Source organism: Macrosteles quadrilineatus, unplaced genomic scaffold, assembly GCF_028750875.1.
Source record: "Macrosteles quadrilineatus isolate MER2022 unplaced genomic scaffold, UCM_ALF_1.0 Scaffold_2__2_contigs__length_208266976, whole genome shotgun sequence".
In the NCBI taxonomy this organism is placed as follows: Eukaryota; Metazoa; Arthropoda; class Insecta; order Hemiptera; family Cicadellidae; genus Macrosteles; species Macrosteles quadrilineatus.
Window position 1 is genome coordinate 78302278 of NW_026542595.1, and position 72089 is coordinate 78374366.

Below are 72089 nucleotides of genomic sequence, written 5' to 3' on the forward strand. Positions count from 1 at the left end.
ATTTATTACTCAATTAAGTAGTACACAATGATTACGAACTGGGAAATATTTTAAAACTGTATTTTATATGTATTATTTTTTAGTATGCATGGGAACATACTAAATCTGTTTACAATCCTACAAACTATTCACAGTTAAAGTTCAATCTCAAATTTTATTTCCATTCGATTTATATAAATTTAACTTTGATCAACCGTTATTTAGATAAATATTTCTACTTTTGACCAATGCCAATAAAAATGCAACCTCATATTACTAAATAAATACGTTCATTTTAAATAGTATGTAACACGCTACATTCAAGTTTGATTTACACTTCGTTTTACTGACTGTTCATGGTACAGTAAATTTGATGTGCGTTTGTGTGCTATGTTTTTATGTTATAGAATTTGTTTTATACTCTTGTTATCTATCGTTTAACAATGACGTGTAACATACTGCTCAAATGCTCACTACCACGATACAAAACACTTTATTCTGCAGTTAAGTACAACAAAGCAATAACCTACACGTGCACTAGACCCGTACAATGTTATGGTTGTAGCCATCATTACATTCCATTAGATCAGCCTTTGCAGTTGTAGTTCATTCCTCTTACGTGATTGGAATTGGAAACATATTTTCGTATGTATTTTCCATTATTAGGGTAGAGAAGAATATTTTAATTTAATGCACCTACGTTTTTAAATACTGTATTTCTTTAGTTATTAATGTAATGTCAGGCAAGGTATGTGGATGTAGAATGTGTTTATAATTTTACCAAAAGATTTGGATACAAATGCATAATCGGAATGTTAAACGTAGTGTATTGTTGATAGTGACTTCAAGGTTATTCTGTTTTTATACTTATAATGTAAATCTTACTTAATATTATAAATGTGAAAGTTTGTGTGTTTGTTTGTTTGAAGTTCAATCACGCATAAACTACTGGAGGGATTGGCCTGAAATCTGCCTGAAAAATCCTTTCGGGCTCAGCCCCAGTGGCTCTGTAGTTCCCCATGTTAGCCTTATGAGTACTGTATTCATATTTAAAGGGAATTAAATAGTTTAGTCAGCTGTTTCAACTAAAAAAAGTCGTTTCTATGATATGCAAAAGCATTTTACCAAAGATTTACCAACAGAGTGCAGCACTATTTTTTTGCATTTATGAAAACAGTTTACTTGAACTAAGCAGCAACAAAAAACTTCGACGCAATCAGAACTGTCAAAGTAGAATTGTAATTTGTTTTAATTTCGTGAATAATTTGTGATATTTTGCAAATGTTTTATAATTTATTTTTTCTTATGTTTAGGTGAAGTGGTATAACATTATGGCCATGGTAGATGTGTAATAATACTGTAAATTTAAAGAAGCAAATTTTACCAAACTGTGTTCTCCCCCATTGCAAACGCATATTAACTTCAAGATTACCGGAATTTTTGTAATGTATATTTGTAATGTGAATTAGTTATAAATTCATAACTAAGTTATTATGCTGCTGGCAATAATCGTGCACTAGGTACATTTACTTAATTTAAAACTATGTAGCTTTCATAGTCGCAGTAAATATTTAAAGACTCGCGATTAGAGATGGCGAGATTCTGCTCACTTAGAATTTTTTGTAATACACATTTAGAGACGGTGTGATTCGTCTAACTTAGCATATGAAGGGCTTGTGGAAAGAAGTGGCTAAGTTCATTTTGGGGAATTTTACAGTAGAGTGTTTTTAAGGTCTTGGCTGAGCTTGTTCTTCCCCCTTTGGTGTTTTTTATTTATTGTTTCTCAGGAATAAGTTTGTCGTTTCCCAAAAAACACATGCTACACATTCTCCTACAGGTTTAAAAACATAAAAGTAACTAAAATCAAAATCGAAAAAAATGGACTTAGCCACTTCTTTCCGTAAGCCCTTCATATGCTATGTTAGCAGAATCACACCGTCTCTAAATGTGTATTACAAAAAATGCTAATTGAGCAGAATCTCGCAGTCTCTAATCGCGTGTATATTTACTGCGACTATGTAAGCTACATAGTTTTAAATTAAGTCAAGAATAACATTTTAGTCTCAAACTCATACTATGTTTTAACTAACTGACTGTTTTGAGTTGATTGTTATATTAATTGTTTAAAATGTTCCTTCTACTAACCTTAATACACTCGACTTATCACTTATTTAATTAAACCCTAAGATTACTGTATAAAAAAATAAGTAGTACGGCTATAAGAGATAAACCAGATGAACTCATTCTAATGGTTATATTATCTCCATTAAACTTATTGACAAAGGTTATCGCATAAAGTATAGAAATTCGTACAGTCACTTTCTTAAATAACAACCCATACAATTGCAAATACTCTAATGTATTCTATTTCACCGAATAGGAACTAGACATGGAAAACTTGTTTGATAAAACAATAACTCCAGAGACTCCGTGTCCCAGGGCAGACCTCAACACTAGAACAATTTATGTGCAAATGTTGACAAAATATCAACTGACTCCTCGCCTCCGTGTTACATTTTAGTTTAACTATAACTAGCTGATGATTTAACCTTCTATCGTCTTAGTGTACAGTATGAACAAAAGTAATCAGACCAAATCGAAGAATATTGTAAATAAAAAAGCTTTATTACCGCGGGTGTAATTCGATAAGTGTTACTAGGCCTACTTTAATTTAAAAAAAATGTTTAAGACAATTCAGGTATCGTTGGACAGGGTTCAAAATTAAGTAATTGCATTGAACTTTTTTCTGTCCCCATACTGTGTGATATCCTGGGTTATCTGATATTCCATTCGTTCCTAACACCGTTCTATTGTCAATAAATCGAGGACGGAGGAAATAAAGACAAATGTGTTTTCAATCGGACACTACAAGAAAATCCTTTCTCTTTCCCTCAAGTATTCCTTCATTCAGTATGTATTGGAATACCAATGCGTGAAGTGAATTTTTTATCATTTATACGTAGCTGCTGGTTTAACTATAATGTCGTGTACCCTTATGTAACCTTTTCAACGGTAGATAAACTTCGTTAACAGAAAGTTCTGTGTAAATTAGGGATTATTTCTCTTCTAAATATAATAGTCAACAATCGCTTGAGGTTCAATTTTGACTCTATTTAAAACACAATTTTATTTCCAACTAAATAACAGTGACATTTGTTGAATCCACGAGCTGATGAAGGGTATGTGGTGGGTTGTGTTATCCTTACACAGTATCATCAAATCTTACTTATTACTTCATGGTTTATTGTAATCCCTCAGAGGTATTTCCAAGGTTGGGACGACCTAAACTTCCAAACTTGCAATGGATAGCTTATGAACATTTAGATACAGATTACAGAAAGTATGAATAATTTTTAACAGTTGTTGTAGAAGATATAGCTTTTGTTATATCATACACACATTATCTTTATAAATAAATGTGTGATCAAGCTCCATATGAAACGGACATAATAGTATTTGTTTACGTTACTACGCAACATGTGAATTACAGTTATGTTTTATTTTCAATTCAATTAAGTCAATTTTGGAGGCAATTATTGAAGTAAATTGTAAAATTAAACTAATCTTCGCCAAAAGATTGAAAAGTTTATAAAAACAAGTATTAGTTACTTGATTAAAACCTTCAAACCCTCCCTAACTAGGCTTCGCACAAAATTGTGTTGAAACTGCGTATGTTTGCTTGCGTCTTTGATACATTTTTAATTGTACCTTAGCTTTTTTTTATGATTCTATTATTATTTTGTCATTGAAGGCTAGTATAAATTATTGCAAACGCATTTAAATTTATTAATAGTACAATATATTTGATACAGCTTTCTTTGTCCTACTCCTTACACACACAAGATATGAGTGTCTTTAATTTATATTTTGTTTAATAAAAAATGAGTTGATTCATAACTTTTGAGCTGTTGGTTTTTCTTACTATGCGTGATAAGAAAAAGAAAAAAAAGGATAAAAGGGGTCATTTTAATAATAGTTTTTAATCATACACATTAACTTGATAATACATGCGTTATGTGAGATAACCTGTGATTGAAGGATAAATGCAAAGAAATAGTTAATGCTTTAAAATACCTAGTATAAAAAAAAAAACATATATTCGTTTATTACAAAACTAAGCATATACCAAATCACTGTTTCAATTACTTTGTGACATAACCCAGTTTCAAGAACAGTTTTAATCAATTATCTTTTTGGTTTATATTGCCTTGAAGTTCTTGTAGTTTTTTGCTGTCTGATGCGCATTTTTTAGGTGCTCGATAAATCTCGCACTTCAAACATATGGCTCCGAATATGTAATAACACATTTTCTTCTCTTGTTATGAAGTAAACTATACTAATAATACATTTAAACACTATTCAAGCCTTCTGATACAATTTCGTGTGATATTAAATAAGATTCTTAAAAAACCTGTATCTAGAATTAATCACATATTGTACTACAATATGCATGAACTTACCTAGTTTCATGACTTTGACATTGAGCATTCTCGAGGCTGTATATTAGGCGTGTCATGACATTAGTGTCTGTTGAATACCTAGAAGATGATATCATGCTATAGTTAACATTGTCTGGCCACATAATGCACACTATAGCACTTTGCCTAAACAATATAAAATGATAAACAATTTTAAATAGATAAATTAGCCGTAGGAGGAACGTATAAAAAGTTACCAACTTTAAGGGGTGAAAAGTTTTTCATTAAAATATTACATGGAAATCCTAAGATTTATAGTTTTTATTTCAAACAAAGAAAAAAAAATATTTAGTGAAATCACAGTCGAGAGAACCACTAGTAGTTGCATCTGCAGTAAGCCAGTCATTCCATCAGTATTCTGTGTTGGTTCTGAGTGTAATTCCCTATTGTTACGTGCCTTGTACTTCCAGTCTCATTACATCCAAGATGTATTGTGCTCCAAAATGTTTGAAAATATCTCCTACATGAAATAGATAACTACTTTCAACACTTCAACTTTTTTTCATCTTAAAGCGTTAACTATTTCCTTGCATTTATCCTTCAATCACAGGTTATCTCACATAACGCTTGTGAACATCCAATCAGCTTCCCACCAATAAGACGTAGACTGTAATACATTTAAATGGGTTTGCAATCATTTATACTAACATTCAATAACAAAAGAATAATAGAATCATTTAAATAAAAGCTAAGGTACAACTACGCAGTTTCAACACAATTTTGTGCGAAGCCTAGTTAGGGAGGGTTTGTAGGTTTTAATCAAGTAACTAATCCTTGTTCTTATAAACTTGTCTCAATCTTTTGGCGAAGATTAGTTTAAAATAAAATTGTTTAATATACAGTGTAAAATAACAATTTATGTTTTTATACAGAACTCGCTACATTATAAAAAAATGATAATATCTACTGTTCGTGCTGAATCACCTAGATCTCAGCTTTAACATACATGCCTCTTTGAAGGATGGTTGGTCAACAGCTGCTTTATGCATATTTTTAAGATTGCATTATCTAGTTGAATGATATAAATAAGAAGGGCGTTAAAATTTTCACCTATTCTCTGGGAAAATGCCTCTTTTTATATAAAAATTACATCTTTAGATGTTACTTTATGTTATATAGTACCATTATACCATTATATTTCTTTTAAATCCCAAACCATAAACACAGTTGCAGCAAGGATACATGGAGTCAGTAGGTATGCAGCCGACGTTAATGATGGGACACAAACTAATATACATACTCGAGGGCGCTCGCTGTCACTGTCAGACTGTCCTGCCGAGTGATTGTTTCATATTACATTGTACACATACTCTAAACGTATCTTGTTTGTAGAGGTTTAGTTTATGTCTAAGAGTAAGTTGCAAGATTGGGTATTAAAATCGACTTACTTAGTCTATAAAGGCGTTTTAAACACAACATACAGATTTAAATTGGTCAATTGGTTAAGGGACAAGAAGTATTCTCTATTTACATACATATATATATATATATATAATTTTTCCTACAGTTACCTAACAATGTACATGTTCTCTCACTGATTTGAGAAAGCAAAGTGGCCAATTCGCTCATTAGTGAGACAATGTTAACATTGTCTCACTCTAATTACTTTGTCTCACTCCAGATTTGCAACGTGAAGGCACGAAATAGTGAGTGCATAACATGCAGGCAACGTCGTATGCGCGCGAAATACGTTGGCAGCACTGGCTGTAAATCAGCTGGTCAGCTGTTGTACTGTTGTATTTGTCACTTCACATTAAATGTTATATTAAAAGTTCACTTCTGTGTAAAAATAGGTTATGTTTCTTCGCAAATTTATTTGTTTTATGGTAACCGTAGGAAAAGTAACATTAGGTTTAATGAATACCTAGGATTGCCATCTTCCTGTCACGCAATTGCACTACATGTACGTTTGTATCTCGTTCTAATTAATTCCTCATAATTATAACACCCTCTTTTATCTTGAATTTATGTGGTCTTATATCGTGAATTAGTATTTGCTCGATTAAATTATTCATAATTATAATTTAATATAATTATAAATTTGCATTAAGTATTGTTATCTATTCTTCTATTCTATTAAATAGTTCAAAGTTTCTGGTTTACATGGATAAATACATGTAATTCTTCCATGAGATCATCCTTACTTTCATGACCTATAATTTTGACAAACTTGATTGATCTAATATTGTGACTTGATATTGAGATCCTTTTATATAGAAACCTGGTACTACCTCATCGATTGCTAGATATGTTGGGTTAGAACTCTGTGACTCAATGTGCTTAGAGTGCCATTAAATTATGCCGTAAAACTAAAATAGACTATTCATTAATAGGACAATGCTGTTCATGACAACAGCTCTAACTGCACTGGTGCACTGAGTATTTCTTACATGGACTGGAAATCTTTCACTATTTTTGGGAAAAGTCACCTGCACAAAATCCTTTCAGTGCCTACATTATTGGTATTAGTAACTTCGCGTTTTGGATTGGCTATTCTTTTCAAATTAATAAAACTCTCCTGTTTTGGCTTTCCTCCAACCCTTTGCAGTTTTTAAATTTGTAGTTGGAAGTTTTAAGTTAGATAATCTGGTTAGGACAAGAGATTGGAGTGGAAGGGGAAAGGTTGGGAGTATGTTTCTTGTTATTCTAGTTAGTGGGATCAGGAATATATCTGCAAATATGTATTTTAAGTCGAGAAGGAAGAAGGCCACTCTAGCGACAACCCCTCCACCACATAAAATGAATCACGCAGACAATATAATGTATCATATTCATCAGACCAAGCAGGATCTCATACTCTTCCAAGAGAAACGTAATTATTGTTTAAAATCATCTTATTTGCTATTTTTTATTCATGTTAAAGTTTTTGCCAGCTTTTTAATCAAATTTGGAATTGGAATTGGAATCTCGGGGAAGACAAAACTCTGCAGCCACAATCGCATAGAGTTCAGTGGTACCCTCAATGTGTGGGATCGTAATGAATAAGGCACCAACACCGGTATTAAGTCATCATAACTGAGGTCCAAACGTGTGCATGAGAAATAATCGATTAAACTGAATTACATGTAACAGTTTTTTTATAGTAAAAATCGCATCGCACATTTGTACTATTCAAATCGAGTAAAACAAATAAATATCCCCACCTTAGCAAACCTGCAGACTAAGCGAATTTCCTTAAAACTATATTAATAACATTAGGTTTAATGAATACCTAGGATTGCCATCTTCCTGCCACGCAGTTACACTACATGTACGTTTGTATCTCGCTCTAATTAATTCCTCATAATTATAACACCCTCTTTTATTTTGAATATACAGTATGTGATCTTATATCATGACTTAGTATTTGCTCGATTAAATTAATTATAATATAATATAATTATAAATTTGCATTAAATATTATTATCTATTATCTATTCTTCTATTCTATTAAATAGTTCAAAGTTTCTGGTTTACATGTATTTATCCATGTAATTCTTCCATGAGATCATCCTTTCTTTCATGACCTATAATTTTGATAAACTTGATTGATCTAATATTGTGACTTGATATTGAGATCCTTTTATATAGAAACCTGGTACTACCTCATCGATTGCTAGAAATGTTGGGTTAGAACGCTGTGACTCAATGTGCTTAGAGTTCCATAAACTAAAATTATGCCGTAAAACTAAAATAGACTATTCATTAATATGGCATGCTGTTCATGACAATATCTCTAACTGCACTGGTGCACTGAGTATTTCTTACATGGACTGGAAATCTTTCACTATTTTAGGAAAAGCGCAAATCCTTTCAGTGCCTACATTATTGGTATTTTTTAAGTTTTAAAATGATTTCAATCGTAATTTAATCAAATAATTTTTAATAGAATATAAGTTAAAAAAAAAATATACATATTTATAAAACACTAGCTGGCCTGACAAACGTCGTCCTGTCCTAACGTGGTTTTATGTCAAATGCTCGTTCATTTTCAAGATGAGCTCGTTCGCATGGCTCAATAAAGTCCTGGTTAATGTTCGTTCGCTACGCTCACTCACCTTTCGGTTGGAGCTCGTTCGTTGCGCTTACTTGCCTTCAGGTTTAGCTCGTTGGCTTAACTAACTCGCCTCCAGTTGAAGTTCGTTCGCTATGCTCACTCACCTTATGGTTGCAAATTAGCTGTTGTCATAAATTAAAAATAACAATAGTGCTGCACCCTGTTGGTAAACCTATTAACTGTTTAATGCGATTGAACATCACAGAATCAAATTGTTTAGTTGAACCAGCTGTTAAGATTCTTTAATTCAATTTAAATATGAGTACTCATAAGGTTAACATAGGAAACTCCAGAGCCACTGGGGCAGAGCCCTTTTGACGGATCTGTACCAAACTCCACACAAACCATCCTTGAATAATGCTTAATAATGCCTGAAAGTTTCATTACAATCCGTCAAGCGGTTTCGGAGTCCATAAAGGACAAACAAACAAACATAAAAACAAATATACATTGGATTTATATATATATAGATTTTTTTTCTTAAAAAACATAAATGTTTTTAAATTTATGTCAAATTATTGTTTACAACTTTAAAAACATATTTTCCTCTAAAAATCTCTTTTTCCTACAGTTACCTAACAATGTACATGTTCTCTCACTGATTTGAGAAAGCAAAGTGGCCAATTCGCTCATCAGTGAGACAATGTTAACATTGTCTCACTCTAATTACTTTGTCTCACTCCAGATTTGCAACGTGAAGGCACGAAATAGTGAGCGCGTAACATGCAGGCAACGTCGTATGCGCGCGAAATACGTTGGCAGCACTGGCTGTAAATCAGCTGGTCAGCTGTTGTACTGTTGTATTTGTCACTTCACGTTAAATGTTATACTGTATTAAAAGTTCACTTCTGTGTAAAAATAGGTTATGTTTCTTCACCAATTTATTTGTTTTATGGTAACTGTAGGAAAAGTATAATGTGCAACTCAAGTTCAAAGTACAATTGCCTCACTCGAGAAACCATTCCTCACTCACCTACGGCTCGTGAGTAAGGATTTCTCTCGAGTGAGTCAATTGCTCACTTTTCTCACTAGTTGCACAAATAACTATTTATAAGGTTTTTTTCTTTAAAATTGTTTTAACAAGATATTGTTGCTACTTGAGAATATGACGTCACTGGTATCGAATGGATACGATACTGACGGTATCAATACTTTAAAAAATTAAATAAAACTAAATAAAATTTAATAACATTTAAACAAAAATAAAAAAAAATTGAATAAAAAAATATTGTATAAGCTTATGTGGGTATCCCAAGCTCCATCATACAACTTGCAATAAAGGCTGTGGCGTTTACTACGTTGAATCCACATGACACTGAAATAAAAAAGTATTACTAGGCTATACAAAACCGGCCTTTGCATTAGGTACAGTTCTTAACAATGCCTTTATTTTGTACTTCCATGCAGTCCAATTCTTCTTGCTTTCCAAAGGTGAAATATTTATCTTAGTAATATCCATTTTCTTTACAAACAAATTTATGCGGGTATCCCAAGCTCCATCATACAACTTGCAATAAAGGCTGTGGCGTTTACTACGTTGAATCCACATGACACTGAAATAAAAAAAAGTGTTACTAGGCTATACAAAACCGGCCTTTGCATTAGGTACAGTTCTTAACAATGCCTTTATTTTGTACTTCCATGCAGTCCAATTCTTCTTGCTTTCCAAAGGTGAAATATTTATCTTAGTAATATCCATTTTCTTTAGGATTTACTATGATGAATCACACTTTAAGGTCATAGTTAACAACTTTATTTTTCAATCTTTGTAAGTAAATAAGCAAGACCGAGAGAAAATTTGAATTCAAGCAAAACTTGTCATTATCCACACATATTTTGTGTACTATAATTGTTCATATGCACATACCACTTGCTTCCTAAATCCTTCCTCCTTAATTTCTTCGGCAAAGGCATTAAAATCGGCTTCTTCCTTAAATGGGAAGCGTTCCAAAATTTCCCTATTTTCGATTCCTACATCTTCCGTCATCTCCTCAAGAGGCAATGTTGGTCTGTCTGTTTTATCAGCCTGCATTATCTCAGCCAATACTACCTTATAACTATCTTCGACAGCTCCTTTTAGTATCGACTAGGCAGGTGTTGTACATGCGCAAAAGAATCAAGGGGTCCAGGAGCCTTATTTTTTTTCAGGGATAGGACGGCCGCCTCCATATCTCCAAGACTGAAAAGTTGTACGTCATCCACCCTTCCGAAATCCCGTAGTGGGCGCAACGTGTGAGCCGGGAAAAGGGACTCTACTACCCTCTCCATAGTGGCCCCATCCATGATGGAAGGTGGAGAGCGGGTGCCAAGTTTCTTGGTTACAAGTTTGTATCCCAGGCCCCACGGATTGGAATCGACATCGTCCCTAAATGTCTCCCAGCAACTGCGTTTACTCCGGTTGATGGCTCGACGAAGAGACCTCCTAGCCATTTCAATTCAATTCAAAGATACTTTATTCACAGATATACAAAAGTATACATGAATGACATTCAGAACAATACATCATACATTATATCGCCTAATAACTAGATAGAAAACTGATACATTATACATCAGGGTGATTTGTACTCAGTGTGACAAAATTTTTTTGGTGTAAGTACAAAGTAAATGAAGTGTGATGATGCATATCAAATGTTCCAAGTCTCAAAATTAGCGTCCCAAAAAATTATTTTATGTTTTTCAAAAATAACCATGCTTTTAAACTTAATACAGCGATTTCTCAATTACCTGTATAGGGATTTGAGTAGATAATGTCATTTTCGTGTTCTACATTAAATTTTGAACAAGAATAATGGAAAAAGACGGAGGATCAGTTGTAAAAACTCCATTGTAAATAGATTCAAAGATAAAAATTAATATATTTGATAAAAATTTTAAAAACAATGGTCTATTGCATTTTTCACACCCTGTATACAAGAAAGTGTCGGAATATGTTAAAAACTGCGCCATTTTATAAGCTTTCCAACCATATGCTACACTATTGAGGTTTAGATATTTGTTTGTTTGTTTTAGTGGTTTGAATACCAGAAAACAGGGAACTTTTTTACTGTTTTTACTGTTCAAGCTGAATCAAAAATACAACTTTTGCTTAATACATGCCGACTTTCTATGTTTTAAATGTTAAAGACACCATGCTTTGTAGTCTTCAAACCATTAAAGCGTACATAAGCAGACATAAACCTCAATAGTGTAGCATATCGTTGGAAAGCTTATAAAATGGCACAGTTTTTAACATATTCCGACACATTCTTGTATACAGGGTGTGAAAAATGCAATAGACCATTGTTTTAAAAATTGTTATCAAATATCTTAATTTTTATCTTTGAATCTATTTACAATGGAGTTTTTACAACTGATCCTCCGTCATTTTCCATTATTCTTGTTCAAAATTTAATGTAGAACACGAAAATAAATCCCTATACAGGTAATTGAGAAATCGCTGTATTAAGTTTAAAAGCATGGTTATTTTTGAAAAACATAAAATAATTTTTTGGGACGCTAATTTTGAGACTTGACACATTTGATATGCATCATCACACTTCATTTACTTTGTACTTACACCAAAAAAATTTTGTCACACTGAGTACAAATCACCCTGTATATATATAAAATAAATATTTATTTAAATGATCTTAAACACTAAAAAATTCCTCAAAACTGTATAGCGCTTTGGCTGCAAGAAATCTTTTCAATTTCCTTTCAAAGCATATCAAACTCTTTTCAGATTTTATGATTTCAGGAAGGTAGTTGTAGTATTTTATCCCAGAAACAGTTGGATTTTTGTTTAAAATTGCTTTTTTTGAAGTATTAATTTGAAAAATTTTCCGATTTCTTGTATCATATATGTATGAGCATTTCGTTGTCTTGGCCAAGTCTCTTCATTATTTTTTACATGTAATACTGTTCTATAAATATAAAGACTAAAGACAGTCATAATTTTCAGATTACAAAAATGATCTTTACAATGATACTCATCAGGAAGCTTAAGCATAGTCCTAATTGAAACTTTTTGAAAATGTAGGATTCTTTGTAGATTAATAATGAGGGTATCCCAAGCTTCATCATACAACTTGCAATAAAGGCTGTGGCGTTTAACTACGTTGAATCCACATGACACTGAAATAAAAAAAGTGTTACTAGGCTATACAAAACCGGCCTTTGCATTAGGTACAGTTCTTAACAATGCCTTTATTTTGTACTCCCATGCAGTCCAATTCTTCTTGCTTTCCAAAGGTGAAATATTTATCTTAGTAATATCCATTTTCTTTACAAACAAATTTAATACATCATAAGATAAAGTGTGGCTGGGCTCATAACCATTGTCTTTGTAAACTACTTTTCTATTTCTATTTTTTAATATAAATAAATATATATTTTTTATTTTTTTTATTTTAGAAAGACAATGGAGTTTTTAAAACTGATCCTCCGTCATTTTCTATTATTCTTGTTTAAAATTTAATGTAGAACACGAAAATTACATTATCTACTCAAATCCATATACAGGTAATTGAGAAATCGCTGTATTAAGTTTAAAAACATGGTTATTTTTGAAAAACATAAAATAATTTTTTGGGAAGCTAATTTTTAGACTTGGAACATTTGATATGCATCATCACACTTCATTTACTTTGTACTTACACCAAAAAAATGTTGTCACACTGAGTACAAATCACCCTGTATTTCGAAAATTACCACCGAGGTAGCGGGAGGGGGTATAGACAAGCCTCCGTTCTATTAGTTTTGACATGAAAGAACAACAAAATAGTTTTTAAATTAATTTGGAGTAGTGTTGCTCGTAGCATTTTAGTTTTAAATCTTCATCGAATATATTTCCTGTATGTATTACAAGCCTCTACAATATTAGAAAGGACAAAGTAATTGTTATTTATACCTATTTCGTTGTGGTCGTCTTTAAGAATGGACGTAGTCGTTTAATGATCACAAACATTTTCTATTAAGAATATTTAAACAACAAGCCCCAGCAGGACAATACCCAGCAGCCCAATAGTTAAATATTCATTAACATGGCCACTGTATTACCCGACCACTACTAACAGTCTAGGGAACTGGCAAAATAGACGGCTTAGCCAAGCAACCCTTTGTATTACAATGAAATCGTAAACTTATTAATTTTTTTGTTTGTATCCACGCCAACAGTATGTTTTACGTTTCATGGTGTGTACAGTTAATTACTTTCAATTTGGTGACAAGATGATACACGTTTTTTAGGTAACTTAATTTAAGAAGACAAAAGTGCCGATATAACTCACAGCAATACTCGTATTTCTAAAAGGTTCCATACACGCGTGTCTCATACTCGTAAAATACAATCTTAACGTCGCGTCGAAACAATGCCAATACGTCGGATTTAATATTTATTTTTGTAATATACACAACATATAATTAAAAATTTACACTTTTGGGTTTTCATTAGGTTTGGAAACATATTTAAGGTTTTTTTTTTGTAGAATCGACGAGGTTATACATGTTTTACATATGAGGCTCCACAGCTGATTCTATCAAGTTTTCTGTGAATATGTTAGGAACCTATATTTTCATTGCAGGGTGTAATACCAGAAGATACAATTATTGTATTCGTTGTTGTCATATGCATAACGTTAATTAAGTTTGTGATATGTTCTTGAAGATGCAGTTCATACGCGGATTAAGAGATAATGAAGTGAGAGTTAGGCTTCTTCGAGAAAAAGGAAACACACTATCATTTAAAGAAGTGGTATAAATGGCCATTTCTATTGAACAGTCTAAACTGGAAAGTTATGCAATAAAACCTAAGTACTCTCATTACGTTACAGAACAAACTAAGGATGTTAACTATGTGAGTAAACAATCTGGGTTAACAAGAAAGAGTAGAAATGAAATCAAACCGCATATTACCTTTCAAGATTTAAGAGGTAAATGTTACAGATGCGGCAGTACTCAACATAAAGCTGATACTTGCAAATTTAAAAATGAATTTTGTAGGAAGTGTAACAAGATTGCGAATGTTTGTCTCACACGCAACAGGGTTAGCAATGCAAGCGAGAATGCTTACAAGTTAAAATCAAATAAAATTGATGTTGAAGATGATAATGACAACGTTCATGAGGTTTACGTGATGGGGACACCTGGGGGGCTATTTTTGAAAACGGTGAGTGGTGAGTCGTGAGTGGAGTCAGTCACGACTCACTCGTTTCGTATTTTTGAAACGTTGACTGACGAGATTTCAGGTGACCAAACAAACATTTCCACTCACCACAAAATTTGGTAGTGAGTCGACTAACGAGTGCACTTTTTTCTTCTTCTCCCTGTCAAACTCAACCTCGCCGTCGTTGCCGCCGCCATATTGCCGAGTGTCCTGATAGTTTGTAAATATTAAGTTGATTAACTAAATAACCAATTAATATTTAAATTTAGGTGAAATTTAGTTTATAGTTGCAATTAGCTATACAGTATAGTATAGTACTGAAGTTCATTCTTGATGGATCTCCACCCTAACATAGGCCTGAGATTTCTTCTCGAAAACTTGGGTGCAGAGGTAAGTAAATATCTTCATCATATAGGCTAGCCCTAATCTAGACTTAGCTTACGGTTTTTTTTAACATAACTTATTTAACCAAATAGAATAGGCCTAGCATCTTGATCTCCACCATCAAACTAAAGAGCCAGCTTTGGCTAAGTAAGTAGGTAACTTATTTAATTCAATTTACTTTAGGCCCTAGGCCTAGGACACTCATCCGAACGAAAATATCGATCGATATATCGATTGTTTCATTCGATATATCGTTTGGTTAGTTAGGTTAGGTTAACCTTCAAATATTTGTCTTATTTATTTATGGACATATTAAATAAAAGATTGGTAGGCTATGCTCTATACAAAAGTGATTGAGTGATTCATAACAATGAATTGTTTTCAGTTTGAAGATTACGACAGAGGACCTGTCGTTTTCAACAACAGGCTGTCGCCGTGGGATCTGCAAGATAGAAGATTTGTAAAGCTGTTTAGGCTTACAAAACCTCTTGCTCGAGACCTTTGTTATGAGCTAGAGCCCAGACTGCCAGTAGCACATCGTTCCAGTGCCATTCCAAGTGACATAAGAGTCAGTGATCATGATAGAATTTATCTTAGTTTAGTTTTGAATTTAGTTTAAAAAATAAGACCTTAACTCGTTCGCAGCGGCATGGGAGCGATCGCTCCCATAGGAACCCTAATGCCATCCTGGTGGGTGCGATCCCTCCCAAGCTACAATGCGGTACGAAATGATTTTATTTTTAAGCCAAGATTAGAGCTAGAAACTTGAAACCTCGCACAGAACTGCTCAATAGTATACTGTATTTTGTTATGGTGTAGGTTGGTAGTAAATTTCCCCGTAAAATCCCCGTTTGACAATTTTAAAATCTACTTTTTGTCCCGTCTTTTTCCCTCCAATTGGCAATACAATTCCAATGGGACCGGCTACGTTCCAAGCAGAGCTGCTTTCTGTGGGTGTTTAGCGAACTACGTCAACTCTCGTTGTAAAGCAGGACATCCTCGCACGTTATTTGCTATTCGTCAGACCGAAATTGGAAAGCCAATCACACGCAGCAATCGGGTTTGTTCGGCGCTGAAGGCTGCGCTGCACTGGGGATACGCCCGCCATTTGACGTGCCGCCGCGAACGTGTTAAGATATTAATGTTGGTTAGGGTAAGTTAGTCTCTTTGTCAACAAAATTGTTTTAATGGTTGCAACTTAAGGAATCTACACTTATTAGATAAGCCACTAACTTAGCCTTAACCTTTTTAAGGAAATCATTAACACAAGTCAATGACCTCAGTACCACACTTTAATTTGCTATTAACTTAATAGGCTACATTAAAAAAATATGGCAATTGATGGTTGTGTCTGAAATAAGTTAGGCTAGTTTTATTTAAATGATCTGGCAGTAGTCGCCCGACGACAGTAGCCTCATGTCTGGGGGCTGACCGATTTTTGTCTTGCTGTGGGCACTCTAGTTCACATTTCTTGTGCCAGCAGTATTTAGCAAGCGTTAACTAAGCTTAACTTGAAAATTGTCAATTTTAAAAACAGTTATAAGCTAAGTGATTAATGATACAATAATGGCAATTATTCTTTGAACACATATACTGTACTGGTATGATTTTCTACTTAAGCCAGGCTAAACTGTTTTCTCATTCCAAATTTAAAAGCTATAGTGGCACACAATAATAATAAAATCAGTTAAATGTTTTACACTGTTTTAAAAAATGTGGCGAGGAATCGTATTTTAGGGTTATTACTTTAACTATTATTAATCATGATTTAATTTTAACAGATCTTGATTGATTTTTTTCTTAGAATGTACTAAATCATAATTGGATGTTGTATTGACTTACTGTAGATTTTGGGAGAAGTATCGCTATCCTGGCACTATTGGTGCTATTGATGGCACTCATGTTGCCATAACTTCTCCGCCCAAAAACGATCCTGAGCATCCAGAACATATTATTTATGTTAACAGAAAGAATTTCCATTCTATTAACACTCAGATAGTAAGTTAATAACTTAATTTTTTCAATACTGATAACAAAATAGTAGAACTTGGAATTCTTAACAAAAAACTATGTTAGGGCCTATTTCAATTTTATGATGTCTTGCAACTAGGTATATAATATGATAGGCCTACTTCCTGATTAGAAATTGGTAAAAGAAATATTTTAAATATTTCATTAATATCCTACATTTATTAATAAGTGCAATGATTAAAGAAGGGAAGATATTTTTTTGAAATTAATGCATCCTCTTACTGCTCTAACAAAATTTGACAATATGCTTTAGAATGCATTAGACTAACTTAAATAATGTCCTGTCAATATTTAGTATATTTACCCAACCCGCCATGTTAAACTTCCCTATCCCAAGCGTGATGTAGGCCTATACAACTTCTTTACTTCACGATTGATGTAAAGTTGAGAAAAACTCACTCGGTGATGTAATGTAACCCATTTAAATAACATTGAGTGCTTAACTTCAAAAATATATCTCTATGAAGCTAACCACGTTTAACGCTAGACAACAAAGCTTTTGTTTGTAAATGAACGTTACTGTTAGAAGATGAGTTGAAATGGATAATGATTAATGAAAAATATTGTTCGTAACCTTACACGTTACGCAAGGGCGTGTTTACATCACTTAGGAGAATTATGTACCGCTTGTTATATGTATAACATTGACCTGCGTGATGTAAAAACGCTCTTACTACACGTAATGTAAATAGCTATTTCTATTTTCTTTTATAGTTTTCATTCACAAAATCTTTTTCTTTTGTAGATATCAGATTCTGAAAGAAAGATCTTGTCCATTTGGGCAAGGTTCCCAGGAAGTAGCCACGACGCCTTTATTTGGCATCAAAGCCATGTCAAACGTCACCTAACCCGCCTTTATCATCAGGGTTTAAGGAATACATGGTTAATAGGTAAAGTATCAAGTTAATTTCCAAACGTTCTCAATGGGGAGGGAATCGTAAAGTTACATTACATTTGACTCATAGAAATATTGATTTAAAGTTTTTAACTTGCCTTAAATAACTTCCTTAGCAATGCATGCTAACACAGAGGCCATTAATTAATACCATTAGATATGGCATTTTATTTTATAAATAAAGTGTGTTTGGATTTCAGAATGAACAGCTACTAAACTTGTCATGCCAGGCCTAATCCCTTGAGGGAATAACCTGGCAAACTCATAAGGTCTGCCAATCTAGAGTGAAAGACTGAATGATGAGGGCCCTTGTCTGGGAGCCTGTGATGTAATCTAGTTATAGAATTAGTTCACTGTCAGTCCTGATGAAACCTTACTCTGAAGATGCAATCGTCTATTCTCATTAACCACTGTCATAAACCTTAAATTTCAGTTTCCCTCTCCTAAAATACTTCCCCCGATTCCTTTTCCTCATCCTTTCCTTTTTAATTTTGTTCTAGGTGATAGTGGCTACGGCTTGGAGCCATTCCTGATGAAACCGTTCGAAAATGCCAGGGAAGGGAGCCCTGAGGATCAGTTTAACAGAAGCTTGAAAAGAGCCAGAGCTTCTGTTGAATGTACCATTGGCCTTTTGAAGAACCGTTTTCGTTGCCTCTTAAAAGCACGAACCTTACACTACTACCCCCCTGTAGCTGCAAAAATAATAAATTGTTGTGCAGCTCTTCACAATTTATGCATTGACAACAACGTCCCGTTGATCATTAACAATGCAAATTTGATCAATGATGAAATTGTACCTGATGACGTTGAACCAATTATTAATTATGAAAGAGCTGTAGCCATAAGGAACAGAATTGTTCAAACTTACTTTTAATCATATACAATTTCTTTCTTGCTACTCTATTTATATTACTCTTTTGTAAATAATTTCTTTATGTTTTTATTTTTTTGTGAGACTTTACCCGATTAGTGGGCTGGCCTTCGTTTCTAAGACAGAAAACTCCAATAGGCTTACAATTTTCAACAAAATTAATTAGGTCTTTTTTTATTCTGAAAATATTACAATAAAAAGTTGTTAATTTATTTGAAAAAAAGTTTATTACTGAATAGCATAGGCTTTAGCATAAGTCAATAACTAGGCTAATGATAACCCAGCTTGACTGAGAGGCCTGCACTTTTTCAGATATAGCCAAATTAATTGCTTAAAAGGACTCCCAAAATTAATTTTAATCTTAAAGCCCATAGACCGAAAAATAATTATAATAATAAGTGTTAATTGGATGATAACTTGGCACAGTTAACCTAAAATACAGACAGTTCAAAATATCTAAGCACATATAAACAGGATGTATTATCTTAAAAAAAAAAAAAACACTGTGCTTTGCCACAGCTAAGATTTTCATCTTCTATTAGTTGACAATAGCAATCTGTTAAATGTAAAAAAAAGAATTTAATGTCCTCCCTTATACACCTGCATACATACATTGTTGGGCAATATACACACAATATAAAAAATATATTTGTGTATAGAATAAAATACAGTTTAGGTACCTTCTTTATACACCTTTATAGCTGTAAAATATACTATCCAATTATCAATATTAGGAAGTGGAGCGAGTGCCGTCCTATTTTATTTATATGCTTTTTAGTGACTGTGGGAAAAAATAATGTGTAACGTTAGTGCAAAGTGTCTTTGCTGCTCTCGAGAAACTTTTCACACTCGCTTGCGGCTTGTGTGGAAACATTTCTCTCATGTACAGTAAAGTGCCACTTTGCACACCAGTTTCACAAATAACAATTGTGGGAATGCCCCCTTATACTTTTGGTCCAACTAAATTCTATGACTGAGTGTTATCATAGACAAAGAGAATTAAATATAGACTATCAGCTGTGCTGCGTTTACCATAGGTCCTGGTGCACGCCGCTGGGAGCGCCATGTAGCTATGGTGTACGCGCTTCGTAACTACACAGCGCTCCCAGTGGTGTGCGCCAGAACCTATGGTAACTGCTGCATGGCTGATAGCCTATATTTAATTCTTTTTGTCTATGGCGTTATGCATGAATTGTCAAAGGGTTAAGAGAACTTTGAAATAACTTTTAAATTATTTTTACTACAGTTAACGCATTTCTCTACTTTTTACTATTGGTTTGAATTACTTAACTTGAGGTCATGGAGTGTGTTGTATTGTATTAATACAAAAAAAAAAGAAAACCCAGTTTTATCACAAAAACAATTCCATTTAATATAAAAAAAATAAGAAAAAATAAGAACAAAACATAAAAGTCCTATTGCCGATTCTGGCAGTACTGCACAAAGCAGTCAGCGATTTTTGCCATTGAGTCAGCTAAAGAGGTTAAGGCGTCTGCAGACTGTTTAGCTATTTCTAGCTTTTTGTTGAATTCTTCAACAACTGCCTCGCCACATCTTGCTTAGTTTTTGGTTCTCTTCCAGAGTATGTTTCTAAAAAACAAAACAAAAATTCAACGATTACTTGCTGAAAACCTAATACATAACCCGAAGTCGTTGTACATTATACAGGGTGATTGCAAATTAAATAGACAAACTACATTTTAAATTAAATGCAAACTTTTAAACTTTTTACTGTCATACTAATGAATTAGTAGTACCATTGACTATACAGTACACAGAATTCTGTGTTTAGCCAATGGTAGCACATGTTAATTACCGTACATGGCTGGCAAGTTATTGAATACTATTTCTGTAAAAGTTAAGTTATTAATTTGGAAAACATGAATAATGTGTACTCAATGTTTAAAGCTCCTTACCATTATCAAGCACAAGCCTAGCTCTTTTAGGTTGTTGTGCCATTGGGGGATAATCGGGGGAATCAGAGTCGTAATCTAGGATCTGCTCAATCTGTAAAATATATCATATAATTACAAATAGAAAAAAAACTTATCTACAGAGAAACATGCACACCCATTAATTTATATTTTTATTGACACCAAAATTTAAAAAACCAAAAATTTGAAAAATTATTTAAAAAGTATTTTATGTAACTAGTTTTCAATACCTGGCACATGAGTTAGCAAATCTGCTGCTAGAGGGAGAGAAAAACATCAAACATATAATAAACATGGTAAGCTTATATAAAATAAATTAATGTATGTACCCAAGTCTCACAATTGTAAATAAAAACTTATAATTCAATTCAAGTGAATTAACTTGTCCACCATTAGAATAACATGGCAGACAACATACTGTGTTTACCGCTCTCCATATCTCTGAAAAACTTTATAAAATGTTTTTTGGGTTTAAAAGACCCCCCTTTTTACAGTCTGGCTAACAAAACTCGACCAAATAGAGGTGAGACTTCACCTTTGTGACGAAAATTTGATCCAAATGTTTACGAAAGTTATTGTGCTTACCAACACTTTTAAAACATATAAGTTATGTGTCCATACAAATTCGGACGACTGGTGTTTTTGGCTCATAGGGAGGAAAACTGTATTATGCCCCCCCAAGGTTTTGCCGTGACGCCTGACACCTTGGTAATACTTTTTAATGAAATGGCGACCATTCAAAGCAGTTATTTTAAGCCAAGTATGAATGGAGATGAGTATATGATGAGTGGCGCGATCTTGTAGTCTTGTAAATACTAAGGCCGACATATTACTTAGACATAGCTGTTAATAGCCCATACAGATAATGGCAACTAAGAGACCTACAGTTTATAGTGGAATCGGAACCACGATTTTGCCTTGGTATATACAAATTGGTCTAATTATCAGGATAGTACTGCGGATAGTTGGAGTATTCACTTGTGTGGATGTTAATCCACACCAGGGAGTTTTACATCTACAAAGCATACCTACAAATTAATAAGTTAGCTTCTGCTTTATAAGGAAATTCACTAAAAAGTAAAAACTATTTGCAATTTTGTATACTCACTCCTATTTCCTTAATTCCTTTCATCCCCTCAACTGCCGTTCTCCCTATCAAGGACAGGATTCTGTCATGAGTGCCGGCAGATGAGACCTGCGACACTCTCTGGAGCACCAGTGCCTGGGACTACTGGAGCAGCAGCTTCTGTGTCGTCATACTCATCGCTGTCACTTTCCACCAGCCCGCCTCCAGTTTTCGTGGCTTCTTTTTTTCGAATGTACAGCCTTCTTTTTGGTTGCAATTTTGAGATCCGTCCAAGTCTGCAATAATATAAATTTGAAGGTAGGGTTTTCTTTTCCAGGACAAAAGGTCTTATCTTTATGGTAGTACTATTTACTAAAAACGTAGGGTAGGTAATAAACTTAGACCTCATTCGAGAACATTAGGCCTATTACTAAAATGGAGTCTTGGCCCAAAACTGTCGTACATAATTCAAGATGTATTTTATTCATTTTCATATCATCGTAGGCTACAGGAAGTCATTTTCCTTGAAGAAATTTGACCTCAAAATGTTAAGGCTGTCTGTCTAACTTAATATAAAGGTCATTTATTTAAGTTAGTTCATGTACTCCCCACAAGAGCAACTGTGATCACTTAGTTTGGCATAGTGGAAAACAAGATACAGTTTATAGGCCTATAGCTTAAAGGTACCGGTAACAAAAACAGAAAATAATGTTTGTGTAAGCAACATTAAACTTCTATGCTGTTAAGCGATTGGCCAATTCCAACCACAGTTTTCTCGCCTTCTGCTTGTCAAAAGACGATTTTGCAAGCTTCGGATGATTCTTCATAAATGAAATAAGAAGGTCCGTCTGGGATTTACATCTCAATACTGTACTTATTTTCGATTTATTTGTGGTTGGTTAACTTAAATCTCATGCTTTATGGGGACTGGCTTAGTTTATTTTATTGATTCAAAATTATGTTACATAACTTAGGCTTCAATGCGAGGATAGACTAATATAGCAACTCGATTCTCAAACCGAAACGTTTGTCACTAAATAAGAGTAGTCGTTTATAAGTTAAAGCCATGTTGTTAGCCTAATCAAGATTATGATTCATCATTATGCCTACAAAGAGCCTAAAGCAGCCTAGTGCGGTGCCTAGTAGGCCTAAGTGGTAAGCAGAAACATTTAAAACAATCAACTATCTACAAATGGTGTAGATAAGTTTTTAATTACTAGGCCAAAGTTCAACTGTAAGCATGTTCCTTTCTAAAGTTAAATTAACTTAGACAAGACAAAGTTAAGTTTAAGGCAAATAACTTTGCAGCCTAAACTGCCATAACCTATTAGATAACTATGCAGTATATGCATACAACTATGCATACAACGTTCTTATTACTGTATTCAGTTTAAGAACAGTTTTACAAAAAATTGTTATACAATTAATAAATAGTTGGATTAAACTTATACATTTTTTACTTACCCTTCTCCATTGCTTCACATTTTTATATGCCCCTCCCATGGCGTTGAGGCGATCGGCCAACTCCAACCATAGCTTTTTTGCTTTTTGTTTATCAAAAGATAAGTCGAATGAGGATTTGGCAAGTTTAGGCTGGGTTTCCATAAAAGAGATTAAAAATCCCTCTGGGATTCGTTCATTTTCGACATTGCGAAGGATATTAAACAAAATATCACTTAACAGGTTACCAGCGCCTAATTCGCATTCAAATAGAATCCAAGATGGGGAAACGGAAATGTGGCGTTGACGTCTGAATCGTGACGTCACTCTCCAGATTTGCGGTGTTGCCAGTTCTACTTGCTAACGAGTAAATCGGCAGTGGATTCACAACTCACGACTCGCCTGACGGATTTAAAAAATACCGAATCTGGTGAATAGGTGACTTGAGTAACTAAACACGACTCACCACTCACCGTTTTCAAAAATAGCCCCCCAAATGTGAATGACAAGTTTATAATTAACGTTTCTATTGAAGGCAAGTCATTGAATATGGAACTTGATAATGGAGCGGCGTTGAGCTCATTATCATACAGTGATTTTCTTAAACTTGAACTTAATAAACGTCTATTCAAGACGGAAGTGGAAATGAGAACATACACTGGAGAAGTTATAAGGCCTGTGGGAGTCTGTTTTGTTGAGTGCAAGTACCACAATTTCAGTTTTCATGGGAAGCTCTATGTTTTAAAACAAAATGTAGACCCAATTTTTGGACGTGAGTGGCTCCGAGAAGTCAAGATGGATTGGGCTGACATAAAACTTACGGATACTAACACATCAGAGGAACTTGATAAACTCCTAACAAACTTTCAAGACATTTTTAAGGCAGAAATCGGTGAAATAAATTCAGAACAAGGACATATACAGCTAAAGGAAGGGGCAAAACCAATTTTCTTCAAACCACGACAAGTACCTTATGCTCTAAGGAAAGCTGTTGAAGATGAGCTAGGCCTACATCGACTAGAGAGCAGTGGTATAATCTCTAAAGTTGAAAACTCACAATGGGGAACACCAATTGTTCCCGTAACAAAGCCTAATGGAAGTGTAAGGCTCTGCGCTGACTACAAGGTAACAGCCAACAAACTAATATTAGATGAAAAGTACCCTATCCCTCGCATTGAAGACATTTTTACACACATGAACAAAGGGAAATTTTTCTGCACCTTGGATATTAGTAATGCCTATTTGCACCTTCCAATGGATGAAGAATCAAGAGAAATACAAACCATAAGTACTCATTTAGGTTTGTACAAAGTAAATCGCCTAATGTTCGGCATAACAGTAGCGTCAAGAATATGGCAACGATTTATGGACAAGGTTCTCCATGGACTAGAAGGCACTGTATGTTTCTTTGACGACATACTTATTCAAGGGAGCACATTCCAAGAAACTATGAGTCGACTAAAAGAAGTTTTTCAAAGAATTAGACAGTACAACTTACGAATGAATCGGGACAAATGCAAATTCTTCAAGAAAAGTGTAAAGTATTTAGGTCATGTTATAGACGAGAATGGCCTTCATAAATCACCTGAAAATGTCGAAGCTATAAGTAAAGCAAAGAGACCAGAAGATATTACTCAACTAAGAAGTTTCCTATGACTCACAAATTACTACACACGATTTGTGCCTAACATGTCAACCTATGGAACATGGAACCATTAAACAATCTACTAAGACATGGAAAGAAGTTTACATGGAATAAAGAGTGCGAAGATGCCTTTGTGAAGATCAAAGCTGAAATCACCAGTGAACGAATATTAGCTCATTATGATCCGAGTGAAGCATTGGTACTTGCTACAGATGCGAGTCCTACTGGCTTAGGTGCTTGTTTATCTCACAGATACCAAGATGGATCAGAGAAACCAATAGCATTCGCCCCAAGAACTCTCACAAAAGCAGAAAGAAAGTACAGCCAAATCGACAAAGAAGCTGTAGGAATTTACTGGGGTTTGAAGAAATTTTTCGCCTATTGTTATGGAAGACATTTTGTTCTAATAACAGATCACAAACCCCTCGTTTCAATTTTTGATCCTGCAAAAACCTTACCTTCGAGAATGTTTAATTATGCTCACTTTTTATCAGGATTTGATTACACGATTGAATACCGCAATACAACAGAACACGCTAATGCAGATTTCTTATCTCGATTTCCAATCCCTGAAGTTCCAGAAAATGTAATTGATGATCACGAGCAGTACCTGATAAATCAAGTGGAAGCAATGCCAGTGACAAGAAAAAAGATTGAAGAGGAAACAAGGAAAGATGAAAATCTCAAAGTGTTATTACACTATTTAAACACAGGGAAGAGTTTAAAAGAATTTGGATTAAGTGACAATGAGTTTTGCTTAATGGATGGCTGTGTGTTCAGAGGGAATAGAATCTGTGTACCTTTAACATTAAGAAAACAAGTTCTAAACTAGTTGCATGCCGGTCATATGGGCATGACGAAGATGAAACTTCTGGCTAGAAGTTACTGCTATTGGCAAAATATTGATCAGGAGATACAACATTTAGTCAAACATTGTTATTCATGCCAACAGAAACTCAAAAGTCCACCTAAGGAAACGATCCATCCATGGGAACCTCCAAGCGGGCCATGGGAACGTATTCACGTAGACTTTGCAGGACCACTAAAAGGCTGGAGTTACTTCATTGTTGTCGATGCTTACAGTAAATGGGTAGAGGTGATCCCGACTAAATCGACAACAACTGACTGGTGCTTAAAACAACTAGACAAACTATTTGCAACATTCGGTTTTCCTCATGTCCTCGTTTCAGACAACGGGTCTCAGTTTACATCAACTTTGTTTGAAAATTACTTCAAGAAATATCAAATAACACATAAAACCATCGCTCCTTTTTGTCCGAAATATAATGGTCAAGCAGAAAGGGTAGTTCAAACGGTGAAGAACCTCTTACATGCTTGTGGGGGAGGACACAATGAGGATAAGATAAACATGATACTGAAACAGCTAAGGAAGACACGCCATTCGGCGACAGGACAATCTCCATACTTGTTTGGGAGAAACATAAGAACCGAAATGGACTTAATGGTTGAGATTAAACCTACCCCGCAAAATAAAAGTCAAGTTATAACTAGAAGAAGTTTCTCAAAGGGACAAGGTGTATTAATGAGAAATTACTCAAACATCTCAGGAGAAAAGTGGTCAACAGGAACAGTAGAAAGGCCGCTTGGGCATGTGATGTACCTCGTTAAATCAGAAGACGGGCGGTTATTTAAGAGACACTGCGACCAACTAAGAGCAGCTTAATAGGGGGGAGGATTGTCATATGCTTAAATAATCAGATGATTGTTCAAGAAGAATAATCAGAATAATAATAAATAATCAGATGATTATTGTTGTTTTTATCTGTTATTGTTTACATTTATCTTTTGTGTTGAATTAGTTCTACAATAAAGTTTACCAATTAATTTACGTATATTTTGTGTATTTTATGAAGATATATCAGTTGTAAAAATGGAAACAAAGGAATAAAATTTTCAATTTGTCTTGTGGTTTCACGAATCAAATTCACCTTCGATTCGAATCAATCTAAGTTCAAAGACGTTTCAGAATGTACTACGGGAGGCAAGCCCCAAGCTATAATAATTCCATCATGCTTTGGAATAATACCTTCAAGAATACTCGAAGTGTTGTGGACCTGCCGCGTTCAGGCAGGCCTAAAATTACAGGCGAAACCCCAAGACTCGACTAGTACAATCTTTGAAACCGAATTATTACCCACTCCGAGATTCTTTTTCAAATTAAATTTTAGATTCGGCTCATTAAATGGTCGAGGATAAGTATAGACCCACTTTAATTCGTGTTTTGAACGTTACATTTCGCTACACTACACAGAATAGTTATTTTCTTCATTACAAAGCTCATAGAATTTTTTAGGTTATGTCTTCAATAGTTAATATTTACTTTAGTGGTTGAAAATTGAGTTGTTGAAAATTGAAACAGTTGATAAAACAATAATAAATATTTGAAGTTGTTGACAATGTACAATTTTCGGTTGTAAGCAATGTTACTTTCGGTAGTAAACAATAGACAGCTGTTGAAAATATGATGTTTCGCTGGTTGTAAACACATAACGAAAACAGGTCAACTCATAAGAATGTAGTAATAGCTATTTACCTTACAAGTGTAGTAAGAGCGTTTTTACATCACGCAGGTGAATGTTGTGCAACGAGCGTAAGCGAGTTGAATAATTTACCGAAGTGATGTAAACACGCTCTTGCGTAACGTGTAACGTACAAGATTTTACCTGACCCGACAATTTACATGGGTTTGTGTACAATATTTTCATTATCCATTTCACTCATCTTCTAACAGTAACGTTCTTTTACAAATAAAAGCTAAGTTAGGAAAATACTTTAAAGCATAACAATAACATTCAAGCGCACAGCTGATTTCTAGCGTTGAACGTCGTTGGCTCCATAGAGGTATATTTTTTAAGTTAAGCACTCAATGTTATTTAAATGGGTTTCTTTAATCTTTACACCACGCTTGTGATAGGGAAGTTTAACATGGCGGGTTAGGTAAAAAATATTATGTTTTATTTCTTTGGATGAGCTGTCAGAAATTGTGAAATTTGGCAATTTTGCAGTTCTTCTTGCTTACATTGAGATGTCAAAGCAAATGAAAACATTTTGAGTATTCTCATTGCAGCCATGGAGACAAATCAATATTTACTTTCAAAATCCTCACCTCAGAAGCCATAGGGACAGATCCAATGGCCATGATATGATATATAGTATTTTTTTTATGAAGAAACCCCATTCAGGAAATACAAAGCATGCAAAAGAGAAACAGATATACGAGTTGGAAATTGGTTTGAGGAAAGTAGATTACAGTTCACCACCATAGTTCGATTCATATATTGTAGGCGTGAAGAACTAACATCAATAGACTTTTGTGCAAGGAAATTAGGAATAAATAGGTACACCGAAGTAGGTTGGAACAACTACATAAGGGAAGTATGAGTAGATGCTCTAGAAAAGAAAAATATTGGAAAAATAGGTAGGAATGTTAAGTAAAGTAGTAATGTTGTTGAAATAGAAGTAAATTATAGTTGAAATAGACGAAGGTTTATTTGTCAGACGAATGAACAATGCTGGAAGTGTGTTACCGGAACAGTGGGTGTTTGGTGGGGATTGTGAAAATAAATGAAGTTATTTAGTAAAAGTGTCAGATAAAAAGTGAAAACCTTAATGAATGCAATAAAGATCATGTTTAATTAGAATCATTGCCGGGTGGTGTCATCTTGAAAACAAGTGAAACCAAAAGGCAATAGAACGTAATAACGCAGCACAGTCAGCATCTGAGCAACCTCAACTATTGGGTTACTAATGCGCCCTGACACTTCCCCGATATGACTTTTCCTTCATCATTGGCCCTCTAGCACTGACCTGTGTTACCTGTACAGCAAAGCATTTTGACAAGGAGAAACCCGACTGGAATGCCTCACATTCTTTCTTGTACTGCTACAAAGGTAAATTATATTAACCATCATTTACACACTACCCATTCTTCTTGAGCTAAAGCAAGCAAATCAATAACACACCAAGCAATCCTTTCTACTAAAAATTAATTCTCACATTCTGTAAATGAATAGATGATACCAATAATGCCCGGAAAGTTCACAACTTGTCATATCATATAATTTGACATAATTGGAATTTACCGTAATTTCGGAGCAACTGAATTTCCCCTCCGGATTTCCAACAGTATTGAAGTAAATGGGTTACCACCTCACAAATTAAAACTCGATGTTAACGTGGTCGTCATGCTTATAAGAAATCTAGACACTGTTAAAGAATTGATCAATGGAACGCGATCGAGAGTACAGCATTTGCACTCACTATTGACGTATAAGTGATAGAGCGTCTTCGGGACAACGAGTTGTTATACCGAGAATATATTTGAGTCCATCTGATGCTGCAATTTACTTTGCTATGCAACGCACGCAGTTTCCAACAACCATACTTGAGTTTGATATGACGGTGAACAATTCAGAAGGACAAGGGTATTGACAAAGTTGGCATAATGGTTGAAAAGCCGTGGACAGCGTTACGTACGTTCGTTTGATTTGCTAAAATTATTCGTCCATGACACCGAAAAACAAGGTTGCAAGGTTTGAGAGGCGAGAATCGGGTGTTCACTCGCAATTTCGTATAAATGTTATTTAAACATTTTCAATAAAGTGTCTACACTTAGAAACTTGTGTCCCATTTTAGTGAATTTTTGTGCATGCAAAACATTGTAAAACTTTATGTCGTATAGACGGTGCACTTCTGTATGCTTTAAAATATATGTCGCAAAAGTAGTGTACGTTTGTTTTTTACATTCGTGATGGAAAATGTCCGCAATAAACCTTTGAACAACATAACGCACATGGTTGTAACTGTTTAAATCGAATACTGAGATTACGTTGTTTATTTTACATTTTTTATACAAACATTGTAATCTTCATACGTTATAAATACCTTATAGTAATTTATATCAATAGATCCTTTATCGTCTCGCTCAAAGATTATGAGAATAATATTAAAGAAGTCTCCTAATTTTTAAAGGGTTGGGTGCTAACAAAGAGGAGGTCTTGAGTTAATACAATAATGAAAGAGGCAATCGTAATTAGAATCGTCTGAGAGGAATAAAGCGTTATCTTGAAGCGGCACTCTGGGTCTCTTTTAGTGTGGTGGCTTAGCAAAATGATCGTGACCGGATGGATTAAAGCTGCAGCTTTTGCACATTTCTTCCATACCCTAAATACAAACAATTTATGGGGGGGTGCCCGATTTTTAGGTCCGCCATCTTGAAATACGACGCCATCTTTGTTTTCTATGGAGGAATTGAACTATTAATTGAAAATGGCATAATATCAACCAAAAGGACACATTTACGCCATTTTGTATATAACATGTTTTGTTCACAATTAAATTTGCTATAAAATGAGATAAAACCCACTTCGATAACTTAAATAGTCTTGAAGATATAAACTGTTAAAGTTAAAAAATTGATATATTCCTCTACGCTACATGTAGTTTTTGCTATATATCACCCAAACGGTCAACGGTACGTTTCTGTTATTATGATATATTTTATTTGTAATTAAATTTGCTACAAAATGATATGAAAATCTCTAAATTAATTTAAATAGTTCGGAAGATATAAACCGTTAAAGTTATAAGCTTCTTTAATTTCTGTATGCAATAGGTCCGTGTTTCTTAAAAGTCCCCGCGCTTTATTTTTTCTGCACGTATTGTGTCAGAAGACTGCAGATTCACACATCAATACTGGACCTAAAATAGTACCTTTTAAAGTACGTCTTGACTTTTTTCGCACAAGGGGGGTCGGCCCACAAGGAGTAAGTTGAAAATCTTAAATAAAAGCATAGGCCATGATGCATATCAAATTAAAGAGATTTACCTGTAGAACGCGTTACCACAAACTGCACTATAAAAGGACATGTGGGTCAAAAGTTATACAATGTTATAGTTTTACTTATTTATTTATTAATTAACGGTCTACACCATTTCATCTCATTGCTTATCATATAACATACGTAACGGAACTTAACAACAAGGATCATACATAACAAACAATAGTATTAACAAGCAAAACAATGATCAACAAGAATAAACGTATAACAAACTTATCAAGAATTGAATATAAAAAGATGTAAATAAATCTAGAATTACATAAATTGATCGGTTTAATGTGATAATATTTAAAAATTCTATCAACATGTATCAACATTTTAATAAATATGAAAGCAAACAAGAAATTCAATAACAAACTGGATCATAGGACCACTCTACTGTATTATGGACCACCAAGGATTATGAGAAACAAGCAAGCAGCTATTTCCTAAAAGTAATAAAACTTGAGGAGAAAATTTCGAGATTTTTAGAAATATTGTTTCAAAACGATGTAGTCTTGGTAGCGTGCTGTTGTAGGCATATGCTGTAGAATGATACCCCTTTCAAATAGGTTCTGGGATCAAGATGGTCTGGAGCAGCGAAAAATCATTCAAAAGCATTCCATTTTTCATAAACCACATTGAAATTCCATTGATGTTCTGCTGGAGGCATTTCGATTCTGAGAAAAACTTTTTACATGATTTGCGTTTGGGCAGAGATAAAACTGTTCGTACAGCCGATTTTTGGAATTTAAATAGAAATTTAGTTTTTAAAATTTCATAGTCCCATATAGGTGTAGCATACGCTATAGGAATAGGCTATATCATAAGCTAAATGAGGATATATTAGTCCGTAATATACGGATATTAGAACTTCGAAGGTAGATGTGTTCTTTAAACTACGTAGAACAAAAATTCCAGAACTGACTTTTGTTGAAACCTGCTTAATGTGATCTGAGAAATCAAAATGTTTATATAGTGTCAGTCCCAGAAACCTAACACTGTTAGTTGGACGAACTGTTGTGTCATCCAGAAGTAGGCTGAATCCATTAGAGAGTCTCTTTGAAATAGAGAAGGGATTTTTCGGCGTTGACGGAGAGAAAGTTGGAATCAAACCACTCGATTAAGCTACTTGCTTCCCGAAAGGTAGTGAGCTCCAAGCTTTGATGGTGCGGCTGGAAATGGAGAGTAATCAGAAAATAGTGTTTGTTTGGCGGTTGATATGCAAGATGGAAGGGTGTTAATGAAGAGCAGGAATAGGGTAGGTCCTAAAACAGAGCCCTGAGGCATCTCTCTCAAAATGGTGGTCTTATCAGAGGAATAGGAGCGAATGAACCCTGTTGTCAAGAATCTTTGACAACGTCAGCCATATATTAATGAATATTGAAAAGAAAATTGGTCCCAGTAGAGATCATTTAGGTACACCAGAAGAAGCTTTAATCTTTCAAGACTTCGCTCAAGAAAATTTCATTTTTAAAAAGTGATTCCACAAATAGTCCTCAATCCCCAATCCACCAAGCTTTGCCACGAGATAAGTGTGACTTACACGGTTGAAAGCCTTGGATAGGTTCAAATTGACAGAATCGTCCTTATGGTTACGAGAAAAGGCTTGCATTATGTCATCCTGGTACAGAACCAAATTGGTCAAGGTAGATCGCCCTTTATTGAACCCTTGTTGATAGGGCACGATGACATTGTTCAAAGGAAAAGAGAGTCCATGAAGTAGAATTGCTGGAAATATATTAGCCAATGTAGGTTGTACCACCACTGAACGATAACTTTTGACGGATGGGTCACCTTTCTTGAAAATTGGTAGCACATTACCATTTTTAAGACCCCGAGGGAACTTTCCAAGCTTCATCAAGATGAGATGAAATGGTGTTGACCATTAATTAATAAATAAATAAGTAAACTATAAAATGGTATAACTTTTGACCCACTTGTCCTTTTAAAGTGCAGTTTGTGGTAACGCGTTCTAAAGGTAAATCTCTTTAATTTGATATGCATCATGGCCTATGCTTTTATTTAAGATTTTCAACTTACTCCTTGTGGGCCGACCCCCCTTGGGCGAAAAAAGTCAAGAAGTACTTTAAAAAGGACTATTTTAGGTCCAGTATCGATGTGTGAATCTGCAGTCTTCTGACACAATACGTGCAGAAAAAATAAAGCGCGGGGACTTTTAAGAAACACGGACCTATTGCATACAGAAATTAAAGAAGCTTATAACTTTAACGGTTTATATCTTCCGAACTATTTAAGTTAATTTAGAGATTTTCATATCATTTTGTAGCAAATTTAATTACGAATAAAATATATCATAATAACAGATACGTACCGTTGACCGTTTGGGTGATATATAGCAAAAACTACATGTAGCGTAGAGGAATATATCAAATTTTAAACTTTAACAGTTTATATCTTCAAGACTATTTAAGTTATCGAAGTGGTTTTTATCTCATTTTATAGCAAATTTAATTGTGAACAAAACATGTTATATACAAAATGGCATAAATGTGTCCTTTTGGGTGATATTATGCCATTTTCAATGAATAGTTCAATTCCTCTATAGAAAACAAAGATGGCGTCGTATTTCAAGATGGCGGACCTAAAAATCGGGCACCCCCCCATAAATTGTTTGTATTTAGGGTATGGAAGAAATGTGCAAAAGCTGCAGCTTTAATCCATCAGGTCACGATCCTTGCCGATATTGTCTCTAAGCCACCACACTATTTGTTCAACTACTCCCAGGCAAAGTATTTAGTATAGCTCCAATAAGGGTTATTATTTATTTGCAAAACTAATAACTGATCTTAGTTTCCCAACTACTTTCAGGCCTCTTCGCAATGAAATTTTTTAGCAATCCATAAGTTATAATGTAATCAACAAATAAGGATATGATCGACATAGAAATAAAACCAATTTATTAAAATATATTGAATTCTCCCATTAAAAAGTAATCAATAAGACAGCGCATGTTGAACAAAGAAAAAAAGTTATGTTAAATTTTTAAGATATTCTATAATATAAATTATAAATTACATAATATTGTACGAGTTCTAAGTATTGAATGATAATAATTATCGTTAGATTGGTAATTTATACTTTTTACTTATAAAGTAGGTCCCATTGGCACAATGTAAGAATATAATTAATTGCAGTAGGTTATGCATAAACTATATGTATTTGTATATTTTTTCAGAAGGTTCATAATCTTTTATTAAATTCCTTAAAACATATCGATAACGATTTTATCACGTTTATAGGAAAAGAACGATCTTTGCCCACTGAAGCGTGGTGTAAGGTTATTTGAAGGAAGGCGAGATGAGTTTCTCTCTCAGGAGAGCAACCTCAAGTTATTGGTGCTATTGGATCCCGATAACTTGGATTGACTCATATAAAATTGATCATCACATTAAATTACAAAATTGTAGCTAGTCAAGTGACATTGTTTCTTAAAAGCTGTATGCCATAACATATATTTTCACGACTCCTTAAATATTTTAAAAGAAGAGTTATCCTGTGTTTTTAAATTAAAAATGTAAGCCAAAAATACCCTTTAGATTATAATATTAAAAGGAAAAAAATATCTTTTTCAAACATATGGTAAATAATTTAAAATACAAAATGTTTTTTCCTAACCTCAGTAGTGATTTCCCTTTACTGAATGGATTAATTGACATGGCACAAAAATAAATTAAATTGGGGTAGCCACCAGAAATGCACGGCGACTTTCCACCATTAGGGGTGTCAAAACACCAACAGAAAGAGTGGCACGTTTAGAAGTACAACGAGCGCGAGCTTCCACCTCAGAGAAGCAGAAACACAAGAAGAACGAGAGGCTCGGTTGGAAAGCATACGAGCGCGAGCTACCACGTCGAGGGAGACCGAAACGCAAGAAGAGGGAGATGATTGACGTTAAATGCACGCTTACATCAGAACCAAACAAGAGTAAGATTGGAACTAAATAAAGCTGCGTTCGATTACGATAAAAACTATGACTACAAAATGCACCGCGATGTTGTTATTGGTACACTGACTCAATTATGCCCGTATTGCCATGCTCTGAGTTTAAGTAAGAATCGGCTGGAATGTGTTGTACAAATGGAAAAGTAACTTTCCCACCGTTTGCTAAGCCTCCAGAACCTCTTCAAACCTACTTGGGTGCAGAATCTCGGGAGTCCAAACATTTTCTCCAGCATATTCGAAAATACAGGGTATCCCGGAACTCTCAATGTGTGGAATGTTTAATCTCAATGAATTTGTACTATTACTATTGGAAATTTAACGAGGATTCTGAAAATAACAATGAATTTGGAATAAAAACAATGTTGAATGCACTTATGGCCATTTTATGCACGTAAGTACAAATATTTTGAAAAAATCTTAAATTGTCTGTTATTCCCTACCTGTGAGGGTATGGAAACTTAAATTGGTGCCATTTTGTCACCAATACTTAGTAGTTTAACACATAAAATTTTTTAATACTAACTTCGTTCCACCCTGTATAATTAACACTAAGCTTTATTGTAGAATAAAACAATTAAAAAATTATGATGGAGTTACAGCTTTTTATACTTGATTTTCACTATTTTTTTGGAGTTACACCCTTTTCTTTTTAACTTTTAAATATTGAAATAATTAATTATTGAAAGGTTTCCATAGGTATAAATTAAAAACTTGTGTCGTTAAAAATATTTTAATGAATAAAATCAGCTTATGAGAAATACAATATTAATTAGACCTACATGAAAAACAAGTACTCTGTTGTATAAAGCTAGCAGCCTACTGCCACAGTAAATTATCATAAAAATGGTGATAGTCTACTGGGATTGTCTTTTTCAACTCTTGAAGGTCATCTTACTTCCTTTTCTTAATTTTCAAACGATCCTTATACAAAATAGGAATGTCACGTGTCATAGTTACTTCTACTGCAGTAACTGTTGTTCTTACTGGAAGATTATTGTATTCATCCCCAAAACGCAGTTTGTACATTAAACCTTCTTTATTATTCTTGAGAGCACGGATATCTGTTACACAAGGATCTCCGACTTTCTTTCCTGGCCTGATAGACTTAAAATACTTCAGACTTTCATAATTTTTGAAAAAGGTGTGATCGAGGTAAGAAACTAAATAAGGATTTGGCTTTGTTCGGGCTTTCTCTATCACTGGAACATAGTCGGCAGGGACATTAATGATTTTGTTCCGGACTTGCCTTTCGATTTGGGAATGCACTGAATCTGCCTCCATTTGTGTGTGTCCCTTTTCTAGAAACTTTTGCTCTATTGTTATATTCATCAATTTAGCTAAATTGACTAAACCATTTGACAATATCGCATTCCGATTTTGATAAGTGCATCCGTCACTGTATAAGATGATGCTCTCAATATTTCCTGGTAAAGGGCACTGCTTCAGGATAAAATCACATATTATTGATGTAAATTCATTTGCTGTCAATCCCCCTTCAGACTCATTCCATACAAAGCAATGAACTTCTTTGGTTTTCAAGTTGTAGAAAGACAAATTATGCACAGCTAACTTAGTTTTGTAATAAAGACTTGATACATTCGATTTCGGACAAAGTAATACACATTGTAAATCCATTGTGAACACCAAACTTTTGTCACTGGACTTATCTTTTTCTTTTTCATCTCTTGCTTCTTTCTTCTTGTCTATGTGTCTTGAATAAAACTCCTCAGATACGTTTCCAGTTCGATGACCAACGCAGATATCACATTCATCCTTTTTGGGCTTAAATAAACTTAAATTTTGTTCTTCAAATACATTCAAAAATTTAGCAATAGACATTGTGGTTACATTGCGTTCCTCAGACCACCTACAGTATTCTCTATACAGTTCTTGTTTTGAAGTCCAATTCGGCTCCAAATAAAGTTTGGATGAATTCTTCCTACAATAATGGGATTCTACTTTGGCCAAACTTTTAAAAAATGTATCTAAACCTTCATTGGAACTTTCAAATTTTTTCTTTCTAGATTCCGATATTTTTCTATATTTAATAACCCAATTTGATTCAAGATTTTCTTGGCTTGTAACTTCATCAACATTTTCTTCCTGCTGATCATCTACCAAACATGTACTCGTTTTTTTCCAGTTTCGCATTGCCTTTTCTCCAATCCCTATAGTTCCAAAAAACATTTTTTTACACACACGCATTTTTTCTTGATTTTTCTCTAAAAAGTATATGTACGAGTGTTCCCTTCTACTTGTATCTACGTCCTTTCTACCTCTTGCCCTTGATGTAGGTCGAATCATAACAAACAAGTCAAGATAGACTATTTTTTCTTGCCGCGACATGTTCCAAAATTTTTTAAAAATTTGTACTCTATCCTCGTCAGTAATTGTAAGATAATATAAAATACTAATAAATGCTGCAAGTAAAGAATGTGTTTATAATTCAACAAGAGTCATCATCACCACAACAACAAACTAAATTATAAAACATATGTTAAATGCAAAGGCATATGAATGACACTACATCTCCCCTTCCTCATTATACAGGGTGTTAGTGAACTCTCTCGAAAAAATTCACAGGATCATTCCTTGGGTTAAAACATGAATATTTTACATTATAAACATGGGTCGCCGGAGCCTCGTTTTCTGTCTGTCTGTCTGTATGTGTTTTTTATAAATAACTTTTTAACTCGAGTTTGAATCGAGGTACAAACTTTAAATTTGACACACTTGTGTATTTTAACGTGTTACACAAACATGCAAAATTTCATTTCGTTGACTATAGCCGTTTCAAAATGGCGGCCATCTAAAATCTTTGACCTCAAATTACATGAAAACCACTAGAGTTACAAAAAAAAAAACACAAGGATAACAAAATGTGGGAAATTTTATGCCAAATCAAATGACACCTAGATCTTAAAGATCGGACAACAAACAGCTGAGTTATAAACTTTTTAAATAATTAATAATTTCTTGACCGGCTTTTAATTGTTATTGTTATTGTATTAAGTGTCCTATTTTTACCTTAACTATTGAGATCTGTTTAAGGTTACGTAATGTACTCTGTATCAGATGATTTTAAAGAATAAACAATAACAATTAAAAGCCGGTCAAGAAATTATTAATTATTTAAAAAGTTTATAACTCAGCTGTTTGTTGTCCGATCTTTAAGATCTAGGTGTCATTTGATTTGGCATAAAATTTCCCACATTTTGTTATCCTTGTGTTTTTTTTGTAACTCTAGTGGTTTTCATGTAATTTGAGGTCAAAGATTTTAGATGGCCGCCATTTTGAAACGGCTATAGTCAACGAAATGAAATTTTGCATGTTTGTGTAACACGTTAAAATACACAAGCGTGTCAAATTTAAAGTTTGTACCTCGATTCAAACTCGAGTTATAAAGTTATTTATAAAAAAACACATACATACAGACAGACAGAAAACGAGGCTCCGGCGACCCATGTTTATAATGTAAAATATTCATGTTTTAACCCAAGGAATAATCCTGTGAATTTTTTCGAGAGAGTTCACAAACACCCTGTATTTACTCATATCTTATTGGTGGTCTGATAGTTCTGCTCGATCTTCTTATTCCATCATTGTGGTTTGGCTGCACCCTCCTTCCACGGTAGACATCGTCAGAATCATCACTCTCTTTTCTTGGTAGGGGAATGAGATGCCATCTGTTTCGTCTTACATCATTCCCATTACTCAATGATACTATGTAGGATCGAGGTAGATTGGTTGTTGTTCTTATGGTTCCTTTCGCACTTATAACTTTAACCCAGACTCTCTCTCCTACAGCTAAAGGTGGAAGTTCTTTGACGCCTCTTCTGTTGTCAAAGTTTTTCTTAACTCTGTCTCTTATTTTCTTGTCACAGTTTCGAAAGGATTCTATTTGATCTTTTCCAACCACTTGAAAGTCGTTGAGAGAAGGTAAAGTTGTTCTTAGTTTTCTACCATACAGCAGCTCTGCAGGTGATAACCCCGATTCCAATTTGGTGGTCCTGTAAGCTAATAGACCAAGATTGGGATCCGGACACTTTAGTAGAATCCTCTTGGCTATAGATACAGCGTTTTCAGCTTCTCCATTCGATTGAGGAAAGTGTGGACTTCTAGTTACAGCTCTAAATCCGTACTCTTTTGTGAAACCTTTGAACTCGTCAGAAGTAAACTGAGTACCTCCATCTGTACGAATTTCTAGAGGGATCCCGTGTCGTGCAAAAATGTTTTTCATCCTTCCAATAACTGCCGCTGAAGTCAAAGTATTGAGTTCGATGAGCTCTAAAAATCGTGAGAAATAATCTTGTATTACCAAATACCAGTTTTTGTTACATTTAAAAATATCTGCACATAAATGGGTCCAAGGCTCTTGAGGAAGCTGTGTAGACATCAGAGGCTCCTTTCGCTGTAGTCTGTGTTCTATACATGTTGGACAATTTTCCACTGTAGAACTAATTTCTGTTGAACAGCCTGGCCACCAAACAGATTCTTGAGCACGCCGCCGACATTTCACTATACCCAAATGTCCCTCATGTAATCTTGATAAGATTTCTTTTCTCAAGGCCTTTGGAATGAACATCCTCCTTCCCTTAACAATTAATCCATCTTCCAAAGCGAGTTCATTGCGATACTTCCAGAATACCGAATTTTTCCGCCATCTATTCTCTTGGATGCATTTTAAGAGCTCCTGTCCTTCCGGGTCTTCATGTTGGGCATTCTTAATTTCCAACAGCCGTTTATCAGAACAAGGCAATGCATCAATTATGCTTCTTACAAACATTTCTTCCTCCAGATTCTCGATAACCTCATTCTCCCGATCCATTGGTGAAATTTCAGGGCTTCTTGATAGTAAATCTGCAGTTACATTTTCTTTCCCCGGGATGTGAACAACTTCGTAGTCGAAATTTTGCAATCTCATACGAAAACGTTGCAGCCGAGAAGAAAGATCAGAGATCGGCTTTGAACCCATTATCTCAGTCAGAGGCTTATGATCTGTGTAAAGCTGGAACCTTTTACCAAGAATAAAGCTAGAAAATCTTTCGCAAGCCCAAGTTAAGCCGAGAGCTTCTTTTTCAATGGTAGCATATTGTAGTAACTACTAAGAAGAATAAGACAACATGGCGACATCTGATTACGCACCTTGCTAGACTCGAAGTGACGATCATCAAGACGGAAAACTCCTTGACCGATCGGCAGCCAATCAGGGAGCTCCACGCCGATGTAGGCAGTGCAGCCACCCAGTAACTTAATATGTTTCCGGTTACTAATAATCTAATATGGTCCTATTGCTACTATATTACACTCGCCACCATTTAGATTAGGCCCACACTACTGCTGTAAGACCACAAATAACATACTCTTCTAACATAAAACTTTCTCTTCATAATAATTTATTTTTTTCATTTTTATTAATTAAACCTTGATTCCAACTTAAAAATTCTTCTCATAAAACTAAAATAAACTCTTCTCACTTCTGCCTGAATAGCTTAAAGGTCTAGCTTTTCAGGCTTTTGAATTGTCCTTTTTGACCTTCTAAGATTGGGCGGGCTACACTGCACTACCGCAGGTGAGTCTTCATGTCTTGGCTGGACCGCTGCAGTCTCAGAGTCCTTCAATGGAGATTGCCGCCTGGGCGAAACTTGCTGCCTCTCCTTGTCCTCTGAAGTTTCTCCTCGCTCAGGAAGTACTGGTTTCATGGGAGACCTTGGCTCACAACTTGGCACTGCTATCCCCTCCTCTTCCATGTTAACCCTAGACCTGAGGTGGTCAGCATGGCAACGCCTAACTTTTCCCAATACACTAACAAGATATATTACAGAACTTTTTATCTCCAGAACTTTTCCAGGTACCCAGTCAATCTTTTCCTGCCTGACAGTTTTGACGAACACTTTCTCTCCAACTTCAAAGGATCTTGCCCTTCCCCTATGCCTATCCGAACTCTCCTTCTGTCTTTCCAGGTTCGTGTCAATACGAGCGTTGAGGTTAGGTTTGAGAAGCGCAAGCCTAGTTTTAGGTTTCCAGTTGAGAAACAATTCTGCCGGGGTAAGTCCTGTTACAGTGTTAGGTGTATTTCTGTATGTCATTAGGAAGTTATCAAGTTTATGTTGCAAAGTCAGAGAACCAGTACCACCTTCACTCAACACCTGTCTCAACAGGTTCTTCTTCACTTCTTGAACGCACCGCTCGGCCGCACCATTTGACGCAGGATGATAAGGAGGTGATAAGACAAACCTTACTCCATTCTTCTTTAAGAATTCTTTGAACTCAAAACTTGTAAAAGAAGGGCCATTATCAGATACTAGAGTGTCCGGAAGCCCATACGATGCAAAAAGTGAACGGAGACGCTCAATGGTCTTGAGAGAACTAGTAGATTTCATAACAAACACCTCGATCCACTTGGAAAAACTGTCTACTAGTACTAACATTTGTTGCCTAGAATTAGTATCTTCAGCGAAATCTATGTGCACCCGTTGCCATCTACCATACACACGGGGCCACTGTTGGAGAGGGACTTTTGGAGCTGCATTCCTCGTACACTGACAAATATAACAAGAAGACACTGTTTCTTCAATACCTTGTTCTATACCGGGCCACCACACATAGCTACGTGATAACAGCTTCATCCGTGTAATGCCTGGATGTTGATCATGAAGCAATTCTAAAACTTGATTCCTCAATTTTGTCGGAATGACCACACGGGCCCCCCACAGAAGACAATTACTATCCACAGAAAGTTCATCTTTCCTTTTTACATAAGGCAATAACTCTTTATCCACAGCGCCATGCCAGCCGTGCCAAACATAATCTCTTACTTTAGATAATATAGGATCAGTACCAGTGAATTTAGCAATTTCCTTAGAAGTGATAGGTGATTCGGTACTCACCGTGCTGAAGCAGTTTAGTACCTCCACGCATTCCTGAGTGTGCGAGATAAAGTTGTTTTCCAGTTCCAGTGAATCACTTGCCGGTAACGGCAACCGGGATAAGGCATCGGCATGTGGCACATCAGACGCCTTGCGATATCTCACTTCGAAGTCATACGAAGCCAAAATCAGGGCCCATCTCTGTAGGCGCGCTGCGGCTAGGCTTGGAGTTCCTCGCTTTGAGCCAAAGATAGTAGCCAACGGCTGGTGGTCACTCTGTAATATGACATGTTTTCTCCCGTAAATATACTTATGGAATTTCTTAGCACCAAATACTAATGCTAGGGCTTCCCTATGAAGCTGAGAATAATTTTTCTCACTTTGACTTAGAGTTTTAGAGGCGAAAGCAATAGGCCTCTCTTCGTCATCAATCAAATGGGACAACACCGCCCCCACGCCTCGAGGGCTTGCATCACATGTAAGCACTAGTGGCTTATTGACATCATAATGTACAAGAATGTCAGAAGATAACACCCAGTGTTTACTCTGATTAAAAGTTTCAGCACATTTCCTAGACCAAACAAAAGGAACATCCTTTTTCAACAACTCATAGAAACAGTTCAGCTTGTCAGAGAGATTGGAAATAAATCTACCATAGTAATTAATGAGTCCTATATATGATCTCAACTCCTCCTTACTTGATGGTTCCGGGGCATCCTTGATGGCTTCCACTAGCCCTTCTCGTGGACTTATACCTTCAGCCGACAACCTATAACCTAAATAGTCTACAACAGGTTGTAAAAATTTGCATTTACTATCGTTAACCTTCACTCCATATTCTTGGAAGCGTTGAAGAACTTGCTCCAACCTAGACACTGCTTCAGGGTATGAATGTCCGCCAATCAAGACATCATCAAGGTACGCTACCGTACCGGGAAGATTTTTAATTATCTCATCAATAGCTGCCTGAAACAAAGCAGGTGCACTGGATAGGCCATATGGCAAACGAGTAAGACGAAATAATCCTTTATGTGTTGCCAAGGTTAACAACTCCTGTGAATCCTCAGCGACCTCCAGTTGAAGATAGGCTGTCTGTAAATCAATAACAGAGAACACAGAACAACCAGATAATGAAGCAAAAATATCCTCGGGTTGAGGTAAAGGATAGTGTTCAGTTTGGATAACTTGGTTTAACGTTACCTTTAAGTCCCCGCATAGCCTAACTCCTGTAGGCTTAGGCACAACAACCAGTGGGGTTGCCCAGTCGGAACTCAAAACAGGATAAGCAATTCCATCATCCACCATCTTGTCTATTTCCTCTTCCACTTGTTTGCGAAGAGCGAACGGCACTGGACGAAATTTGCAGAACTTCGGTACAGCTCCATCTTTCAAAATTATATGTGTCTTCACACCCTTGATTGAACCTAATTTTCCTTCAAACACAGAAGAAAACTTTTGCCTTAAATGCTTAACATCTTCCTTGGCCCTAGGCTGAACCGAGTCAGCTGATTGAAGTGAAGTTAGGTTAGGTAACTTGTCAATAGAGTTTAGGCTAGGCCTATTAAAAACGTGCTCGTCGGAGCGGTTTACAGTTTTATCTTGAGAAAATATAGACTTCCAGTCTAAGGTTACATGTTCAAGCCAGTTTCTACCTAGCAACATTGGTTGACCCGTTTGGCCTAACTCTACAATAACTAACGGCAAGTCCTGATAAATTTGGTTGGCCGCTTTTACTCTAACCAAAATCTGTCCCAACACACTTACTTCATTTCCTGAATAGGTAAGTAGTTTTACATAACAAGGCTTTAAAGCCAGATGTGAAAAATATTTACGATACCACTCAAAGGGGCAGACCGTAAGGGCGCTGCCTGTATCGAGCTCCATGGTCACATTATGGTTTTCAATCATCAACCCTACTTCATAACCCGCCTTTCCATCTCCAAGGCCTACACTATACAGACATAAGTCCTGTAAAACTTCCGATGTCTCTTCAACATTGTGAACCTTAAACACTTTTTTGTTAGTCCTAGGCCTACTATCAGACACATCCTTTGACCAACACACCTTACCAAGGTGTCCAATTTTTTTACATATATTACATTTAAAATTGATATAAGGACATTCATGAGCCTTGTGCTCTTTCGCACAACGATAGCATTTGAGCTTATGAAATTGGCCAACTAGGCCTACCTCAGCAGGTGACCTTGAAAACTTAGCTGATTTAACTCCATGCTTGGCACTTAGGCCTACTTTACGTGGACCTAGACTCATTTTATTTAAATCATGAACATGGTTCCCTGAACCTACAAAAAGACTAGTTTGTTTTTCAGCTTGCTCTAAGGTTAGTGCTAATGAAAAAGTTGAATCCAAATCTTGTTCATCACTGAGAAGTTTTTGCCTAATTGCCTCATTGTGGATTCCAGATATTAATTTATCCCTGAGTGCATCCTTAAGAGTCTTCCTTAGTGGTAGCCATGTTGGATTTCTTCCCCATAAGAACAATGTTAAACATTACATCATTTGTGGACACGTAACGGCGTTATTTGTTAAGATATAGCTTTGAAATTTATAATTTGTATTATTAACATAATAGACTCGTGACTGAGGTTTTTGAATTTCGAAAATCCATTTTCATTTCCTTTCAATAATTAGCTTAATTTTAAGCTAATTAATAATCAATTATTCATTATAAAAATTAAAAATTGTGAAATAAAAAACGTCAATCTCTAGAGGACCGCAATTCCTTAAATTTAACTCCTTATCCATAATTATATGACAATTTGCTGATGAGATATTTGGACCCAAAGTTAACATTGTTCTTATGGGGAAGAAATCCAACATGGCTTCCACTAAGGAAGACTCTTAAGAAAGGCTTTGAAGTTACATGTGCTTGATAAATGCCTAATTGCTACCATAAAATCAGCAATACTTTCATTGGGACGCTGAACACGTGAGTAGAACGTGTAGCGTTCGGCTACCACTAACCTTTTTGGAGAATAATGTGCTTCCAACACCTTTAACAGATCCTTATAATCCTTGGAATCTACCGAATCTGGTGATACTAAGTCCGTGAGAACAGCCAGAGCTTTTGGTCCAATTACAGTAATCAAAATGGATAACTCCGATCCTTCCTTTACGCTGTTGGCCTTCAAGTAGTGTTTCAGCCTCATTAAATATGACGAAATATCCTCTTCATTAGGGTTAAACTCCCCCATACTCCCTATCGAACGGGACGACATGGTTCCTCAAATTAATTTTTCAACACTCCGCACTCGCGAAAAAGAAGTTGAATATAACTTGTCCTACCGACTGCGCCATTTGTAGTAACTACTAAGAAGAATAAGACAACATGGCGACATCTGATTACGCACCTTGCTAGACTCGAAGTGACGATCATCAAGACGGAAAACTCCTTGACCGATCGGCAGCCAATCAGGGAGCTCCACGCCGATGTAGGCAGTGCAGCCACCCAGTAACTTAATATGTTTCCGGTTACTAATAATCTAATATGGTCCTATTGCTACTATATTACACATATCTTGACTCTGTTTCTGTTAATGTTAATGTCCTCGATGCAAACGCTAATGGACGCCAATCCTTTCCATCAAACTGCTCGATCACTGCCCCTAAACCATAAGATGACGAAACTGCCATTACACGGGTTTTCGCTTCTCTGTTGTAGTTGGTCAATACAGTATTATTAGCTACAACCTTCTTCAATTCCTTAAAAGCTTGTTCTTGAGGCTCATCCCAAGTCCATTCAACTCCTTTTTTAAGGAGACTTCTGATTGGTGCTGTTTTTTTCAGCTAGATGAGGAACGAACTTCATTAATTGGTTTATCATTCCCAAAAACTGTCGAACCTCCGTTATACTCTGGGGGCTTTTCATGGCCAGAATAGCTTTAGTCTTCTCTGGGTCAATACTGACTCCCTGCGATGAGACAACGTGTCCGAGGAAAATCACACTTTCTACTCCAAACTTACATTTGTTTTTGTTTAATGTGATACCATTTTCTGAGAGTCTCTTTAGTACCAGTTTGACTCTGCTGTCATGTTCTGCTTCTGTCTTCCCCATTATCAAGATATCACCCGCTTGATTCACTACGCCTGGGATATCTGAAAGCATTTGACTCAGTCGGAATTGGAAAACCTCCGGTCCAGAACAGATTCCAAACGGAAGTCTCTTGAAGAAATATCGCCCGAATGGTGTAATGAACGTGGTGAGTTTAAATGAATCACTGTGAAGTGGAACATGCCAGAATCCATTGGCAGCATCCAACTTAGTGAAAAGCTTACCTCCTTCCAACTTAGCTAGAGACTCATCCACTGATGGAAGCTGCAACAATTCTCTTTTCACATGTTGGTTCAATTTTGTGTAATCAACACAGAGTCTAATTCTACCATCACTCCTTGGAACCACTACTACCGGAGAACACCAGTCAGTAGGTTCAGTTACTGGTTCTATTACACCATCAGCAAGCATCCTGTCCAATTCATATTTAACCTGTTTGTGGAGTGAGAAAGCCACCCTCCTCGAAGACATAACAGCATAAGGTTTTGCATCTTCGTGCAGCCTAATCTTGTATGGATGATTCATTCTACCCATGCCCTCAAACACTTTTGGATATTGACTCTGGAGTGATTCACCATCTACAAGATTAACGTTAAACGTAAGTAACTCCATTTTCAACAATGCATTTCTACTCATTAGAGGTGTACTTTGGGACTGCAAGACATATATGTCTTCTAATATTTGCTTATTGCCATACATAATTTCAGCTGAACAGACACCCACAACAGTCAATTTAGTCTGGCCCGGCCCAAAAAGAACTTTATGGGTTGGACGGATTACAAGTTTGAGGTCTATTGCAAGTGTACTTCCCATAACAGAAACGTCTGCCCCAGAGTCCATCTTAAACTCTACTGGTTGACTATTTACCTTTACCACTACACTCGGACATTCACCCTGCTTAAAGTTTACTTCACCTAAATGTCCTTTTTTTGAATCAATCGAATCGTCTGAGTCAACTTCCTTAATCTCTTTTACCTCCTTTGGTTTGTTTGGACAGCATTTTGCAAAGTGACCACGAAATTTGCACTTGGAACACTTTTCTCCAAAAGCAGGACATTCCCGAGGGCCATGAGTTGTTCCACAGTGACGACAGGAAAATGTTTTAGTAGTTTGAGCCACACGTTTATTATTATCAAAAGGTTTTGAAATTACCCCAATTACATCTTCCCTGGATGGCTTATCTCTAATTACAGCTTGCTGTTTAGACATTGCTTCTGCTTGACGTACTCTCGTGATTGCCTTATGAAGGGTCAATGACTCGTCTAATTGTAGAGACTCTGATAAGTTTTGGTTATGAACACCAATAACAATTAAGTCTCGTACCAAACTGTCCTTGAGCTGTCCAAACTCGCAACTTTCCGCGAGTTTGTGCAAGCCATTGACAAAAGCATCCACTGGTTCACCTGCACTTTGCCTACGTTTTAGAAATTTAGCTCTTTCGTAGACCAAATTTCTTTTAAGGCCTAAGTACCTCGCAAAGGCATTTACTACATCCTCATAACTTAACTCTTTTTCTTCGCCTAGTCCAAATGTTTCAAAAAGACCTTCACCTTCCTGCCCTAAAGTATATAAAAGGGTGCTTATTTGCTGGTGGTCCGGTTTTAGATACAACTCTGATGCCTGCCTGTAACGTTCAAACCGCTTAATCCATACAGGCCACATAGCTGGGTTGGTAAAATCAAATATTTCAGGAGCACTTAGTGGTGCCTGTAGACCTATCACTATTGGTGCTGGCTTTGATTGGGTACTAATCATTTTCATAGATTTATCAGAGCCTATTTGAAACTTACTTCTATGTCGTGGACCAACTGCCTCATCTCCAGAATCTTCAGTTGTAAACTCGTCCTCTTCCTTTTTTGACTTTCTAGAAGATTTCTTGTTAGGTCTTGGCATATTTTAAATGTTTATTTCACAACCTGACACCATGTAAGATAATATAAAATACTAATAAATGCTGCAAGTAAAGAATGTGTTTATTATTCAACAAGAGTCATCATCACCACAACAACAAACTAAATTATAAAACATATGTTAAATGCAAAGGCATATGAATGACACTACAGTAATTAAATCACATTTTATTTGATTCTTATTTTTTAGTTTGCATTGGCACCGTTCTCTCATCTTGCGTTCTCCTTTTGGGACATCATAGCTCCACTTGCCGTTTTTTAAAATCTTTCCTGAGTAAGGTTTCCCTTTTTCTCTTGCAGCTTTATTGCGATTTACAAACCAGTCTGCTTCCTTGACATGCTGACGTTTCCTCCTTTTCCTTTTTCCCTTTTCAACTACTTGAACATTATTCTCATTATCTGCTTCACGGTTACGTAGAGGCGTTGGCAACACTTCATTGTCTGTGATGGAAACATTTGGTGGATCTCTTCGATTTTCATCTTCAGAAGATTCATCTGAAAGAGATGGCTCGTAGTCGGGATCATCAGGATCCATCTCCTTCGGAAGAAAAGTATCATCATAAATACAAAACTGTGGGGTTTTATTAATTACTTTTTCTTGTGCATTCTTCATAATAGTTTCATTTTTTCCTTTCTTATGTTGTTGCTTCTCAGCATTGTTTTCTTCAACTTCAAGATTATTTACAGGTAACAGCATTATCTCTTTTTCAATGTTTTCTTCTTTCTCCCCATGTTCTATAGATACTTCTAGTTGCTCTGAAGAAAAAAATGTTGCAATTAAGATCGTCTTCTTGCACATCAGCATTATATAGCATGGGATCATTGTTCTTCTCATTGGATTCCAATTGTAGGTTTTCATTGAAATCAATTTGAGAGTCTTTACTGGTCTCAAGAACTGCATTTTTTCCAATATCAACAAAAAAGTCTTGGTCACACTCAGAATTCAAACTACTAAGGTTTAAATTACCAAAACCATCTGAGAGGCAAATGTCACTAAAACTTTGGTTTTGGATTTATTGGTTATCAGGCGGGAGTAGGCCTACATTCACACAGTCACTGTTCATATTTGGCATTTCAGTTAAATCATTAGTGTTCAAGTCAAAGTTTGATATTGTTCCACTTTCATCAACAAGGAAGACATTTTCAGCTCTGATTGCAGTATTCAAAACTTCATTTTCAGTTTGAGCTTTTTCTTTGTCATTTAACTCCTTGAGCTTAAGCATGATTATGTCTTTTCTTGTAGCCATCCTTATTTAGTCTCTATAGAAAAATTAAACCATAGAAACTCATTACAAGAAGTTTTAACAGGAAGCAAAGGTGTGCCAAACATTGTATTGTTAAGTAGGCCTACTAGACATTAAAACAGAAATAAAAGATGGTCTTAGCTATGTTTATTTTGTTTACCATGTGTTTGATAATAAAAACAATAATTACAGCTGTGGTTGTAAAGAATAGCTAAAGACAGACCAACAACAATCTTCTGCTTTTGAATTTAGTAGGCCTAATTAATTGGAGTTACGACTTTTGCTTTCAGTAATAATAAACTAGTAAAAGCCGTAACTCCACTCTAAGATTTATTTAGTTGTTTTGGGCTTGAAACTAATTTGTTTTTGATTTAAAACTATGTAATGAGTTTCTATGATAAGTATAGTTACTAAAAATGATTACTTTTAAGCACAACACCCACTAAGTAACACAGAAACAAACTAAAGACACGAGCACTACCACATTACACACCACTGTAGTAGGCATTTCTCATAGACTACTGGAGTTACAGCAATAGCTACTTAGTGGTGTGGGGGGGTTGGAGATACGGCTTTTGATATTTAGTGTTTCAATAGAGAAATAATTTTTTTTTAAGTTTGAGCTTTACTTTATGACGTTGGCAACACTGCAACAAACAAAATGGCTAAAACACTCAAAAACGGCAAATATTGGAGTTACGACCTTTGCTCATTAGGCTGACGATATTTAAATTGTCCGGAAGTCCTTAGTTACTCAGATAGCCGCCATTTTGTTTTTTTCACTTATTAATTTTTTTCTGAAAATTGGTTAAACATACGAAGTTGAAACTTTGCACAAACATTTATGACAACTAGACAAAGCTACAAAAAAATTATGACGATTTTTCAAATTCATAAAACAAAATGGTGGCTGTTTAAAATGTTGTTTCCTAAATTACTCAAAAACCGTTGATGTTACAAAAATTTTAAGGCAATTTTATTACAAATCGATCGACACCTTAATCTTTAAGATCGGACGAGTATTAACTGAGATATGGCAGTTTTAGTGATACGTGACCGCCGGATATTAGTTGCAGCGCATGCTGAAAGCGGTCACGTCTATCCTATCCTAACCTAAACTAACCAAACGTAACCTATCCTAACCCAACCTTACCAAACCTATCCTACTTAATTATACAGTCTATATGAGGGCTGCCACTTGGATCAGTTAATAAAGTATCGGGTGGCTCCCTGGAGTACATGGTGCAATTCAGGAATACCCGACTACCTAAGGTCAGTTGGCGCAATTAATGCCCGCCCGATATTAACCAGTGCTTCGAACGGGACTAGGACGCAGTTGAAATATCATTTCTTTAAATCCACCGTGGATAAAAACAATACCATAATTGTCAATGGAAACAAAACAAATATATATTTCAATGACATGAGATCATTATAGCTAATGGGATGGAGCTCAGACTGTTTACCTAACTACTGTAGTTAATTCGCTTTATTTAAACGTTAAATTCTTTTACCGTTTAAAATGTGTCATTTTAACACAATTAAAATTTTGAAAGGTTATTAATTAATATGGTAGCAAAAAATGAAATTTTGAATCACTTATTCATGAACTTAAATGTATCTTCAAATTGTTTTATCTTTGTTTATCGCTTTTTCCGCAGTTTTTCCTACAAACGATTTATTTTCGTTACCATGGATATTAAAAACTGCATTTATATTAATTCAATCAATACACGCAGTAATTTAAACGAAACCCAGTTTAATAAATACACCTATATTAGGTATCCTCTTGGAATAAACAAGCGGATCTGTCATCTCCTAAGAAGATTGTTAAACCCGGAAGACATGGGATAAAAAAACGCAGAAATCTGACCTCTCAACGCTCAAGAGTAAGAGATTGTCACTTCACGTCAAATGTGTGGATATAAACAGCTACGTAATGAACTATTTGATGGAGTAAGTACTCGACTGTGAAGTGTTAATATATGAACAATAGTCTACATAAACATAGAATGTAATTGTTCAACTAAAGTTAATAGGATTAAATCTAAAGCAATATAAATCGCTCGAAATGCATACAGTAACTTGTAGTTTTAAAAACAAACGTAGCACACAACATCTATAGAAGGAAGTAAAACGTTAGGAAGCAATACACTATTTTGAGACTTTAAGTTGGACGACAAAGATATCAATTTGGTAAATTTGATGTGTAATAATAACGTAATCTATTTGATTAGTAATATCAATAAGGTCGTAATACTATGTGTTGGGCATCACCCTACACTAGATCCAAACATCTACAGTATCTAGAAAACAAAACAAAGATAGATATATTAGACGATAAGTTATTCCTAGATATTGGATAAGTCCCTCCGTTATGATTATGTTGACAAAATTAAATCCAAAATTTTTTTATCCAATTTGTAAACTCAAATCTCTCTGGATTTTGAAATTTGGATTACTTTACCACGTCATATTGTCATCAGATTTCATGTTAAATATTATATATTTTTTTAATTGAGAGAAAATTTCCGTTAAAAAGTTTGCATTATAAAATTAATTTATGTTTGCTCTAAGTTATAGCCAAAGGATATGTCATTGAGGCATAAGAGGTCGACTAATGTGTGTGATATGTTTACTTCCGAATCTTTCATATTGCCTTTAGTTGTAATATGTTATGATTTGTCTCAGATTTAATGCAGGAGTGGGATTGGACTAGAGACTAGAGGAGACAGTATACAGGTACGGTATATTATGTTATTTTCTCTAAATTATCATTATTATTTTTAAGCCGTTCCTCGACCCAGGCGAGTCGAGTCACAGCTTGTCAGAGATTAGTTTACTTACTGTTGGATAGCGACACAAAATTTAAACAATTTAACTCTCATAAGGATGCATTAATTCACTTACATCCCTGCGAGAGGCAAATGCAATTATTTACATTTTATGTATTTTAGTACAAAATACTTCCTATGAGATTAATAAATATAATAGTAAAAAGTTAAGTAGCTTTTAAAATGTATATAAACGATAGCAGAAGTTTGATTAAATTGTATTACTTGTATAAAACAGAGCTCTCGCAATGCAAAATATTGCTTTGTTTACATTGGGCCTGCAATGAGTTCAGGAGTTTACCACTAGATAGCATTGGGGTATATCTCTGGCGGCCAGTTAAGGAATTAGCTACCCTTAAAATTTACGATCTAAAGAGTGATGTGGTCAATAAAGGATTCAATAAATTTAACTAGTTTATAGCTGACAGAAATGAAGATATTTATTTATATAAATATAAAATGAAACATTTTTTTCAATTTGAGTAAACCCTAATACACTTTTGTGTTTCATGTTTGTGTACATCATGAGAGTTTATGTGAATATTCACACCAAAGCATCAGCATCGATGGAAGTGTTGAAAACTTGACTAATGATGTAAATTTGAGAGCAACACATTTCTGAACTGAACCTTAGGTGAGTTACATTAGTTTCAATCCTCAATTTTATTACAGATAATACAAATATAATTTTTGTGTTAAACTAATTAACATTCACACAACTTTCAAAAGTCAACTTTTACCTCCTTCCATAACCATTCATGTATAGCCTAAAGAGGCAATGTTGAATATTATCACAGGCAATATACCATTGGACTTATGCCATAATAGTCTGTGATTTTTTATATATTTACAGCATTTATATTAAGTTTAGATTCGACCTGGATTTCAGTAGTTAAAATTGTAACAATTGTGTTTCTTATTTTAATAGAATGCTATTTTCAAACGCCTTCCAGTAAGCATGTTAATAACACTTGAGTTGCTTTTCTATGGTTAATTTGAACTCTACAACACATATTTAACACGACAAAACAAAATGTTTAATAGTGTTGATACGATTGGCATTTCATGAACAAAAAGAACAGGCTTAGAAACAACCACATTTTTTTACGAATGGAAAGTACTGACTGGTTTAGTAAATCCATAAGTTTATTTCTTAATATTTCAAAGCGCAATAGCATTGAAATTATAATATCTCACATAGTGTGTCGCCAGACAAAGACTTGGTTAATTTGGAAGATTACAGAAAACATGGTACTTCTTTTAAAGGCAGAGTAATTACACCAAGATGTTTCGTAATCACCCATTGCAATACTATTGACTGATCCTCAATTTCAACAGAAACACATAAATGGACCAGAGAAGAAAATATTTCTTAGGTCATCACAGCCACTACGAGTGTCAGCAACTGGGCCTGTACATACAACGGACTACACGATTGTTTGGGAATTAAATGACAAGTTTGCCAAACTATACACGGTGTGTATAGCGTCTACAGAAACCTTCAAGAACTTTGAAAACCCTAGAACCTAATGAAAAGTTCAAGATGAACCTTAATTTGTATTCGAAAAATGAAATATATGCTTTTCAATATAGTGCCGAGGTATTGTTTTAGTCGACCGTACAAATTGATCTAAGAAACTTGAAATAAAATTCGCGTTATCAAACTAAATTGAACTAAGCCGACAGTTAATTTCAGCCTGAGAGTGTACTGCTGTCCATAATTTGATTTGTAACATTTTTAACTAGAGTACTTTAACTAAGCCAATCTAGGAAAACATGCTAGAACTACAACTTTTTGTCAATGTCATCACCACAGTATCGAAAACTCATGAGAAAATAATGTAATTTGTACTGTGCCCTCTGAATTTTGTGTATTTGTTTCAGTAAATAAAAACCAATTATTCCAATGAAAACTTCACAATTGTTTTCTAATTTACAATTCAAAACCAGCAACGTAAGTATTGCCATCTATGTATAACTCGAGGTTTCAAATGATATCTTTTGGAGCGTCGAATATTGTGAAGCACGGTAATTTTATGACCACATACAAAGTACAAGGACAAGTAGTGTATCATCAGATAGGGCCACTCCTTCCACTATCTGAAGAAGATCCACAGTTTTGGCAAATATATTTCATCGGTATAGGGTAGAGGAAGAGCTTGATCGACGATGCGCATTCAGTAAAATCAATAGTTTAATGCTGAGAAAATTATTTAATAGTCAAAGGCTTGACAACGTCTGCTGGGTTCAGCTAGTATTATTATATATGTACATATTTAAATTTAACCGAGATGAACGATTTTACCGTATTTTGATTAATTTTTGTTGCTCAAAAAAGAGTATTTGGTTATCATTGTTATTTTTATTCAATATGCAATATTATCGTATTTAAATGCTGTTGAAGAGAATGCTCATATACTTATGTGCTTCATAACCTTAAGAACAAGTAGATGTTTTAAATCACACTCTAGCAAGCTTTTAGGAGTTGAATTTTGTTTTGTAATTAGGTGAGTTTGTAAAGAGCTCTTAATAAAGGAAGGTAAACAAAAGAATGAGAACGGACAATTTTTTCTATTAGTACATTTTTTCAGAACATGTATTAGAACCTTCATAGAACAATGCTTCATGCTTAATTTTTGTGTTAAGAGATAAACAGTTATCCCAAATCACCGATGAAAAGGTTATCTTTTAAATTTGTTTAATATACTCAGTGAACACAAGCTATTTACAGGTTTAATAATGCCAAAGGCTCATAGGCCGAGAGTTCAGTTGGTTTCTTTACGCAACACACGTTTTAAGATCTTCATAGTAACAATTGGATACAGTCTTCTTTGATCCACTCCTTATGCACACAATACACTAATTCCTAATTTTTGTATTGATTTAACTCTGGAAAGAATTGAGTCTTATCACTTATGAGTTGTTCATTTTTCTCATCTTGTGTGGTAGTGGTCATGTTTAATATGTTTCAAACCATACTCGGTAGCTTTATGATTCAAACGTCATATGAAACAAGGTTGAATGGAAGGACTCGAACATAATTATAAGTTTACAGCTTTTAGATTCCTGAAAATATTTAATATTTTCAGTTGTTAAAGTTAATAATCAAATTATAAACTAAATTATTATTATATTTACGTGCTCAGTTTCAATGAGATTAACTAATAAGATGAAGTGTTTTTAATACTCAAACCAGTCATAGGAAAATATAAATTTATAGATAGTGTTAAAGGAGTTATCAATGTGCTGTAGGAAATAATTTCAAAGTTTTTGGAGTACAATAAATCTTGAGACTGGAAGTACAAGGCACGTAACAGTAGGGGATTACACTCAGAACCAACACAGAATACTGATGGAATGACTCGCTCACTGCAGATGCAGCTACTAGTGCGCTCTATTGTGATTTGACAAACTAATGTTGGCTTTGTTTGAAATACAAACTTGGGTCTCTTGGTGTTTTTTAGTGAATTCCCCATTAGGAAAATATGTATTACCGTAGGACCCATCATAAGACCTAGACCTGAGACCAATTTACTTTTTCATTTTGGTGAGCCTAGAGGTCAAAACTACTACTCGTAAATTATTTATATATGTAGGCCTATATACATTTATACATATAAGATATCGGGTGGGTAATGATCACTTTTAGGGTTACTTTAATTCATATTTATAGAAATTATTAACCATAAATGAAAAATTCTAAATGGTAAAGAGAATAGCACATACAGGGTGGTAAAAATGTCCCTGGACAGTTAAATATTTTAAAAAATAATGCAGATAGAGCTACAATACTTGGTACAAAGTTACAGGGCATAAAACTCTATTTTAACACATATTCAGTGATCCAATAACTCTTCAGGGGGACGGCCCACAAGGAGTCGGAAGAAAATCTTAAATGGAAGCATAGGTCAATATGCACATCAAATTAAAGGTCTTTTTTAGTAGAATACAATGCCGCAAACCGCACTTCGAAAGGTTGATCCTGCGCAAAACGACAGTTGTTCAAAGGTTCATTTAATTTACATTGCTATTATACGCTTACTCCTCAGGGGGCACAGCCCTAGGAATCGGAAGAAAATTGTTAACGTAAGCATAGGTCGATATGCACATCAAATTAAAGGTCTTCACTAGTAGATTACGATGCCGTAAATTTAGGCTCAAAAGAATGCCTGAGTAAAAAATGGCAGTCGTTCAAAGATTCAAAATGGCGGATTCAAGAAATCTTTGAACATCTGCCATTTTGCGCAGGATCAACCTTTTGAAGTGCGGTTTGTGGCATTGTATTCTACTAAAAAGACCTTTAATTTGATGTGCATATTGACCTATGCTTCCATTTAAGATTTTCTTCCGACTCCTTGTGGGCCGTCCCCTTGAAGAGTTAGTTATTGGATCACTGAATATGTATTAAAATAGAGTTTTATGCCCTGTAACTTTGTTCCAATTATTGTAGCTCTATCTACCTTATTTTTTAAAATATTTAACTGTCCAGGGACTTTTTTACCACCCTGTATATCTCGGAAGAACTAGTAATAAGAACGACATACTAAACAGTATGCAACTACAAAATCTGACCCAAATTCATGAACAAATTAAAGCAAAAAGACAAAATTTGAAATTCAACCCATTGGCTAAGGAAATTCAAAAATACATTTTTTCCCAAGACAAGCCTAATTGAGTTAAAATTTAATTCAAACATATGGTATTTATGTATTTATTTAATTGTTCGATATTCAGTTCAATACTATGGGATAACCATGACACAAGAGTCAAAATGTGCATAAATCAATAAACCTATTAAAAAAATGTAATTTGGTTTATCATTTCCATAAACATATATAATCGTATATGTCCATGAATTCAATTATTCAACTCAATTAACACGATTAATTTTTGTCTGAATTTGATGAAATTTGTCATGAACGTGAAGGGGGGAATGAACTTGAAACGTTCTCGAACCAGCAAGATAGGGGTTTTTTTTTTAAACTGGGATTTTTTCATAATTTTAAACTTGAAACAACAAAATGTCCATTTTTATTACAACCATCCTGTGGAGCTAACGAAAAAACACATTTGTATATTAAAGCATTGTTTTAGGGTATAAGGTTACGGAGAAAATTCCACAAAATGTTCTTTGAAAACTTCCATGTTATTCTTATTTCTTATTTCGCACCCAAAAAGTATTCGGTAAACTAAATGCTATTTAAATGTTAAATACTCTACCATGTTTAATGTTTAAATACATCGAGTTATTGTTAAAATACTAATTCTTAATTGAGACAAAACCGTACTTACACTATAAATATATTAGGTTTTTTTCAATTCATCAAAAAACTATACGGTTTTTAGTTTGCTTTTTTATTTCATTTAGATTTCCTGTTTACACACAGGTGTTCTTAAAAAACATTAAAATATAACAAAGCAATCAGTTGATAAACTCTGTTTTAACCTAAAAATTAAATACGGTATTATCGTCGTAACATATTTAAATTACTTACTTATTTATTTATTCCAACGGCAAGATCACTAATTTACAATGTGGATTCAAGAAGCCTAAGTGGTAACAACATGCATTTTAACAGAAAACTTAACCAACCTAAATCTATAGCAGAAGCAGAGCAACATCGGTAACAGGAAATATAATCTTGACTAGGAAAACAACAATTTCACAATGAAATACAAAATAAATGATGAAAACAAAGGTAAGAAATCATTACCAGGCAATACAGTTATAACAATCAATCAGAATAACAATGAAGTTGAAATAGAATATGAAAAAGCAATAACAATGGTAAATATTTGATCCAACAAAACAGTGTTAAAGAAACGTTAACATAACTCAAACATAATTAAATTTACAGAAAACACAAAAATAACGAATTACGAATAACAATGGGACCCACTAGGTTTCACTGACAGGGGACCAGGATGCGGACGCAGAACGCCTGATGGCTGCTGGGCTGTTATGAAAGCCTTGGAATAGGGCTGTTCTGGAGGTAACTTCTTCCTGCATGCTCCAGCTCAAATAAACGCTGCTCCCTAGTCCTGATGGTGGTCACTTCGAAATTCATCTTCTCCTGCTATACAATATAACATTTTATGAAGAAGTGTACTATTATGTGGCCAAAAATTTTAAGTATGTGTTCATTCACATTCTCTACTGGATGTGTTCAACAGACACTAATGTCGTGACACGCCTAATCTAACGCTTCGAGAGCGCTTAACGTCAAAGCCAGAAGACTGGATGATTTACTGTACACTGTAGCCCTGTACTGCAGTGTCTTTTATTTGGATACCGATTAGAAAAAAACTGAAATACAACTTGACTTCAAATTGGATCAAAATGGTCCGAAAGGAGGTTTTTTGTCTTAAATGCTCATGTAGTAAGATTTATTTCATTTTGTAAGGTTTTTCGTATAGATCTAAATAACTATACAGCCCGATGTGTAACTGACTCACTCACGGGGGATACTAATTCTAGACCACTTCTAGATGAGCTAGAGACTTGAAATTTTCGGTGGTTGTAGGTCTAGTGCCCAAACCCCCGGGAAAATTCCAAAAAGTTACATTTTTAAGTTTTAACCCCCCCGTAATCTCGAATTTCCCCCCCATGTTATTCTTATGGGAAATAGCATTGAAAATTGCCGACTTTGGTAAGCTCATCTGAACAACTTAGAAACGTGCTAGAGACTTCAAATTTGCGTAGTATTGTAGTAAGATGTCTTACAATACCAGTGAAATTCGCAAAAGTCCCATTTTCAAATTTTAACCCCCCCAAAAATCCAAAATGGCGGACCTCTGAAAACGACAAAACACGTTTTTTTTCAACCGGATGTAGCTCGAAAACGGTAAGAGATAGAAAAGATTTGAAAGTATATCCAGGAACAGGAATTACATTTTCTACAAAACCCTCTTAGGCGTTTTCCGAAAATCGGACTCCTTCAGCTTCAAAAAATGCCCTACTTTCAAAATTTGGTAAATTTTTATTAAATTTTTACCGGTTTTCGGTACTTTTTCATATTTAAATAATTCATTTTTGCACATATTATTAGTGCTCTGTGTTTTCCTTCAAATTTTACTCATTTAACGTTTTTTCGTAACTTTACTCCTTAACCCCCAAAACTTAGGTTAAATGTCAAAATTTAAAGGTTTTTTGCCACTTTTACGAGCCCCATGTTATTCTTATGGAGAATAACATCGAAAGTGGCCGACTTTGGTATGCTCATCTGAACCGTTTATTAACGTGCTAGAGACTTGAAATTTGCGTAGTATTGTAGTATGGGATCTTTAATCAACGGTGAATTATTCAAAAGAAATTTGTTCAATTCAATTGGTAAATATGGTTCCGACGTTTCCTGGCCTCCTCGTGGCGGAACTGGATATGCCATTAAGTTTATGGCTAACCGACAGGGAAACAAACATTACTTGATCTATTTTCATAAATATATATACATGAATATCTACTATAATCTTTATCGTTAATATAACACATTACTATTATCTTTGCTGTTATCAACTTATTCACTTATCAATCTACTTATCTTATACAAAATTTTACTAACTTGTACATTTGTAAATAATTGTAAATATGGTTCCGACGTTTCCTGGCCTCCTCGTGGCGGAACTGGATATGCCATAAAGTTTATGGCTAACCGACAGGGAAACAAACATTACTTGATCTATTTTCATAAATATATACATGAATATCAACTATAATCTATTTTATTAATATAACACTTTACTATTATCAACTTATTCACTTATCAATCTACTTATCTTATACAAAATTTTACTGACTTGTACATGTGTTAATAATTGTAAATATGGTTCCGACGTTTCCTGGCCTCCTCGTGGCGGAACTGGATATGCCTTGCAGTTTATGGCTAACCGACAGGGAAACAAACATTACTTGATCTATGTTCATTAATAAATTTATAAATATTTACTAACATCTCTTTACTTGAAATACTATAACTGTTAATATAAATAATTGTAAATTAATATGGTTCCTACGTTTCCTGGCCTCCCCGTGGCGGAACTGGATATGCCATACAGTTTGTGGCTAACTGACAGGGAAACAAAAATAACTTCATCTATTTTCATAAACATATACATGAATATTTACGATGAACTATTTACTTAATATTATACTTTACTATTCTCTACTTATCAATCTACTCGAATATTTTGTGAAATGGTTATTACTTCAATATCGATTTCCACTATTACAACCCCACAAAGAATTTAGAGATGCGGAGAGTGCTCTCTAGACCACTTCTAGGTGTGCTACGGGCTTGAAATTTCCCCGGCTTCTTGGTGATGGCCTCTCACCCCTTCCTAATCTACTAATGACGACTAACAGCTAGGGGGCCTGGGGGCGGAGCCCCCAGCGAGCCAAAGGCGAGTTCCTTTTATATTTTTTAATAAATTACTTTAACTTACTCCTTTTCATTGACGCCCAGTCAGACCTGGCTAGTATAATGTATAATACATACTTATACAAGGTGGCCCAAAAACATGGTAGGATTTGACTTGCGTAGGAGTAGTGTGAGGGAGTAAGGGTGACATTCACCGGTCGCCAGTACAATAGCTATAGTACCAGCGACCACATACCACTATATGGTCGCTGTATAGTACCCAGTTTGCCAAGTACAGATGGCAAAGGAGACGGCAATTTTTTTAGTTTCATTTTTAGAAACAATAATTCTTTCATTACTGTGGGTGATTTGTACTCAGTAAGAAAACATTTTTTTTCATGTAAGTACAAAGTAAATGAAGTGTGATGATTAAGACTCAGCTGTAAAAATACTGTACAAAGAATGGTTAGTCCACACAGTTGTTTTATACTAATTACAAATAAGAAGTGCTTTAAAATTTTAACAACTACTTTGAGGAAACACCCTATTGCGCCGGGTAACTGCTAGTTCGTTTATAAATTTAAACAGGTTATTAGTTTGAAATCGGATTATCTTTATTCCCGTATTTTGCTGCCTTCTTTCAGATAAAATTACTAGTATTTTGTTTCATTTCGTTAGATATTGGTCTATAATTGGCCAGCTTGGTACTTTTTGTGAAGGATTCCTTAAAATCCTAAACCATGAACTTAGAATGGGACTAATGCTGGGACTATAACCGAGGCTAATGATGGGACACAACCTAATATTAATACTCGAGGGCTCTCGCTGTCACTGTCAGACTCTCCTGCCAAGCTTTTGTTTCATATTACATACACAATCTGAAAATATATTAATAATAGGTTTACTTGACAACAACTAGTTGTACGTTCTTAAAGTACGTATACAATTTAATAAAGAAGTTTCAAACATAATAAAGAGATTTTAATTGTTAGAAATTCTAAGGAGACAATTATACAGTGTGTAAATTATTTATGGAATCAAATCTGTATTTTTAAAACAGAAATAGATATAAATATTCTGTTTATGGCATTGATTGTAAACAAAGGTTTTGCAATCTTTTACATCAACAATATCTTTCAACCCCCCTAACAGGGTTGGGGGTAGGGGATGACTGATTTTTCCCAATAGCCCTTGAATTTTTAAATGATTTCCCTCTCATTTTGAAGGGATTGTCAAAAGAAATAAAATGACGCAAACCCGAGGTAGATATCTCACCCCTAGCCAAAATGGCAAGTATTCCAAAATTTGATTTATGTGAAATAGCACCCTTTCCCCCAATTCAATATTTTGAATACCTTAAAGTTTTGCTATTTTTAAGATATCTACCTCGTGTATCTGTGATAATCATGCCCATAATATATCACTTGCAAGGTTAGACCAGTAAAGATGGTGTACTTTTACTACGTAGTTACTAAGTTGTAGTTTACTACGTATTGTAGTAAATTGTAGATTCCACCAGTCCAAGGGTACGAGGTTGATGGATATGCATTATTTATAGGTTAGTTTGTGGCTAGAGCCATTCTTGTTATCCGATGTCTGTGTAAATTTTAATGTACATAATGTATTTGGGGAAAATGTAAAATATATGAGCATTATTGTGAAACATAGGCCTACGTCTGTACTAAATAAATAGAATATAAAGATTACAAACTAAAAACCTTTACTCATGGTCTGCACCAGTGGAACATATTGTATCAAACCCTCACTACCAGTATGTATAAATATATACATGTCTACTATCTACAAATATCATTGTTGTCTGTGTTTAAATTTAAATTCCTAATGCTTATTACGAGACTAATTCAATACAAAATCCTTCCTTCTCTTTGTTAAACAGGTTGAGTATTAACTAAGAGATTGCTCTTGAGTTAGTATAATAATGAAAGAGGCAATCGTAATGAGAATCGTCTGAAAGGGGTAAAGCGTTATCTAGAAACGACCGGCACTTCAGTCCTCTTTGTTCAAAATGTCTTAGACATAGTATTTAATATTACTTTAGCGTAATTATTTTGAAACTAATAACTGATTTGGGTTTTCCATCTGAATCCAGTTACCTTTTTGAACAATGACACTTCAAAATACTTTTAGGCCATTAAAATTAGCTACAAAACTGGCCGAGCCTGGAAATAATTCTTGGAAGGCTGGAATAATATATATATTTTTTAATATATTAGTAATAGAATTTGAAGTATCTTTCATTTTTCCAGGCGAACTTCTGGCCTGGGGCCACAGAAACCTTGAAAATTGGTGAACTTTTTTTAGTTTTTGCTAAAACGTCAAAAAACCATCCTCCAGAAAAAAACCCATCTTAAAAGAATTGTATAACACATAATTCCGTATCCATTGAATAACTGGTGATTAAAAAAGCACCAATTCGTTGTGCTGTAATATAAAGTTTTTTTAATAACTATACACAGTATAATATTTAGCATTTATATTTACTTTGAGAAAATTAATTCCAAGTATATTTATTTACAATGTAACTATATGAATAACAAAAACTTATCGGATGTTTAGTATATTTAGTTGTAAATCTGGAATTGCAGCTCGAGCTTACTTTCTCCTCCTCTGAGTCGTACATCTCGTCTAAGTAGCTTATTTGTGGATCTTATTACTCAGGTGGATTGATGCAACAAACACGTATATAGTGATAGAAAATTGTTGTACATTTAACTCCGTTCATCCTAGGAGTGCAACCACTTTTGCACCCCTTTGCACAATTCTATGATATTGTGTTGAAGCTGGAGTTGTGCTTCTTCACTATTTGTTGGAACTGGAAGTATACCATGCTTGGATTACTTCCAGCGCCATTTAAAAGGATTTACCTTATCGTGTTCCAAATGTTAATTTGATGGAAAGGGCGCTAAGAATCTAGATGAGCTGCATCTTGAGTGGGCGGGAGAGAAGCGAGGTTCAATTAGTTAATTAGTTTCTTCGCGTTTCATATCGCATTCGATGAAGAGATGTGGTTTCGTCGTACTTGGTACTGTCCAGGGCCGCAATAAATGTCTGCCTTGCAGCACCTTCTTCGAGTATTAAAGGGAAACTCACCGGCAGATCTCTTAGTTTCTTTATATTTCAGTCCTTTCATTCATTCTCACTCAACTCAAATCATGTATTTGGTTGTTTTTTCCATAAGTTTTAACAATATCATTTATTCTTGCCTGAGGGAGGCTGATGTTGTATCACAGCCACTAAATGCATTTAGAAACAGGATGTTGGGAAGACTAGTTGCGGAAATAAAACGTATTGCTAGACTGTCCTTGCTTTACAGTAAAGTTTTCTTGCTAAAAAACCTTTTATTAAGCATTGTTAGAAGGCGTTTATTTCCTTCATTTGCAAAAAAGTGTTAATTGTTTCAACAAACTATACACATGATACAATACACTTAATCCTTCTGGTATTGCATTCAACAGACTTAGCGTTATGTTCGGACGACTCAAACTATCAACCATCAAACTATCAAACACAATTGTAGCTAGGGTACCATAGTTTTTTCTCACATATTCAAAATACTTTAACGGGGTTAATGATGTCTTGATTCACAATTCACTCTATAAAGCAGGAAAAAATAAATTTAGATTTTTTTTATCACTCCAAGGCTATCGAACACAGTAGTTGGATACGGAGCTAATTCAAATTAGAATAACGTTTTAGCTCTTCCTCAAATTTCTTAAGAACGGGATTTTGGCGGAAAATAATCTCACTATTCATATAATGGATTTTGGCAGAGCAAGTGTGGTTTATCATTGGTTAGTTTATCACAACTACTCGATTTGTTCTTTTGAATTTAACATGACCAAAGTCACCCTCCAGTGACACTTTTCATACTTGCGACATCAATTTCATAGGCAAGATGACAGTTTATCTTCCCATCAACAATGACGCCGGTACTCAGATACGTTACATACAGTACTCACTAGAGGGAAATGGGTTGTGTGACATGAGCCATTAACGAAACTTATCAACTTCATTGTTATCCCTTGTAATTCTAGATAGCCTCGAATCAAAGTGTTGTTCTGTTGTACAACATGTTACACCACAGAATTTCTCTACTTGCTCAGAAATATTTATGATTGTTAGTATTGTAACTATCCGTTTAGCCGTTTAGTCATGGTTCTGTCTGCCACTCCTCAACAATGGCTTCCAGAACTCTTCAAGGATCTCATTGCGGTCTGTTTAATAGTTATGTCTAACCATTTTCCAGAGAACAATTGGGAAGATTGCCTTATCGTGAAATGACCTTTATTTATTTACAAAAAGGTAACAATGTCCAGGCATCAGACGGGACCTAGCTCTGTGATGTCTAGTTAGTGGCTGGACTTAGTATACAAGAAATGGACACTGAAGTGGAAGTAGGAGGGCATTTCTTCGATACACTGATCTAACGATCAATCAATACTACTTTCAGCTGCAACAAAATGTTTCAGGATGGTAACTATTCATTTATTTATATAGTATGTGTCCATACTCACCACATAAGATGCAACAAATCTTATGAGTTATTTGTATTACGTGCATTTTAAATAAATGTACTTGGAATTAATTTACTATAAGTAAATATAAATGTTAAATACTATACTACGTTCATTTATTTATTAAACAACCACTTTATTTAACTTGCTATAAATCATTTATTATTGGTGATATTTTAATCCCCAGGATTTAAATGGTTGCTGAATTTTATGTTCTACATATCTTCTAAGATGATTTTTTTCTGTAGGATGGATAGATTTTTAACGGTCCAGCAAAAACTTAGAAGCTTTTCTAAATGGCAAATTGTATGTGGTTAGAAGTTCACCCAGAACAGAAGTACAAAATTAGGACAAACTTTAAATTAATTTACTTGTATATAAAAAAAGGGTTAAAACCATTTCCATATTCCAAGGAATTATTTAAAAATCCTTATTTATTCATTGTAGTAATTACCCATGTAGATTAAAGGTGGACTAATACTAAAAAATAAAACAAATAAACTACACCCAACTGATACCAATTATATAAATACAAACAACGAAACATGTAGATGTGATATAGTTTCAAATGATTAATGGAAAGCACTACTTGTTAGTAAACTGTATATTTCGAGGAGCTCTTGTGGCTAGGGGTTTTAATGATTTTCTTTGTTGAGACGTAAAAAGAGCATGATAATGAGGCTTAACAGATCCAGCTAATTATAAGCAACCTTATACAAAATGACGTCACGAGAGCCGCATCGCGAGGACTGCTTTCATGTGGTTTGCAGCCGGTTTTACATTAACAAGCTCTTTCCATCGGAAAAACATCCAAACTGTACTTTTTGAACCAGCAAAAATAGTTTCTATTAATTCATGTCGCAAAAATAAAAATTTTCATTTTTGAAATAAGAATAAAATTGTATGCTGAATTGGGTCTAATCATTAAATGTCGTATTAATGTTTTGATTTAATCATAATTCAGTTTTTTTTAAGGCCTGTAACATTTATTATTTTAAATAGGGTTACCTACTTTGAGCTTAAGTGGGATATTGACCTCACCTGTGATTTAAAGATGCTGGGTGTTTAACAATATGTTATAGGCTGAAAAGGTTTTAGGCAGACGACCTCTCAATCATTGTAAACTATAATCTTATACAGGTCATTCTTAGGCTTCACACAATTGCAGAACTGCAAAACAGTATGTGATACTTGCTTAAAAAGAGATTTTTATTTATTTAAAGAGGACAGCGTAAACTCTAAATTTTACCTTAAACAAGACACTTTATGCCTATGTTTGTCCATTGTTTATTCAATGACCTTGGGGGCTCCTTTTTATCATTCAGCCTACATATAAATTACCGAAATAAAATTTAAAAAAGATCCTTCAATATTTATTTTAAATTCCATCAAATTGTAGGTATGCAGTATTACTATTCATTATCAATACTTTTTTTTCGCATAAAAGTTTGGTTGTTTGAGTAAATTTAAGTAAAGGATATTAGATGACTATAGAGTAAAGGAGCAATTTTTGCTCGCTGAAGCTTGGTGTAAGGTTATTTGAAGGAAGGCGAGATGAGTTTTTCTCTCAAGGGAGCAACCTCAAATTATTGGTGCTATTGGAGCCCACTAACTTGGGAACTGACTCACCCGCACTGATTATTGCATTAATTTCCAAAATAGTTGCTAGGGGAGTCACATTGATTTTATAAAAAACGATGTTGTGTAAGATATATTTCTATGTGCTAAAATTTTAAATTTCCGATTAAATTTGTTGTAAATATCATAGTGTCTGACAAGCCTAAACCCTCTAAAGTATTTATTGATACCTAAAGGAATCATATTCAACGCGTTAAACGAAAATTAAAAACCAGAGGTTGGCTTTAGCCGCTCTATTTTAAATAAAGTAGTATCAATCCAAACATGTGTAAAATCTATTATATTATCTAATACTAGCTGACCCGGCGAACTTCGTATCGCCTAAGTTATAGGTTTCCCCTAAGACAGACCGATGGAAAACCCGGCAGACGTTGTCTTGCCTTTGACTATTTATAATTTAAGTACCGTTACGTTTAATTTTCAAGATGATCTCGTTCGCATCGCTCAATCACGTCCTGGTTAAAGTTCGTTCGCTACGCTCACTCACCTTTGGGTTGGAGCTCGTTCGCTACGCTCACTCACCTTTAGGTTGGAGCTCGTTCGCTGCGCTCACTTGCCTTCAGGTTAGATGTTCGCATCGCTCAATCACGTCCTGGTTGAAGTTCGTTCGCTACGCTCACTCACCTTTGGGTTGGAGCTCGTTCGCTACGCTCACTCACCTTTAGGTTGGAGCTCGTTCGCTGCGCTCACTTGCCTTCAGGTTAGCTCGTTCGCTACGCTAACTCGCCTCCAGGTTGAAGTTCGTTCGCTACGCTCACTCACCTTTTGGTTGCAAATTAGCTGTTGTCATAAATGTAAAAGAAATAATAGTGCTGCACCCTGTTGGTAATCCTTGTAACTTTAATGCTATTGAACATCATAGAACAGAACCAACTTGTTTAATTGAAACAGCTGTTAAGATTCATTAATTCCATTTCTCATAAGGTTGACATGGGAAACTCCAGAGCCACTGGGGCGGAGCCCTTTTAAGAATTTCGAAACGGGAAATAGTTTACGTCCGATTCGCATACCTACAGAATTTACACACCAAATTTCATAACGATCGGCGAAGTCGTTCCGGAGGAGTTTGCAGACAAACACTGTGACACGAGAACTTTATATATTAGATATTAAATCAAACGAGTGTAAATATGCTTCCTCATAATTAAGATTTTCCGTTGCTCATAACTAAGTGACATTGTTTAAAACAAGAACATTGTGAAAACAAGACATTGTTATTGTTTATAAATTACTAGCTGTACCCGCGGGCTTTGCCCCGTTCAACTTCACAAGTGAGCTCGTTCGCATGGCTCAATCAAGTCCTGGTTGATGTTCGTTCGCTACGCTCACTCACCTTTAGGTTGGAGCTCGTTTGCTCCGCTCACTTACCTTCAGGTTAGCTCTTTCGCTACGCTCACTCGCTTCAAGGTCGAAGTTCGTTCGCTACGCTCACTCACCTTTTGGTTGCAAATTGGCTGTAGTCATAAATTTAAAAAATAATAGTGCTGCACCCTGTTGGTAATCCTTGTAACTTTAATGCTATTTGAACATCATAGAACAGAACCAACTTGTTTAATTTGAAACAGCTGTTAAGATTCATTAATTCCATTTCTCATAAGGTTAACATGGGAAACTCCAGAGCCACTGGGGCGGAGCCCGAAAGCCCGATCAGAATAAAAACTACTTAGTTTTCCTATTTAATGCCCAAAGAATCGGTGTACCGAATTTCAGCCTCCTAGGTAAATGGGAAGTGGGAGAATTAGTGATGAGTGAGTGAGTCAGTCAGTCAGTGAGGGCTTTGCCTTTTATATATTTAGATTTACGACAAGGTGGGGATGAACACTGCGTATACTTTATAAAACGTATATATTACTAACAGTGTGATTGAAAAGTCCCGGAATTGTGTAATATATTTTATATTATTATAGATAGAGAAATGAAACTTGTAAATCAAATATAGCAATAATTGTCTACTCTTTTTAGCTATAATTACTTTTTTATTGGGGGATGGGCCACGAGGAGTCAGACGAAACTCTTATAAAAGCAGCATAGGTCGAGTTCGGTATCAAATTCTAGTTACTAAGCTCTCCGTTAGTAAAATACAATGCCACAAACCCGAACTCAAACGGACAATGGAGTAAAAAATTACAGCCGTTCAAAGATTCCTTGAATTTACAATGCCTAGGTTGGAAGAAGATCATAAAGGTAAGCATAGGTTGATATGCACATCTCATTAAAGGTATTTCTTCAATCAAAAGGTATTCTTAAATAAAGAATTAATCATAAACATAATACAATGCCAAAAATTTGAGTCTAAAAAAGCTGGGTAAAAAATGGCAGCCGTTCAAAGATTCTAAATGGTAGATTGAATAAATATTTGAACAACTGCCATTTTTCACTATGTTGTCCGTTTGATTTTTGGTTTGTGGCTTTTTATTTTACTCACGGAGACCTTTAATTTGATACCAAACTCGATCTATGCTGCTATTTAAGAATGACGCCTGACTCCTCGTGGGCCGTCCACCTTAAGGGATAAAAAAAGTAATAATAGCTAAAAAGAGTAGACATTTATTGCTATATTTTATTTACCAAATTTATTACTTAATCAATAAAGGTAAAAAATATATTACACCGTTCCGAAACTTTTCATTCACACTGTATATTAAACCATAGTACAAAAATATTTAATCGATGGTAAGATTTTGTTTGTTTAGTAATCCCTAACATTTCATACCAAGAATATTGAAACAACAAGCCCCAGCAGGGCAATGCCCAGCAGCCCAACAGTTAAATATTCATTAACATGGCCACTGTATTACCCGACCACTACAGCATGTCGTCTAGGGAACGGGCAAAATAGACGGCTTAGCCAAGCTACCCTTTGTATTACAACATAATTGTAAGCTATGTCTTACTTTATCTTGGTTCTATATAGTTTATGTGTTACTTCAACATAGCTTTTTTCAAACCAATTCAGATAAGTTTAGCAATTTGTATTGATAATTAATTTTATTCCTATAAAAGCTAGTATATTTCCATTTGCTTACTAATTCAAATAGTCATTATCAAAGGTTTTTCTTGTGAAGATTGTTCTTTTAAAATAATAATCAAATCAAACTTTGCAAATTTACATTTACGATTTAAGGATCAACATACATTTCTATTAATGGGTCCTTTAATGGGCGAGTTTGATATTCATACGAAAGTTTCTAGAAAACCCCTTTATATAATTGTGGTATCTTATTCCAAACGCTATGAAATATCTACAGCTATCAACTGTGTCGTAAAGGACAAAAAGATTTGACACATTTGCCTGCATTTTAAGTTAGGCTTTCCGTAATCCTCGAGATAATGAAATTTATTGTTAAAGGATTACTCCAGTGTTTTCATTTCGTCCCTAACCAGCTTTAGTCTTTGTCCACATTTTATTTAACTTCCGTTTTGTCTCGGCAGAAAACTTTTTTTCAAACGTACGATAAGTTACAGTATTTTTAAGTAGTATTTGTATTTGTTATTAAGTATGGGGAAAACTTGATCCGTCTTTTCATTGGAGTAAAGGTCATTTTCAACTTGATGAATAAGTAGTCATAATCTTTTTTACAAGTAGTCATCATTATTATAATGGCAAAATTCTTAAAAATAAAAGGCAAATCTTGTAATTTCTTTGTAAATGTCTAACTTAGAAGGATAAATGGTCAAAACATATTAGCAGCACAATTTCATAGCATTTTTAAATTTGAATTATAATTTAAATATGACGTTACGATGTTAAAAACTATTCGAAAAGTTTGTTTTTGGAATCTAATCCAAGAAAATTAAAAATTACCAAACACTTGAATCTGTATAAATGTTTAAATGTTTAAAATGCTAGTGATTTCAGCAAAATGGTGGTAGCATTTATAACTGTTTGATAGTGTTGTAAATACTATAACTACCATGAGCTTTTGTATATTTTGTTAGGTTTGGTTTTTGATCCTTTTCTATCATCAATGAATAATTCCCTAAATGCTATCCATGCTAGTATGTGTAGATAATATGAGTAGAAAAATTTTCATACAGTTTCAGGGTTAGTTATGTTTTAAATTCAGGTAGTTTTATTCAGGCTTACTTACGTTGGAATTTCCTTTATTTATTGACTAATCATAGTCTTTATCTAAACTGCATTAGAAATTTAAATCAGACATAAAATCCTTGAAAAAGAGTGCTAAGATACTACAGTGTATAATAAAACATATAGAAATAATAATACAACGCCATAGAAAGCTGTAAAATCATTGTTTGTAAGCAGGATAGCGTGAAAAGAGGACTGTAGCTAAATCTATGGTGAAGTCTGTCAATGTGGTCGGAAACTTTGGATTACTTTTAGGACAACATTCAAGGATACTTGAAGTAGAAAAACTGTTTCCGTCAGCCAATAATAGGTTGAAAATCCCTTTCATGAAAACTTTTTAAGTGTCTTCACCTTGTACTAGTATTACCAATATGAATGGCATAACGTCAACTAATCAATCCTAGAGGCAAATGATGTATAAAAATGGGATTAATATAACAACTAAGCATATACCATTTTTAACTGTTAGGTAACTTTTTATATATGTATTCTTAATGTAAATATGTATAAATGTTTAAGGAACGTAGGCTCTAAACAACAAAACCCTTACAAATCACAGGTTAGAGGTGGTAGTGAAAGAAAGAGATATCCTTAAAGATCTTTATTTGTACTGAACATAGCATAGTTCAGAATGAACTCCGTATTTTTAACTTTTTGCTTACCTTGGTCAAATACAGATTTAGCAGGAACATCTTTAAATATTTACCACTTAATCAGCCAGCAGAATGTCACAGAAGGATCGTTTCAGCTATGAAAAAGTAAACCAACATCGGCCTAAATTGAGATTTCGTCCTGAGAATTACATGTGACAAAGTAATTAGAGATTTGCAATATTAACCAGACCCTCAGTGTCAAATTCGTTAATTTTTAATTATATAATGACGTATGTAATTTGTAGTAAAACTAAGTAGACGCATTACATGATATAATTCTTGCATATGATTATGATCCAAATTCGGTTAATTATCGTCGAAATTTATAACAACAAAAGTACCATGAAAAGCTCCACAGTGATATGCCATTAACGTATGGCATTTAATGTGTTGGTGTACAACGTGTCAGTGTCATGACACTCGTATGAGCTCATCACGTAGTATTTGCATTTAGACTGCCCAGACGTCGGCTAGATATGATACGTGTCACTCTCATGCTAGCAACAAATCACGAGCGTGTATTGAGTTTCTAGGGTTTATAAATATATTTGTAATAACCTTTCTAAATATTAAACAGCTTAGCAGAACTGAATAGAAATGATTGATTATCTTACCATAATATTGATCACGTTGCAAGGCTAAACTCAGGTTTTACGCATGATGTTAACTTTACTAAGTGGGTGCTTTTATTGGACAGGAACCTACTAAAATTAACAGAATTCATAGATAACAGTTTATCTCATTTGACTTTTTATACACTAATATAAGCTAAGACGATTTTATTTTAGGAAGTTAATTTTATTATATTAAGATATTCTTTAAAAAGAGTCAAAATTGGTTTAAGGATGTGTAATAATAATAGATTTTAAAGATATGTGATTAATTAATATAACATTTTAAGACTAAACACAACAATAAAATGTTATACATTTTGGAAACTTTGATTCTCATTAAAAAAAACTTACACCAATACCAATCTTCACTTACACATTCCTATTCATTACGTAACAACTCTCATCTTAAATTACCATCTCATTCAACTACATTTTTCAAGAGACACTTTCATTACAATGGCATTAAACTTTTTAATCTCCTCCCTCCCTCCCTTCAGCTTGAGTCGGACTTGAACAGCTTTAAAAAGCAAATAAAAAAAATACTCTTGGCCAAGGGTTACTACAGT

The 72089-nt window shown here is 34.7% G+C and overlaps 4 protein-coding genes across 4 annotated transcripts; 2 read left to right on the top strand and 2 right to left on the bottom strand.

Annotated features, from left to right (window-relative positions):
* The first annotated feature begins 14168 nt into the window (after positions 1-14168).
* Positions 14169-18822, top strand: LOC128984457 (putative nuclease HARBI1). Its single transcript, XM_054403778.1, has 6 exons — positions 14169-14173; positions 14476-14641; positions 15408-15590; positions 16883-17020; positions 17799-17943; positions 18449-18822. The coding sequence occupies exons 1-6, from the start codon at positions 14169-14171 to the stop codon at positions 18820-18822; spliced, it is 1011 nt and encodes a 336-aa protein (XP_054259753.1).
* A 5232-nt stretch (positions 18823-24054) lies between these two features.
* Positions 24055-26588, top strand: LOC128984458 (uncharacterized protein K02A2.6-like). The gene is made up of 3 exons (XM_054403779.1): positions 24055-24547; positions 25117-25247; positions 25857-26588. The coding sequence occupies exons 1-3, from the start codon at positions 24055-24057 to the stop codon at positions 26586-26588; spliced, it is 1356 nt and encodes a 451-aa protein (XP_054259754.1).
* Positions 26589-38257: 11669 nt separating this feature from the next.
* LOC128984459 (uncharacterized protein K02A2.6-like) lies at positions 38258-39685 on the bottom strand. The gene has a single exon (XM_054403781.1). It carries the CDS (start codon positions 39683-39685, stop codon positions 38258-38260), a length of 1428 nt encoding a protein of 475 aa, XP_054259756.1.
* Positions 39686-40202: 517 nt separating this feature from the next.
* Positions 40203-44794, bottom strand: LOC128984460 (uncharacterized protein K02A2.6-like). The gene is made up of 2 exons (XM_054403782.1): positions 44509-44794; positions 40203-43012 (listed from the first exon to the last, which is right to left on the bottom strand). The coding sequence occupies exons 1-2, from the start codon at positions 44792-44794 to the stop codon at positions 40203-40205; spliced, it is 3096 nt and encodes a 1031-aa protein (XP_054259757.1).
* Between the last annotated feature and the right edge of the window lie 27295 nt (positions 44795-72089).

Excerpts from the sequence above, each read along its gene's own strand:
- LOC128984459 (XM_054403781.1), bottom strand. The coding sequence starts at position 39,685 with ATGGGTTCAAAGCCGATCTCTGATCTTTCTTCTCGGCTGCAACGTTTT.
- LOC128984458 (XM_054403779.1), top strand. The coding sequence starts at position 24,055 with ATGGATTGGGCTGACATAAAACTTACGGATACTAACACATCAGAGGAA. Across the intron at positions 24,548-25,116 it reads AAGAGAAATACAAACCATAA|ATGCGAGTCCTACTGGCTTA; the intron begins GTACTCATTTAG and ends TACTTGCTACAG. Across the intron at positions 25,248-25,856 it reads GCCAAATCGACAAAGAAGCT|AAACTCAAAAGTCCACCTAA; the intron begins GTAGGAATTTAC and ends TCATGCCAACAG.
- LOC128984457 (XM_054403778.1), top strand. Across the intron at positions 15,591-16,882 it reads CCATTCCAAGTGACATAAGA|TATCGCTATCCTGGCACTAT; the intron begins GTCAGTGATCAT and ends TTTTGGGAGAAG. Across the intron at positions 17,944-18,448 it reads AAGGAATACATGGTTAATAG|GTGATAGTGGCTACGGCTTG; the intron begins GTAAAGTATCAA and ends ATTTTGTTCTAG.
- LOC128984460 (XM_054403782.1), bottom strand. The coding sequence starts at position 44,794 with ATGGGGGAGTTTAACCCTAATGAAGAGGATATTTCGTCATATTTAATG. Across the intron at positions 43,013-44,508 it reads TGTTCAGCGTCCCAATGAAA|GAAAATTAGGTTCAATCAAG; the intron begins GTATTGCTGATT and ends CTGTGTTTGAAG.